We start from the raw sequence: 72089 nt of genomic DNA on the forward strand, positions 1-72089 counted from the left end.
AGTAATTTGACAAGTGTATGAAGAGTGGCAAGTACATTCTTAAAGATGGTATTACTGAGTCCTAAAAACTAATTAGGAGAGAATTAAAATATGTCTATTGAATGGACAGTTAAAAAGAAAAATATGTTTCCACATACAAAGAACAAAGTAAAGATTCTATCTAACTCTAAATCTCTATTCCATGAAGCTTGCCATAAATACTTATAATAATAACTTCAAAATGAAACTATACTTTTAAAATTTATTCTAATTTTAATTTTTTAAATAAAACAAGCATTTCCATAGCATAGTCTATTAAAAGGTGATCACACATGAAACTATAAATCATACTTGTTATTTCTTTAAATATTTAATAAATTTATCAAGTAAATTCTTTCTTTCTTATCTTTTTGCTTCCTCCTCCCTTTCTAGAGATGGCTACCATTATACATAATTAGATATGCATGCAAGTCTTTTCGTGTTTTTCTAAGATTATTGAGCTAAGATTTCTTATAGCACTGTATATTATGTTCCACCACAATCACATACCAAAACTTCATGTCACTTTAAAAAAGGAGGACATACTATTAATCTCAAGGTATACCCCTAGTATCCTTAAGTTGAGATGAAATCTTCCTGGTCTAAGGGAACAGTTTTTTGTGTGAATTTGACTTGGGAGGGAAAAAAAATCCTCTGAGCCACATGTGTTATACATTTCTCATGAATATATCATAAGCAGAGTTGCCAAATGCCACCTAAAAGCTAAAAGAATTATATTATTTGAAATTTGTGAATATGTCTCATTAAGCAATTTATACTGAAATGTATAATATCTAGGTGAATTCCAGTGACTTTTTTTTTCATTTAGACCAGTACTTTATCTTTACCTATCTGTAGAGAGACAAATAGACAGACAGAGGCAGAGACTGAAAGAGAGAAATTTATATGGGATTTTAAATGTATAAATGAAGTAAGATCAGTAACATCAGGAAAGAATTAGAATTTGTGCCTTTTTATTTAAAAAAAAGCTTTCTCTTCATTACTAATCTTAGAGCTTCTTGTATCTGCTTATTCCTTAGACTGTATAAAATAGGGTTCAGAAAGGGAGGAATTATGGAATAAAATACTGAAACGATTATATCTTTAATGGACCCAGAATATGAAGGTGGTTGTAGGTGCATGTAAGAGGTAGAAATAAGAAACAAAGAAACTACAATGATGTGAGGGATGCAAGTAGAGAAGGCTTTTTTTTGGTCTTCTTTCACTGGAAATCTGAGCACAGTGGAGAATATTCTAATATATGATACAATAATGAAAGCAAAGCAGCCAATTCCAAGCACCAGAGCAGAGGCAAGTAAAGATACCAAATTGAAGAATATCTCTGAACAAGAGATTTTGAGTAGAGAGGGAATGTCACAGAAGAACTGGTGGATCACATTGGATTGACAAAATGACAATTGAAATGTCAAACCAGTATGGAGACCTGCATACAAAAGACCAGTGAATAAGCAGGTTAAGGTCATCTGCATGCAGGCACGAGGGTTCATGATCACTGGATAAAGAAGTGGATGGCAGATGGCAACATAGCGATCACGGGCCATGACAGTGAGCAAAGTGTACTCAACATAGGCCATCCAGACAAGCAGAAATATCTGAGTTGCACATCCAGTAACTGAAATAATTCTGTTGTTCACCAGGGCATTAATGGATGCCGGGGGAACAGTTATCGATAGGAAACAGGCATCCACAATGGACAGATTCCTAATGAAAAAGTACATGGGGGTGTGGAGTCTCCTGTCCATGGTGGTGAGGATGACAATGAGAAGATTTCCCATCAGGCCTGCTAAGTAAATGAGAAAGAAAAGCAAAGAATATAAGATCTGTAGCTCTCTGATGTCAGAAAACTCCATAAGGAGAAATTCAGTTATTGAGTTGTTCAAGTTAGACATTTTTGACTCTTTTATCCACTGAGTGACCTAAAGAGGCAAAGAGAAGTCAAACAGTTCATCAATCAACAAGTAATTATGGCAAAATATTTGCAAAGGCTAGAAGAAATTATTCCATTTTTATCCTTACCACATACGACCTGAACAGACAGCATGGCCCCTGGTATGTAGTGATTATGTGATCCTGAACTAATCAGGTCCTCTTTGAAGGAAAATTGCTAAAATTTGATGAAGAATTTCAATGGTAAAGGAAATTTCTGCACCTAGGAATTCCATCTATTAAAAAATTTCATTATTATGCAAGAAAAGAAACCCTACCAAATGATTTTCTTATTTTCCTCCTATTGTCTTTAATGATTATCTGTGAGTGACTACATTAGTACAGACAATATGACCTAGATTAGAAGCCAAGAATGGAAGTGATGATCTTTAATTTTTAAGTCCTCTTAGATATTGTTTTAGTTTCTCTTCACATTAATTTCCCATGGTCATCTCACATTAATAGCTGTGAATAGCTTAAAATTAAAAGAAAGTCAGAAGTTAAAAAAAAAAATTACTTCCAAAATACTGGTGGCTTTTGCTGATAGTGGAGAAAGGGACCATAATCTCTCATTCTACTAATGCCCTGTACAGAGTCTTCCACTGACTGAAAGAAGGAATTACAAGTGAATGAGAAACATATGCAACAATATTGTTCAGGAAACAAATCTGCTAACTTGGTCTGCCATGCTTTCTGCTTCTCTGAATTGTCTCTCTTCATCTAATTTTCACCATACCTGATTATAGGCTTTTCTGATCTTATCACTTCAATTTTCTACCATTTAGATGTATCAGGCAAAAAAAACCAAAAAACAAAAAACAAAACTGAGTGGTTTATTCAGTTCTATCCTTGTTTTACATGATATAGCATTAAGGGAATGTTCTAATACTCATTCCTCTTCTCCTTATGTTCACTACTTCCCTTAAGAAGTCTTTCAAGGTCAAAAATCTAGCTCTTTGAAACAATTGGTATGCAGATATTTCCTGACCATTGATTTTCCATAAATTTTTATTTTTTTTGTCTTTTTTATTTAACATTTTATCTTTCCCAAGTTAGATGTAAAAATAATGTTTAACATTCCTTTTCAAAACTCTAAGTTCCAGATTCTTTGTTTTTCACTTTCCACCATTATTACTCCATTGATAATGCAAGATATTAAAAATATATTACACATGCATCATCATGCAAAACATTTCTATAGTAATCATGTTGTGAAAGAAAACATAGACCAATAACTGAAAGGTAAAAAATATATATACATTCTGACACTATCAGTTCATTCTATGGGGGGAAAGAGCATTTTCATCTTAAGTTCTTCAGAGATGTCTTGCATTGTTCTAATAGTGAGAAAAGTTATGTCATTCACAGCTAAATATCTTACAATATTGCTCTTATTTACACAGTACATACCATTTTGTATCAGTTTTCTGAGAGCATTCTGCTAATCATTCAAAATATAACTTTGAGAAAGTCTGACATGGGAGCTATGTTTTTTTTTTGTTATATTGAATACATACATATATTTGTAATCACATATGTATGTAGATGTTCTTTTTTCTTTTTAAGTTCTGAATTTGTCCCACTTTTCTCATCCTTCCCCATCCATTGAAAAGCTGACACAAAATATACTATACAAAATATAATTCACTTAAAATGAATGACTATATTAGTTAGCATTAAAAGGTGGAGGGAAACAAAGGAAAAAAAGTAAGGACGGAAAGGAGAAAAGAAGGCATGGAGGGAAGAAAGAAGAAAGAAAGGAAAGAAGGAGGGATGGAGAGAGCAGGAGAGAAGAAAGAATGAAAGAGAAAGGAAAAAGAGAAATGAAGAAGAAATAAATGGTGAAATAGAGACAGGAAGAAAGATCAGTAGAAATAGATAAAAAGAGAGAAGAAGGAATGAACAAAAGAAAAAGGGAGGAAGGAAGGATAAAAGGAAGGAAGAAAGGAAGGAGGGAAGGAGGGAAGGAAGGAAGGAAGGAAGGAAGAAAGGATGGAAGGAAGGAAGGAAGAAAGGAAGGAAAGAAAGAAAAAGAGAAGAAAGTAGGAAAGGGAGAAGAAGAGAGAGAGAAAGGTAGGAAAAAATAAAAGAAAAATGGAGGTGGGGGAAAGCATTGCCTTCGAACTCACTGTGACTAACCTGAATAAAACAAGTTTCCTTGCTGTTAGCTTCTGCAATGTGAGCTACTCAGAGATGATATTAGCAAATTCTTTTGCCACAGAAAGATTTCCAGAATTCCTCCCAGTGAAGGCTGGATTGGCAAAAAATTATAAAGTTTCCATTCATGTCTAGCTGTGACAATTCTGTTCTTCTTGGCTGGGAAGCAAGTTTTCCCTCAATTTTCTCCATTGTATTTGTGGTTATGGTTAGACAGCATTTTTGACAAAATGGCCCCATAAGGCCAATTTTACCTCTGTTGGCCTTTCCTTGCATCTCCTTTGGGATAGTATCCCTACTCTTCAACCAAATATAGACATGCAGAGATCAGTGCCCTGAAGTAATATTTTCCTAGGTAGAAAAGAGACGGTGCCAAAAAAGTTCTCTCAGGTGCACTGGGTTATAGTTTAAGAAATATTAATTAATGTTCACGGGAGTGAATATGTATTATAGTTGTAGGATTCGCCATCTCTCAACATCCCTCAAAAGACTGGAATAAGTCCCCTTCCTCCATTCTTCAAAAGGCAGAAGAACCAAGTGTCCTGAGGACTATTTAGATTGTTAGCACAGTTGATACAAATATATCATGACTATAGTTATGGCTTTGCTTGACATATAGGCAAAAGAATTTCACAAATTTTGTGTAAAATATTTTAAAATATATTTCTTTTGATATTATTTTCATTTCCAAATAATTCCTTGTTATACTTTTGCCTTTCTTTACAAGGGAGAAACTAATTGAGGAAATGTACCTATAAAATAATGACATCTATCAGAAGAGAAAATATTTGAAATTCATAATTCAACAAAATTCTACCAAGAAGAAAATGGTGTGTTCTACCTTGTTCTCCTTGTTCCCTTGCTCTTTTAAGCACTCACCTTCTTTTATATTTCTCACTTGATCTTATAGTATAATGTATTTTTAACACTGATATAACAGTTGTTCTACTATCTTTTTCTGTATAGATAAATAGATATTGCTATAAATCTTTCATATCAAGAGTACTTTTACTTCTATAATTTATGCCTTTGGGATATATATCCATTAACGTCTCTCAGTATTATATATTACACATGTTCTAGTGGTCTTTCTTGTAAATTTTAATTTGATTTCCAAAGGGTTGGTTAGAATTGTAACCCTATCAAAAGTCAGAAAATATGTGCATCCACTCCCTAGCCTTTCCTTGACTTTTGTCTGCTTCTGTCAACTTAAACAGATTTCATGTTCTGTCTATAATCCATCTGGTGGTATGCATTACCATGCATTACTCTCTGTCAGTTCTTAGTGCTCTGGGAAGCTCTTTAAGAGTAAAAGTGATAGAGGTTTGAGAGGCAGAGTATTTATTCCTTGTTGTTAAGGTCCATGCTAGGTGAAGGGGCAGGTCAGTTCTCCAAAAGCCTCCACAGCTGTGAATCATAAACTTGAAGGAGTTGCAAAACAGCCTTCACAGATGTTCCTTGTGGAATGGAATGAAATAAATTGGAGGCAAGAGAGAAGAGGAGAGAAGTCAGACAATGCAACAGCCTCTCGGTGGAGAGGTCAGAGAACAGCAACTGCCTCTCAGTTTCCTTGTATCATTATCATCCATCATCATCATCATCATCATCATCCATCATCATCCATCATAATTATCATCATCTCATATGAAGAGATCTATTCTCCAGATCTGAGTTAGACCTCCAGCAGCAACTGGCAGGTAGCTCCCATATCATAACATTTGGGCCTGAACATGGGGCAAAAGAAGCACAAGCATTACAAGAGGAAGCAGTAGCATCCGAGAGCTGTTTGTGAGTAGGATTGTTAAGGGACAGATCCATGCTCCTAGAGCCTCCACAGCTGTGGATCATAACATCTGAAGGAGTTGCAAGCAGCCTTTGCTGACACAGGTGTTGTGAACTGGGAATGAGATAAATTGGAGGCAGAGGGAAGAGGAGGGAGGTCAGACAATTCAATGGCTTCTTAGTGAGAGAGGTCAGGGAACAGTATCATCTCCTTGTATCATTTTCTCACAAGAGGCGATCCCTTCTGGGTTGGATTTCCAGCAGCCACAGTCAGGGGGCTCCCGTGTATTCCAGCAGCTCTCTCATGTATTCCAACATATGGTGCCTGAATGTGGAGTAGAAGATAAGAAAAATTACAAGAAGAACCAGAGATGTTCATGAGAAGGATCCTTCCACTGTTAAGGAAGAAGAGCCCTGGTAAGACATTTTTAGTTGGGGTAATGAAATGGGCCAACACATCAAAGGGCTGAGCCAGGAGACTGATGAGAGACTTAAATTCCTGTTCCAATTACAATTTTCTTTTCTGTATGAAAGTTTGCCTCCATGATATCTCACAAGATCAACACCTGCTATAATATTTTACTCTACAACCATCCAGAGGTCAGAGTGCTGCTTGCATTCCTCAGTGTGCTATACCATTTTCCAATTTTTCCAGCAATTTTTGTCAAGTAGTAAGTTTTTATCCCAGAAGCTAGTGTCTGAATTTATCAAAGACCAAATTATTACAGTCATTGACAATTGTGTCTTGTAAACCTCACCTAATCCACTGATCCACCATTTCATTTCTCAGCCAGTACCAAAGAGTTTTAATGGGCATTGCTTTATATTATACTTTTAAGTTTGGTATATTTGGGCCACCTTTGTTTACACTTTTTTTCCAACAGTTCTATTGAAATTCTTCACTTTTTGTTGTTCCAGATGAATTTTGTTATTATTTTTTCTAGCTTCATTAAATAATTTGTTGGCAGTTTGATATGGCATTCACTAAATGTACAAATTTAAATAGAATTATCATTTTTTATTATATTAGCCTGCCTACCCATGAGTACTTGATATTCTTCCAATTGTTTAGATCTAACTTTATTTGTCTGCAAAATGTTTCCTACTTGTTGTCATATATTTCCTGGCTTTGTCTTGGCAAATAGATTCCCAAATATTTTTACTATTTACAGTTATTTTAAACAGAATTTCTCTATCTCTTACTGCTAGGCTTTGTTGTTAACATACAGAAGTGCTGATGATTTATGTGGATTTATTTTGTGTCTTGCAACATTGTTAAAGTTGTTAATTTTTTCTATTAATTTTTTAGTTGATTGTCTAGAAATATTTAAGTATGCCATTCCAGTATCTGCAAAGAATGATGATTTTATTTCCATATTACCTGCTCTAATTCCTTCAATTTCTTTTTCTTCTCTTATTTCTAAAGCTAACATTTCTAATGCACTATTAAATAGTAACGATGATAGTGGACAACCTTGTTTCACCTTTGACTTTACTGGAAATATTTCAAGTTTATACATTACATATAATGCTTGCTGATGATTTCAGAGAGATGCTACTTATTTAAATGAAAATGACATTCATTCTTATGATCTCTAGTATTTCTAATAGGAATGATTGTATCTTGTAAAATATTTTTTCCTGTGTGTGTGTGTGTGTGTGTGTGTATTATTTCAATTTCATTTTACATTTTATTTCAATAGATATATTTGGAAGAGTAAAATGAAATAGAATTTAGAACTTGCATATATATATATATCCATTTATATGTATAGATGTATGTATGTATTAAACATAACTAAAAAAATAGCTCTTATATCAGGACTTAATTTCTACTTCTCTAAAAATATTATCATGAATAATTAGTGCCAAGAAATATCTGCTTACTAATTATTCCTAGTCCTGGGTCTTTAAACTTGAAAGAGAAGTAGAGGGTTTAAGAAGAGTGTCAGTACAGTATGCTCCTTTGGATATTATTTATATTAGACAAGGATACATCAGCCTCATGATAGCTCATTCATTTTGTTCTTTCATGGCTATGAAGGGAATATTAGAGTGATAAGATCAGGAAAACCAGTGACCAGGTATGGTGAAAATTAGAGAAGTGGGATTATTTAGAGAAGCAGGTCAAGTCAGCAGATTTTGTTGATCTTCCAGCCCCCGGACAGATGAAATAGCTATCCAGCCTATGTCAATCTCCCATTCACTTATAATTTCTTCTTTCAGTCAATGAGAGAGTATTTAGAGGGAAGTATTTAGAGGAAGAAAAATTATAGTCCTTGTCCCCACTGTCAGTAAAAGCTGACAATGTGGTTTAAAATATTCTTTTAAAAATTCTGACTTTCTCTTCTATGTTGTTTATGGTTATTAATAAAAATGAGATGACCATGGGAAAAGACAGAATAGGATAGGGTAAGACCACATCTGAGAGGACTTTACAAATAAAAGATCGTTTTCATTAGTAGCTTCTGGCTTAGGTTAGATTGTACTGATGCATTCACTCAAAGATAATCAACACATTAAAGAAAAGATAAAGGAAGTCAACATTACTTTGCCTCCTTAAGTGTTCAGATTTTAAATAGATAATATTATGTTGCAGAAATCTTCTTTAACAGTGTAGGTATACACTTTTTATATCACTCTTAGAGAGTTTTTCCTTGAAAGCTAACTTGACTTGCCCATAGTCACATAGTCATACACAACGGGGGCCATGTCTTATGCAGTAATGACAAAAACAGAGTATGTCATTAATAATTGATGACTGATGGATTATTTAATTTCTTTTTGTCACCTTAGGTCATTCACTGGAGTCTGAAAATGTCTAACTTGACCACCTCTGTGACTGAATTTCTCCTTATAGAGTTTTCTGACACCAGAGAGCTGCAGATCTTATATTCTTTGCTTTTCTTTCTTACTTACTCAGCAGGCCTGATGGGGAATTTCCTCATTGTCATCATCATCACCATTGACAGGAGACTCCACACCCCCATGTACTTTTTCATTAGGAATCTGTCCATTGTGGATGCCTGCTTCATATCAGTAACTGTTCCCCCCGCATCCATTAATGCTCTGGTAAACAACAGGATTATTTCAGTTAGAGGTTGTGCAGCTCAGATATTCTTGGTGACTTTCATGGCCTTTGTTGAGTTTACTTTGCTCACTGTCATGGCCCGTGATCGCTATGTTGCTATCTGCCAACCACTCCACTACCCTGTGATCATGAATCCTCATGTATGTATACAGATGACCTTAACCTGCTTGTTCACTGGCATTTTGTATACAAGTTTCCATACTGGTTACACATTTCGATTGTCCTTCTGCCAATCTAATGTGATCAATCAGTTCTTCTGTGATATCCCCTCTCTTCTCAAGATCTCTTGCTCAGAAACATTCAGCCATACATTATCCTTACTTGCTTCTGCTCTGGTGATTGGGGTTGCCTGCTTTGCCTTCATTACTGCCTCTTATATTCGCATATTTTCTATAGTGCTCAGATTTCCAGTCAAAGAAGATCAAAGGAAAGCCTTCTCTACTTGTATCCCTCATATCATTGTGGTTACTCTGTTCCTTATTTCAGGCTATTATGTGTACCTATAATCACCTTCAGATTCTGGCTCCATTAAAGATATAATCCTTTCAATATTCTATTCTATAATACCTCCTTTTCTGAACCCCATTATATGCAGTCTAAGGAAGAAACAGATAAAAGAGGCTGCAAGGATAATAATGAGGAGAAAGTGTTTGTTAAGGAATAAAGCATAAAGTGCAGTTCTTTCCCAGTGTTGTTGAACCCAATTCATTCATAAATGAAAAATCCCATTAAGAGATAAAATTTGTTTTAAACACTATTGCAGGACTTCAAAATCTGCAGGAATCATTAGATTCCCTGATACATGATGAGACTATTGCAGGATTTCAAAACTTGCAGGAATCATTGGATTCCCTACACATATGAAGTGATGGACAATGGATTGATTTTGGACTATTTCTAGGACTTATGGACATGTATAATTCCTCATGTTGACTCATGTTATTTGTTTTTTTTTTAAATTTTTATTTAATAATTACTTTATATTGACAGAATCCATGCCAGGGTAATTTTTTTTTTTACAACATTATCCTTTGCACTCGTTTCTGTTCCAATTTTTCGCCCTCCCTCCCTTCACCCCCTCCCCTAGATGGAAAGCAGTCCTTTATATGTTGGATATGATGCAGTATATCCTAGATACAATATATGTTTGCAGAACCGAACAGTTCTCTTGTTGCATAGGGAGAATTGGATTCAGAAGGTATAAATAACCTGGGAAGAAAAACAAAAATGCAGATAGTTCACATTCGTTTTCCAGTGTTCTTTCTTTGGATGTAGCTGCTTTTGTCCATCATTTATCAATTGAAACTCAGTTAGGTCTCTTTGTCAAAGAAATCCACTTCCATCAAAATATGTCCTCATACAATGTTGTTGTCGAAGTGTATAATGATCTCCTGGTTCTGCTCATTTCACTTAGCATCAGTTCATGTAAGTCTCGCCAGTCCTCTCTGTATTCATCCTGCTGGTCATTTCTTACAGAACAATAATATTCCATAACATTCATATACCACAATTTACCCAGCCATTCTCCAATTGATGGGCATCCATTCATTTTCCAGTTTCTAGCCACTACAAATAGGGCTGCTACAAACATTTTGGCACATACAGGTCCCTTTCCCTTCTTTAGTATTTCTTTGGGATATAAGCCCAATAGAAACACTGCGGGATCAAAGGGTATGCACAATTTGATAATTTTTTGGGCATAATTCCAGATTGCTCTCCAGAATGGTTGGATTCGTTCACAAGTCCACCAACAATGCATTAGTGTCCCAGTTTTCCCGCATCCCCTCCAACATTCATCATTATTTTTTCTGTCATCTTAGCCAATCTGGCAGGTATCTAGTGGTATCTCAGAGTTTTCTTAATTTGCATTTCTCTGATCAATAATGATTTGGAACATTCTTTCATATGAGTGGTAATAGTTTCAATTTCATCTTCTGAAAATTGTCTGTTCCTATCCTTTGACCATTTATCAATTGGAGAATGGCTTATTTCTTATAAATTTGAGTCAGTTCTCTATATATTTTGGAAATGAGGCCTTTATCAGAACCTTTAACTGTGAAGATGTTTTCCCAGTTTGTTGCCTCCCTTCTAATCTTGTTTGCATTAGTTTTGTTTGTACAAAGGCTTTTTAATTTGATGTAATCAAATTTTTCTATTTTGTGATCAGTAATGGTCTCTAGTTCATCTTTGCTCGCAAATTTCTTTCTCCTCCACAAGTCTGAGAGATAAACTATTCTATGTTCCTCTAATTTATTTATAATCTCGTTCTTTATGCCTAGGTCATGGACCCATTTTGATCTTATCTTGGTATATGGTGTTAAGTGTGGGTCCATGCCTAATTTCTGCCATACTAATTTCCAATTATCCCAGCAGTTTTTATCAAATAATGAATTCTTTTCCCAGAAGTTAGGGGCTTTGGGTTTGTCAAACACTAGATTGCTATAGTTGACTATTCTGTCTTGTGAACCTAACCTTTTCCACTGATCCACTATTCTATTTCTTAGCCAATACCAAATGGTTTTGGTGACTGCTGCTTTATAATATAATTTTAGATCAGGTACAGCTAGGCCACCTTCATTTGATTTTATTTTTTCATTAATTCCCTTGATATTCTCAACTTTTTATTGTTCCATATGAATTTTGTTGTTATTTTTTCTAGATCATTAAAATATTTTCTTGGTATAGCACTAAATAAATACATTAGTTTAGGGAGTATTGTCATCTTTATTATGTTCGCTCGGCCGATCCAAGAGCACTTAATATTTTTCCAATTATTTAAGTCTGACTTTATTTGTGTGGAGACTTTTTTATAGTGTTGCTCATATAATTCCTGACTTTCCTTTGGTAGATATATTCCCAAATATTTTATGGTATCAACAGTTATTCTGAATGGAATTTCTCTTTGTATCTCTTGCTGTTGGGTTTTGTTGGTGATGTATAAAAATGCTGAGGATTTATGGGGATTTATTTTGTAGCCAGCTACTTTGCTAAAATTATGAATTATTTCCAATAGCTTTTTGGTAGAATCTCTGGGGTTCTCTAGGTATACCATCATATCATCTGCAAAGAGTGATAGTTTGGTTTCCTCATTGCCTACTCTAATTCCTTTAATATCTTTCTCGACTCTTATTGCCGAGGCTAGTGTTTCTAATGCGATATTAAATAATAATGGTGATAGTGGGCAACCTTGCTTCACTCCAGATCTTACTGGGAAAGGTTCCAGTTTTTCCCCATTGCATATGATGCTTACTGATGGTTTTAAATATATGCTCCTGACTATTTTAAGGAAAAGTCCATTTATTCCTATGCTCTCAAGTGTTTTTATTAGGAATGTATGTTGGATTTTATCAAATGCTTTTTCTGCATCTATTGAGATGATCATATGGTTTTTGTTTGTTTGGTTATTGATATAGTCAATTATGCTAATAGTTTTCCTAATATTGAACCAGCCCTGCATTCCTGGTATAAATCCTACTTGGTCATAGTGTATTATCCTGGTGATGATTTTCTGTAATCTTTTTGCTAATATTTTATTTAAGATTTTAGCATCAATATTCATTAGGGAGATTGGTCTATAATTTTCTTTCTCTGTTTTCAGCCTGCCTGGTTTAGGTATCAGTACCATGTCTGTGTCATAAAAGGAGTTTGGTAGGACTCCTTCAATCCCTATTTTTTCAAATAGTTTATTTAGCATTAGAGTTAATTGTTCTTTAAATGTTTGGTAGAATTCACATGTAAATCCATCTGGTCCTGGGGATTTTTTCTTAGGGAGTTGATTGATAGTTTGTTCTATTTCTTTTTCTGAGATGGGACTGTTTAGGATATTTACTTCTTCCTCTGTTAGTTTGGGCAAGCTATATTTTTGGAGGTATTTTTCTATTTCATTTAAGTTGTCAAATTTATTGGCATAAAGTTGGGCAAAGTAACTCCTAATTATTGCTCTAATTTTCTCTTCGTTAGTGGCGAGTTCTCCCTTTTCATTTTTAAGACTAACAATTTGATTTTTCTCTTTCCTTTTTTTAATCAGATTTACTAAGGGTTTGTCTATTTTGTTGGTTTTTTCATAGAACCAACTCTTAGTTTTATTAATTAATTCAATAGTTTTTTTACTTTCAATTTTATTGATGTCTCCTTTTATTTTTAGAATTTCAAGTTTAGTGTTTGACTGGGGGTTTTTAATTTGTTCCTTTTCTAGCATTTTTAGTTGCAAACCCAATTCATTGACCTTCTCTTTCTCTATTTTATAAAAATAGGCCTCTACCCCTGCTTTTTTGACTTTACCTGAAGCATAGTAGATTTTGCTCCAACCTTTTACCTTTAACCTGCATGTATCTCCCCGCTTCAGGAGTGTTTCCTGTAAACAACATATTGTAGGATTCTGGCTTTTAATCCATTCTGCTAACCATTTCCTCTTTATGGGGAAGTTTACCCCGTTCACATTCATGATTAGAATGACCAATTCTGTATTACTTGCCATCTTGTTAACCCCGGTTTATGCTTTTCTCCCTTCTTTCCCCTTTCCCCCCCTTCCCAGTATTAAGCTTGTGAGCACCACTTGCTTCTCACAGCTCTCCCTTTTTAGTATCCCGTCTTAGAATTCCTCCCCCTATCTTACCCCTTTCCCTCCCAGTTTCCGTATTCCCTTCCGCTTAGCTTATTCCTTCCCTTTTCACTTTTCCCTTCTCACTTTTCAATGAGGTGGGAGAAGTTTCACCATAGATTGAATATGTCTTAAGATTTTTCACTTAAAGCCAATTCTGAAGGAAGTAAGATACCCACTATATTCATCCCCTTCCATTCTTTCTCTCAGATATAATAGATTTCCTATGCCTCTTCATGAGATGTATTACCCCCACTTTACCCTTTTTCTGGTACAATGTCCTTTCCACATCAATTTCTAGAACAAGGTATACATGTATTCTTTATATATCTATATAGTCGAAATATAGTTCCCAAGATTAATCTTTACCTTTTTAGATTTCTCTTGAGTTCTATATTTGTAGATCAAACTTTTTGTTAAGTTCTGGCTTTTTCATCAGAAATAGATGAAATTCCCTTACTTCATTGAATGTCCATCTTCTTTCCTGGAAAAAGATGCTCATTCTCGCTGGGTAAGTTATTTTTGGTTGCATACCAAGTTCCTTAGCCTTTCGGAATATCATATTCCAGGCCCTTCGATCTTTTAATGTGGATGCTGCCAGATTCTGGGTGATCCTTATTGTGGCTCCTTGATACTTGAATTGGGTTTTTCTAGCCGCTTGCAATATTTTTTCCTTCGTCTGAGGGTTCTGGCATTTGGCCACTATATTCATTGGTGTTTTGATTTTAGGATCCCTTTCAGTGGGTGATCGATGAATCCTTTCAATGTTTATTTTTTCCTCTGTTCCTATGACTTCTGGGCAGTTCTCTTTGATAATTTCCTGGAAAATAGTGTCCAGGTTCTTTTTTTCATCATGTTTTTCTGGAAGTCCAATGATTCTCAGATTGTCACTCCTGGATCTGTTTTCCAGGTCTGTTGTCTTCCCCAGAAGGTATTTCACATTCTTTTCCATTGTTTGATTTTTTTGGATTTGCTTGACTGATTCTTCTTGTCTCCTCGAGTCATTCAATTCCAATTGTTCAATTCTGATTTTCAGTGAAGTATTTTCTTCATTCACTTTTTAAAAATCTTTTTCTAATTGTCCCATTGAGTTCTTTTGTTCTGTGGAATTTTTTTCCATTTCGCCAATTTTGTTTTCCAGTTCACCAATCCTATTTTTGAAGGATTTTACTTCTTTATCCACTCTCTCTAACCCTTGAGATGTTATGGGCCAGAACTCTGAACTTGAAATAAGTTCTCTGCCAGAGTAACTACCAGTTATGTATCAGTCTGAAGGAGGAATCCAATGTCAGAGTAATACCAACTACAAAAACCTTAATTAGTTTAGTGATGGGTGGGTAAAAATTATTAACAAAGCAAGAAAGAAACTCCACCACACTATTATGTTTGAGATCAGAGTTGGTACAAAAGTTTGGCCATTTTGGTTTAAAACTGAAAAATTCCCCAAGGTCTGGCTTAGAATCTTAAAACTTTGTCACATCAATGAGGGAAAGCAAGGGCTATGGCATCATGGAGTTTTTACCCAAAACTTGGGTGAATTGCTAATTCTACTTACCTTCACGCTTTGAAGGTCTTAAGATCCTCCTCCTCTGGTTCTTCCAAACAATTTTTTGGATACCAATTTCTAGTGTCACTTTTTCTTTGTCAAAGTGTCAACGTTCACTTTAACCTTTGTCAAATCAAATGAGAGAAAGCAAGGGTTATCGTGTTCTATTAATGTTATATGATTTTTAAGAGAAGTTCGAATCCGCTTTTATAAATGATGCTCTCAGGCTCAGTTAAAGTAAAGGTAAAATTTCATTATACAATGCACAGGATAGAATGCTTGCAATAACAACACATACAGCAAATAATACACAAGAGGCAAAGAATAATAAGGATTATGATTAGAATAGCAGAGAAAGAGAGAGAATACATTACTCAGTACGATCGAGGGAGCTTCAACTCTAATTGGACGGCTGGGAAAGCCCCGATATTTCAGCCTGTGAGTCTCGATCGGGAAAGTCCTAGGCAGATCGTCATCTCCATAGGTGAGGCTTCAAAGTGGAGAATGCTTTGCCCACTCTTTATAGGGGTCCAAACAAAGAAGGCTTTGGGGCTAATGAAGACCTCATCTAAGACAAGGACGCACCAACTAGGGCTCCAGGTAGTTATAATCAAATGTTGCATTAATAAGGGGGCCAGTCCTTATCAACAGCAACAGTTCCAAGGAGGGGCGAGTTCCTGGAATCATATAATTGGAGCTAAAACACCGGTGGTACATGCCTGTCTTATAGATTAAAAAGGAAAGAGTTGAAATATATGTTCTTATGGGTCAAGGAATGGTCAGGTTTTCATAGGAGAAGTTAAAATATATGCTCTTGGGGTGAGAGAGTAGTTAAGTCCTCACTTGGGAAAGAACTGCACTTTATGCTTTATTCCTTAAAAAACACTTTCTTCTCATTATTATCCTTGCAGCCTCTTTTATCTGTTTATTCCTTAGACTGTATATAATGGGGTTCAGAAAGGGAGGTATTATAGAATAGAATATTGAATGGATTATATCTTTAATGGACCCAGAATCTGAAGGTGATTGTAGGTACACATAATAGCCTGAAATAAGGAACAGGGAAACCACAATGATATGAAGGATACAAGTAGAGAAGGCTTTCCTTTGATCTTCTTTGACTGGAAATCAGCTAAATGGATCTCTACCAAAGTCATCTCCCTGCCTGACTCAGGGGATTGTTTTTTTAATCAATTCCTCTGCTAACCACATCTAATATTGAAGAGCTCATTGAAGACCTCATCAGCTGTGATGTGCACTGACTTTCTTCCCTTGTTTGGAAGAAGCCCATCTAACTCTTATTAGGCCTAATCAATTCTCAAGCTATCCTGTTTATATAGAGTAATTGGGAGGATGAAACTCTTTTGTCCATCCCTCAAACTTCTGAGCATCTTTAAACAGTCTTTGAAATATTGACGAGCATATCTTTACACAGGTCTGGTCCTGGTTTGCCAAATATTTCAACTGGCTCTTTGATCCCTCCCTTTGAGTTCTCTTCTTTATTTTCCTGGTGTCTCTGAGAAACCCCCAAACTATATTTTCTCTATATAAGATCAGCTTATGAAAAGATCTTTGCTAAATTCTTTTTAGGAGTAAACTCACTATGAGGTTACTATAGCTCCCTCATAGTATCTTCTCTCTACTGGTGTCTTTCTTCCAAATTTCTTTCTCCTGATTAATTGTGAGTTCCTTTGGGAAACTTGTATTTTTCTTGCTAACTATATACTCTCTTAATTTTATTTCACATTTGCCATTCTTGGTGCCCATTTTATCCCTTATCTTTATCTGTAACCTCTTCCCTTAAATCTGCATTGTGCCAAAGAGAATGGCCATTGTAAATTTGTTACATATTTATTTTGAACTAGAAATTGCTACCCTGATCTCATCAACTTAACTAACAAGGATACACAAAACACAAATACAAGTACATTGTAAAGGGATATGACAATACAAATACAAATACAAATCATCCACACTACCACTTAAATTACAAGAGTAAACATTTCACAACCTGTAATTAAATTGTTAACAAAAAGCCAACCATGTAAGCAATTCTTACAAATAATTTATGCAAATTATAATATATAATATAATATAAATATATGCAGAAAATTAAAGGCACAGTTCATAGGCAGACAGGACATGCATTTATAAAAGAGAAAAGTTTTGCTCAACTGCTAATCTGTGTGGGGCAGGTAGGTGGTGCCGTGAATAGAGCACCAGTCCTGAAGTCAGGAGGATCTGAGTTCAAATGTGGTCTCAGACACTTACCGTTTCCTGGCTCTGTGATCCTGGGCAAGTCACTTAATCCCAATGTCTTCAGGAAAAAAAAAAAGCTAAATTGTGTGCAGAAACAAAACAGGACTTACCAAAGTGATCTGGATCAAGAAAAGGGCCCCTTGAACATTCCTCATAAGGAAAACCAACTGATCAAAAGCCAGGCTCGATATTAGAACAAGAGTTAGATCATTGAACTTACCAGATGAAGGGAGTTGTAACTCTGGAAATGGGTCCAGTGGCATCTAGTCCCTTTTCTCATGTACTAGACCATCCAAGGATTCAAACCGTAAAACCACTGCCACAATTAATATTACATTTTTTACTGTCTGGATTTCTAATCTATGGTTGGAGCATCACATAGCAGACTTGGAGATGAAGTAGTGGTTTAATTATTCACTTTCAGAGTGAAGAATACAATTTGAAAACTGGACACTTTGCTGGGTCTTTTTTATCTATTTCAAGAAAGGTAAAGATTATACCCACAAACTGGATTATCAACGAAGTGTATTAAACAATAATCATTTTCCAAATCCATGAAAAATGTATTAGTGTCCCAGTATTCTTACATTTATCATTAACTTTTCTTGTTGTCTTTGCCCATTTGATAGGTGTGAGATGATATCTCAGAATTGTTTTAATTTGTATTTCTTTATTCAATAATGATTAAGGGAATTTTTCTTCATATGACTAAAATATGGGATTGGATCTGATATGACTAGGCTAAATTCCTTTTGCATTTTTTTCATTAATTCTTTTAGTATCCAACTTTTGTTCTTCCAGAAGAATAAGATTATTTTTTTTTCTAGTTCTCTAAAATAATTTTTGACACTTTGATTGGTTTGGCAGTGAATAAGTAGATTAATTTCAGTCGAACTGCCATTTTTATTTTATTAGTTTGGCCTACCCATAAACAACTGGTCTTGTTCCAGATATTTAGAACTGATTTTCTTTCCTGGGTTTGTCTTGACAGATTGACACCCAAATATCTTATACTCTCTACCGTTATATTAAAAGGAATTTCTCTTTCTATCTCTTGCAGCTGGATTCTGTTGATACAATATAGAAATGTTGATTTGTGTTGTTTATACTGTAACTACTAAAGTTGTTATTTCAACTACATTTTAGTTGATTCTTCAGAATTCTCAAACTATACCATCATATTATATGCAAAGAGTGAGAGTTTTGTTTTCTCATAGCCTATTCTAATTCCTTCAATTTCTTTTTCTTCTTTTATTCCTAAAGCTAACATTTCTAGTATAATACTGAGTAATAGTGGTGATAATGGGCATCTTTGTCTAACCACTAATCTTATTTAGAAAGCTTAGAGCTTATCTCCATGATATAGAATGTTTGTTTGCTCATGATTACAGCCAGATGCTGGTTAGCATTTTAAGTAAAACTATTCATCCTTAAATTCTCTAATTTTTTTTAATAGAAATGGGTATTGTATTTTGTCAAAAGTTTTTTGTGCTTCTATTGAATTAATCATATGATTTCTGTTATTTTTATTATTGATATGGCCAAGTATGCTTATCATTTTCTTAATATTGAAACAATCCTGAATAGGTCATAGTGTATTATCATGGTGATAAATTACTGTGTTTCCTTTGCTAAATTTTTATTTAAAATATTTGTAGCAATATGCATCAGGGAAATTGGTGTATAAATACCTTTCTCTCTTTTTGGTTCATTCTGATTTAGGTATCTGCATCATATTTATGTCACAAAAGGAATTTGGCAGGACTTCTTTATCTATATTAACAAATATGTCATATATTCTATAGTATTGGAATTAATTGTTCTTTAAATTCTTGGTAGGATCCTCTTGTAAATGCTTCTGATCCTAGAGATGTTTTCTTAAGAAGTTAATTGATGACTTGTTCAATTTCATTTTCTAAACTGGGGTTGAGTGTTTTATTTCTTCTTTTGTTACCCTGGACAATTTATATTTTTGTAAATATTTATCCATTTCACTTAGATTGTCATATTTATTGGCATACAAGAAGTGCACATGTTAACATATATTGGATTACTTGCTGCATGGGGGAAACAGTGAGGGAAAGACTGATAGAAAAATTTGGAATACAAGGATTTGCAAGGATGAATGGTGAAAACTATGAAAATAATAAGGCTTATTTGAAAAATAATTTCCATATCCACTCCAATATTTATAACTCTCTACTTCTATCTTCTTAGCCAATTTGGTAGGTGTAAAATGGTATGTCAAAATTATTTACTTTGTATCTCTCTAAACAATAGTTAATTGAAGCATTTTCAGATGACCATAAATTGTCTTGATATCTTCACTGAAAAACTTCCTGTTTATATATATTTTGACCATTTATCATCTGGGGAAAGACTTCCATACTTATAGATTTGAAAAAAAATCTTGTATATATTTGAGACATGAGACCTTTATCTGAGTCATTGTTATAAAGTTTTTCTCCGAATATGTATAGAAGAATTGCACATGACTAACATATGCCTAATTACTTATTGTCTAGGAGAAGAGGTGAGGGAAAGGGGTGGAAAATTAGAACAAAAGTCTTTGTAAGAGTGAATGGTAAAAATTTTCTGTGCATATGTTCTGAAAATAAATTTTTTTAATAAAAAATAAAAATTTCCTCTAATTTTCTGTTTTCCTTCTAATCTTGGTTATAATTTCTCTTTGTATAAAATTGCATTTCATTCTGCTCTCTACATCTTATAATTCACAAATCGTTTGCCTGTCCAAAAGTCTTGTAAGTAATATAGCTCATGTTTCTCAGATTTTTTTTTTTTACTATCTCCGTTTTCTAGGTCTCAAAACAATTTTAACCCTAACTCTGTAATTGGTGAAACACGTTAGACAATATTCAATTTCTGCCTTAGTATTTTTATCAAATAATGAATTCTTATACTCAAAACTTAATTTTTTACAGATGCCATGTATGTTACTATATTTATTTCCTGCTACAAATTGTATGTGAATTCTGTTCCATTATTTTATTTTTCTATTTTTTAACCAGCTAAAACTTCTTGCTTTACATTTTTTGCATTATTTCCTTTGATATTCTTTATTTTTTGCTCTTCTGAATTATTATTCTAATTCATTAAAAATAATAATCTAATTAGATGGCATTGAATATATAGGTTAACAAAGGTTAAATTGTGGCATTTATCATTTCTCCTTTTGTTCTATTTTTCTCCTCAGAGTTTGGATCAGTGTTTGGATCACTGTAAGAAATATTTTGAGCAAGTTTAAAAAAAATAAGAAATATTTCTTAAGCAATTTCTTTTAAAAATTAATGATTTTCACTCATTCAGTCACCACTTACATTTCATTTTTTCCTATATTAACATTTTTTGTTTTGTATTTTTCTTCTTGTGTTCCCAATAAGTTACTGACTTTTCCAAAAAATCTAATATTGTCTAAAATACTCTGTTGTTTACCTTTTATTTTTTATCTCGTTCAACAACTTATTATCCTAACATCTATTTCTTTTTAGATTTTTAATTATTTTATTGCTCTTTTGACCATTTTGAGATTTCCCTGTTTGTTATTTCACTTCCAGTCTTGAATCAAGATTACCGTTAAACTGCAAGAGACATTAAGATGTACATATTGTAGGTTGTATTTGATCCATGTGGGTATAGGGAGCTATTACAGCTTTCTGAGTAGGACAGTGACATGCTTAGGCAAACTTCTTACTTAAAGTAATTTGACAAGTGCGTGAAGAGTGGCAAGTACATTCTTAAAAATGGTATTACTGAGTCCTAAAAACTAATTAGGAGAGCATTAAAATATTCCAAAAATATTTTAGAGAATGTCAAGTAGGGATATGCCTATTGAATGGAGAGACAATTAAAAAGAAAAATATGCTTCTATATACAAAGAAGAAAGTAAAGGTTCTGTCTAACTGTAAATCTCTATTCCATGAAGCTTGCCATAAATACTTATAATAATAACTTCAAAATGAAACTGTACTTTTAAAATGTATTATAATTTTAATTTTTTGAATAAAACAAGCATTTCCATAGCATGATATGACAAAAAGATGATCACACATGAAACTAGAAAATATATTATACATAACTAGTTATTCCTTTAAATATTTAATAAATTTTTCAAGTAAATTTTTTCTTTCTTACCTTTTTGCTTCCCTCCTTCCTTTCTAGAGATGGTTACCATTGTACATAATTATATATGTATGCAAGTCTTTTCATGTTTTTCTAAGATTATTGAGCTCATCATTTCTTATAGCACTGTATATTATGTTCCATCACAATCACATACCAAAAATTCATGTCATTTAAAAAGAGGAGGAAATACTATTAATCTGTAGGCATACCCCTAGTATCCTTAAGTTGAGATGAAATCTTTCTGGTCTAAGGGAACAGAGTTTTTTGTGTGAATTTGACTTGGGGGGGGAGGAACTCTGAGCCACATGTGTTATACATTTCTCATTAATATATCATAAGCAGAGTTGCCAAATGCCACCTAAAAGCTAAAAGAATTATAATATTTGGAATTTGTGAATATGTCTCATTAAGTAATTTATACTGAAATTTATAATATCTAGGTGAATTCTAGTGACTTTTTTCATTTAGTCCAGTGCTTCATCTTTACTCGTCTACAGAGAGACAGATAGACAGACAGACAGAAATAGAGACTGAAAGAAAGAGAGAAATTTATATGGGATTTAAAATGTATAAATGAAGTAAAATCAATAACATCAGGAAAGAATTAGAATTTATGCTTTATTTATTTAAAAAAAAGCTTTCTCTTCATTACTAATCTTACAGCCTCTTTTATCTGCTTATTCCTTAGACTGTATATAATAGGATTCAGAAAGGGCGGTACTATGGAATAGAATACTGAAATGATCATATTTTTTATTGACCCAGAATCTGAAAGTGGTTGTAGATGCACATAGGAGCCTGAAATAACAAACAAAGAAATTACAATGATGTGAGGGATACAAGTAGAGAAGGCTTTTCTTTGGTCTTCTTTCACTGGAAATCTAAGCACAGTGGAAAATATTCTAATATATGATACAATAATGAAAGCAAAGCAGCCAACTCCAAGCACCAGAATAGAGGCAAGTAAAGATACTAAATTGAAAAATATCTCTGAACAAGAGATCTTGAGTAGAGAGGGGATGTCACAGAAGAACTGGTGGATCACATTGGATTGACAAAAAGACAATTGAAATGTCAAACCAGTATGGACAACTGCATACAAAAGACCAGTGAATAAGCAGATTGAGGTCATCTGCATGCAGGCACGAGGGTTCATGATCACTGGATAAAGAAGTGGATGGCAGATGGCAACATAACGATCATGGGCCATGACAGTGAGCAAAGTGTACTCAACATAGGCCATCCAGACTAGCAGAAATATCTGAGTTGCACATCCAGTAACTGAAATAACCCTGTTGTTCACCAGGGAGTTAATGGATGCTGGGGGAACAGTTATTGATATGAAACAGGCATCCACAATGGACAGATTCCTAATGAAAAAGTACATGGGGGTATGGAATCTCCTGTCCATGGTGGTGATGATGACAATGAGAAGATTTCCCATCAGGCCTGCTAAGTAAATGAGAAAGAAAAGCAAAGAATATAAGATCTGTAGCTCTCTGATGTCAGAAAACTCCATAAGGAGAAATTCAGTTATTGAGTTGTTCAAATTAGACATTTTTTGACGCTTTTATCCACTGAGTGACCTAAAGAGGCAAAGAGAAGTCAAACAGTTCATCAATCAGCAAGTACTCAGGGCAAAATATTTGCAAAGGCTAGAAGAAATTATTCCATTTTTATCCTTACCACATACAACCTGAACAGACAGCATGGCCCCTGGTATGTAGTGATTATGTGATCCTGAACTAATCAGGTCCCCTTTGAAGGAAAATTGCTAAAATTTGATAAAGAATTTCAATGGTAAAGGAAATTTCTGCACCTAGGAATTCCATCTATTAAAAAATTTCATACTTATGCAAGAAAAGAAATCCTGCCAAAGGATTTTCTTATTTTCCTCCTATTGTCTTTAATGATTATCTGTGAGTGACTACATTAGTACAGACAATATGACCTAGATTAGAAGCCAAGAATGGAAATGATGATCTTTAATTTTTAAGTCCTCTTAGACATTGTTCTAGTTTCTCTTCACATTATTTTTCCATGGTCATCTCACATTCATTAATAGCTGTGAATAGCTTAAAAGTAAAAGAAAGTCAGAAGTTTAAAAAAATTACTTCCAAAATACTGGTGGCTATTGCTGATAGTGGAGAAAGGGACCATAATCTCTCATTCTACCAATGCCCTGTACAGTTTTCCACTGACTGAAAGAAGGGATTGCAAGTGAATGAGAAACATATACAACAATATTGTTCAGGAAATAAATCTGCTGATGTGGTCTGCCATACTTTCTGCTTCTCTGAATTGTCTCACTTCATCTAATTTTCACCATAACTGGTTTCAGGCTTTTCTGCTCTTATCACTTCACTTTTCTACCATTTAGATGCATCAAGTAAAAAACCAAAAAAACCAAAAAACCAAAAACAAAACTGAGTGGTTTATTCAGTTCTACCCTTGTTTTATATGGTATAGCATTAAAGGGAATGTTCTAATACTCCATTCCTCTTCTCCTTAAAGTTCACTACGTCCCTTAAGAAGTCTTTCAAGGTCAAAAATCTAGCTCTTTGAAACAATTAGTAGGCAGATTTTCCTGACCATTAATTTTTTCATAAATTTCTAATTTTTTTGTCTTTTTTATTTAATATTTTATCTTTCCCAAGTTAGATGTAAAAATAATGTTTAACATTCTTTCAAAACTATAAGTTCCAGATTCTCTTTGTTTTTCACTTTCCACAACCATTATTCCATTGATAATGCAAGAAATTAAAAATATATTACACGTGCATAGCCATGCAAAACATTTCTATAGTAATCATGTTGTGAAAGAAAACATAGACCAAAAACTGAATGGTAAAAAAAACTACACATTCTGACACTATCAGTTCATTCTCTGGGGGGAAGAACATTTTCATCTTAAGGCCTTTTTGGACTGTCTTGGATTGTTCTAATAGCGAGAAAAGCTATGTCATTCATAGCTAATATCTTACAATATTGCTGTTACTTTACACAGTACATGCCATTTTGTATCAGCTGATAGAAGTCTTTCCAGGTTTTTCTGAGAGCATTCTGCTAATCATTCAAAATATAAGTTTGAGAGATTCTGACATGGGAGCTACATTTTTTTGGTTATTATTGAATACATACATATATTTGTAATCACATATGTATGTGTATGTCCTTTTTTTCTTTTTAAATTCTGAATTTGTCCCACTTCCTCATCCTTCCCCATCCATTGAAAAGCTGACACAAAATATACTATACAAAATATACTTCACTTAAAATGAAAGACTATATTAGTTAGCATTAAAAGATGGAGGGAAAGAAAGAAAAAAGTAAAGAAGGAAAGGAGAAAGGAAAGCATGGAGGGAAGAAAGAAGAAATGAAGCAAAGAAGGAGGGATGGAGAGAGCAGAAGAGAGGAATGAAAGAAACAAACAAGATAAATGAAGAAGAAATAAATGGTAAAATATAGGCAGAAAGAAAGTTCAGTACAAATAGATAAAAGAGAAAGGAAGAAATGAACAAAAAGAAGGAAGAAAGGAAGGAAAGAAAGAAGGAAAAAGAGAAGAAAAGTAGAAAAGAAAGGGAGAGAGAAAAAGAGAGAGAAAGGGAAGAAAAAAATAAAAGAAAAATGGAAGGGGGGAAGCATTCTATTCAAAACCACTGTAACTAACCTTAATAAAAAACAAGTCTCCTTGCTGCTTCTGCAATGTGAGCTGCTCAGGTATGATATTACTGAATTTCTCTGCCACAGAAAGACTTCCAGAATTCCCCCCAGTGCAGGCTGGATTGGCAAAAAAATTATAAAATTTCCATTCATGTCTAGCTCCGACAATTCTGTTCTTCTTCTTGGCTGGGATGCAGGAATTTTCCCCATTGTATTTGTAATTATAGTTAGACAGTATTTTTGACAAAACATCCCATAAGGCCAATTTCACCTTTGTTGGCCATTCCTTGCATCTCCCTTGGGATAGTTTCCCTACTCTTCAGCCAAATATAGACAGGCAGAGATCAGTGCACTGAAGTAATATTTTTCTGGGTAGAAAAGAGAAGGTGCCAAAAAAGTCCTCTCAGGTGCACTGGGTTATAGTTTAAGAAATATTCATTAATGTTCATGGGAGTGAATATATATTATAGTTGTAGGATTCACCATTTCTCAACATATCTCAAAAGACTGGAATAAGTCCCCTTCCTCCTGAGGACTATTTAGATTGTTAGCACAGTACAAATATACCATGACTATAGTTATGGCTTTGCTTGACATATGGGCAAAAGAACTTCACAAATTTTGTGTAAAATATTTTTGAATATATTTCTTTTGACATCATTTTCATTTCCAAATAATTCTTTGTTATATTGTTGCTTTTCTTTGCAAGGGAGAAACTAATTGAGGAAATATACCTATAAAATAAAAACATGTATCAGAAGAGAAAATATTTGAAATTCATAATTCAACAACATTCTACCAAGAAGAAAATGGTGTGTTCCACCTTGTTGTCCTTGTTTTCCTACTCTCTTAAGCACTCAACTTCTTTTGTATTTCTCACTTGATCTTATGGTATAATGTATTTTTAACACTGATATAACAGTTGTTCTACTATCTTTTTCTGTTTAGACAAATAGATATTGCTATAAATCTTTCATATCAAGAGTACTTTTACTTCTATAATTTATGCCTTTGGGATATAAATCTATTAATGTCTCTCAGTATTATATATTACACATGTTCTAGTGGTCTTTCTTGTAAATTTTAATTTGATTTCCAAAGGGTTGGTTAGAATTGTAACCCTATCAAAAGTCAGAAAATATGTGTATCTACTCCCTAGCCTTTCCTTGACTTTTGTTGACTTCTATTGACTTTTGTCTGCTTCTGTCATCTTAAACAGATTTCATGTTCTGTCTATAATCCATCTGGTGATATGCATTACCATGGATAAATCTCTGTCAGTTCTTAGTGCTCTGGGACACTCTTTAAGAGTAAAAGTGATAGAGATTTGAGAGGCAGAGTATTTATTCCTTGTTGTTAAGGTCTATGCTAGATGAAGGGGCAGGTCAGTTCTCTGAAAGCCTCCACAGCTGTGAATCATAAACTTGAAGGAGTTGCAAAACAGCCTTTACAGATATTCCTTGTGGAATGGAATGAAATAAATTGGAGGCAAGAGAGAAGAGGAGAGAGGTCAAACAATGCAATAGCCTCTCGGTGGAGAGGTAAGAGAACAGCAACTGCCTCTCAGTCTCCTTGTATCATTATTATCGTTATCATTATCATCATCATCCATCATCATCCATCATCATCATCATCATCATCCATCATCATCCATCATCATCCATCCTCATCCATCCTCATCCATCCTCATCCATCCTCATCCATCCTCATCCATCCTCATCCATCCTCATCCATCCTCATCCATCATCATCATCATCATCTCACATGAAGAGATTCATTCTCCAGATCTGAGTTAGACCTCCAGCAGCAACTGGCAGGTAGCTCCCATATTATAACATTTGGGCCTGAACGTGGGGCATAAGAAGCACAAGAATTACAAGAGGAAGCAGTAGCATCCAAGAGCTGTTTGTGAGTAGGATTGTTAAGGGACAGATCCATGCTCCTAGAGCCTCCACAGCTGTGGATCATAACCTCTGAAGGAGTTGCAGGCAGCCTTTGCTGACACAGTGTTGTGGATTGGAAATGAGATAAATTGGAGTCAGAGGGAAGAGGAGGGAGGTCAGACAACTCAATGACCTCTTAGTGCGAGAGGTCAGGGAACAGCAACTGCTGTATCATCTCCTTGTATCATTTCTCACAAGAGGTGATCCATTCTGGGTTGGATCTCCAGCAGCCACTGTCAGGTGGCTCCCGTGTATTCCAGCAGCTCTCTCATGTATTCCAACATATGGTGCCTGAATGTGGGGTAGAAGATAAGAAAAATTACAAGAAGAATCAGAGCTGTTCATGAGAAGGATCCTTCCAGAGTTAAGGAAGAAGAGCCCTGGTAAGATTTTTTTAGTTGGGGTAATGAAATGGGCCAACACATCAAAGGACTGAGCCAGGAGACTGATGAGAGATTTAAATTCCTGTTCTGATTACAATCTTCTTTTCTGTATGAAAGTTTGCCTCCATGATATCTCATAAGATCAACACCTGCTATAGTATTTTACCCTACAACAATCCAGAGGTCATAGTGCTGCTTGCATTCCTCGGTGTGCTATACTATTTTCCAATTTTTCCAGCAATTTTTGTGAAGTAGTAAATTTTTATCCCAGAAGCTAGTGTCTGAGTTTATCAAAGACCAAATTATTACAGTCATTGACAATTGAGGTCTTGTAAACCTCACCTAATCCATTGATCCACCATTTTATTTCTCAGCCAGTACCAAAGAGTTTTGATGGGCATTGCTTTATATTATACTTTTAGGTTTGGTACATTTGGGCCACCTTTGTTTACACTTTTTTCCCAATAGTTCTATTGAATTTCTTCACTTTTTGTTGTTCCAGATGAATTTTGCTATTATTTTTTCTAGCTTCATTAAATAATTTGTTGGCAGTTTGATATGGCATTCACTAAGTATACAAATTTAAATAGAATTATCATTTTTTATTATATTAGCCTGCCTACCCATGAGTACTTGATATTCTTCCAATTATTTAGATCTAACTTTGTCTGCAAAACATTTCCTACTTATTTTCATTTATTTCCTGGCTTTGTCTTGGCAAATAGAATCCCAAATATTTTTATTATTTATAGTTATTTGAAACAGAATTTCTCTATTTCTTACTGCTAGGCTTTGTTCTTAACATATAGAAGTGCTGATGATTTATGTGGATTTATTTTGTATCTTGCAACATTGTTAAAGTTGTTAATTGTTTCTAGTAGTTTTTTTAGTTGATTGTCTAGAAATATTTAAGTATGCCATTCTGGTATCTTCAAAGAATGATGATTTTATTTCCATATTACCTGTTCTAATTCCTTCAATTTCTTTTTCTTCTTTTCTTGCTAAAGCTAACATTTCTAATGCACTATTAAATAGTAACGACGATGATAGTGGGCAACCTTGTTTCACCTCTGACTTTACTGGAAATATTTCAAGTTTATACATTACATATAATGCTTGCTGATGATTTCAGAGAGATGCTACTTATTTAAAAGAAAATGACATTCATTCTTATGATCCCTAGTATTTCTAATAGGAATGACTTGTATTTTGTAAAATATTTTTTCCTGTGTGTATGTGTGTGTGTGTGTGTGTGTGTATGTGTGTATACACACATATATATGTATATATGTGTATGTATATATATATATGTATGTGATTTTTTTTTAGTTTAGTTATTGATATAGTCAATAATAGTAATAGTTTTCTTGATAATAAACCAGCCCTGAATTCCCCATATAAATCCTACTTGGTTATAGTATATTATCCTGGAGATAAGTTGTTGTGATCTCTACAGATTTTTATTTAAAATTTTTTTGCATTTAGGCAAATTAGCATTTAATTTGCTTTCTCTGTTTTGGTCCTTGTTGGGTAACAGTACCATATCTGTGTCACAAGAGTAATTTGGTAGGTCTCCTTCCCTTTTATTTTTCCAAATAGTTTGTTTAATGTTGGGATTAAATGTTTGGTACAATGGAATTGTAAATCCAGTTAGCCCTGGAAACTTTTTCTTCAGGAGTTAATATCTTCCTCAACTTCTTGTGTTAAAATGGGACTATTTGACTAATTTTCTCCTCTGTTAATCTGGGAAATCTTTGTTTTACAAAGTATTCAGATTATTAGATTTGTTTAGTGAATAGTTTGGCAAAATAGCTGCTAATTATGGCATTAATTTCTTCTTCATTGGTGCTAAGTTCAGCCTTTTCATCTTTTGATACTGGTAATTTGTTTTCTTTTTCCCTTTTTATAATCAAATTGACTAAAACCTTATGTATTTTTTTTCATAAAACCAATTCTTAGTTTTGTTTATTACTTCAGTAAATTTTTTTAATTTCAATTTTATTGATCTCTTTTATTTTCAGAATTACAAATTTGGCATTTAATTGGAATTTTTAATTTGTTATTTTTAGGTTTTTTAGTTGCATGCCCAATTCATTGACCTTTTCTGCCTCTATTTTATTCATGTAAGCATCTAGAGATATAAAATTTCCCCTTAAAATATATCGTGCTTTTAGGTCAAGCAAATATAATAAAGATGACAATACTAGCTAAACTAATCTATTTAGTGCTATATCAATCAAACTAATTTACTATATCAATCAGAAACTAATTTACTGACCTAGATAAAATAACAACAAAATTCATCTGGAAGAACAAAGGGTCAAGAATTTCAAGGGAATTAATGAAGAAAACAGCAAATGAAGATGGCCTAGATGCACCAGATCTAAAACTATATTATAAAGCAGAGTTCATCAAAACTATTTGGTACTGGCTAAGAAATAGACTAGTTGATCAGTGGAATAGATTAGGTTTACAGGATAAAATAGTCAATGACTATAATAATCTCATGTTTGATGAACCCAAAGACCCCAGCTTTTGAACAAGAATTCACTATTTAACAAAAACTGCTGGGAAAATTAGAAATTAGTATGGCAGAAACTAGGCATTTAGCTACACCCAATAAGGTAAAAATAGCAACCGTTATGCAAATGAGGTGCAGAGGAAGAGTATACACATTAAAGGGGGGGGGGAGAGGCTTATAGTTCTGAAAACCTACTCACAAAGGTTCAATAGATAACATAACATATGCCATGAGAAGGGTATAGTACCCTCCAAAATCTATAAAGAAATAAGGGAGCAGGGATGAACAGATAGGGAAACAAAGGGTAAGGGAAAAGGACAAGGGAGGAATCCTTAGGTGGGAAGAGGTTAAATAATAGAAAAGCACATTATGGAGAAAATTTTATTTAAAGAATAAGCAGGGATAGGAAAAGCATGTGTGTGTGTATATGTGTATATGTACATATATATAAATATACCTTTTCTTTACTGTAGCTTGCTTAGGGATGGGAAGATGAAAGGGGGAAGAGTGAATTAAGTAAATAAGGTGCACAGCAGAGAACAAAGAACAATTTACAAGGAAGTAAAGAAAAAATGGACATTCATAAATGCAATATCTTCTTACTAACACATATATTTCCTTGATCTGGTAATTTTTTATATATTTTGAATTCTCCCTCATGTTCTGCTGGGCACATGACAATGTTCTGTTTTGTTTTGCTTTATTTTGTTTTGTATTCCTTTTCTATTTTTTCTTTTTCTTTCTTACTCTGATTTTTGAAATAAAATAAATTTTTAAAAAATTCTTTAAAAAGGAAAAAATAATACATTCTAATTACTATAGTAGTATTGACAGCAGAGGGGGAAAAAGTTTCAGACAGAAAGTTACATTTACTGTTTAAAAAAAAAGTCTTCCTAAAAATTACAGTTGTGTTAAAACAGAAATGGCTGCCCCTCATCAGAGGTTCTCAATTAAAGGCTGGATGACCACTAGTCAGGCATGTTAGGAGGAAAATTCTTATTCAGATAGGAGTAAAACTGACATCATTTCTACGTTTGAGTTGTAGTGATTCAGTATTTCCAATCCTACATTGTTATTGACTGAAAGCTATATATAAGTAACTATAGTAATGTAAATTATATTAAATACCATATGTATGCAATGTCTGCATTGATCTATTCTTCTCAAGGTGAATATATACCACAAAATTCAATTAAATAATTTTACAAAAAGAAATGTTGAACAAAATGATGAAAAATTCTATAAACACCCAGAGAAAGAACTGATAATATCTGAATACAAATTGAAATATACTTTTTTACTTCATTTTTCTTGACATGTTTTTTAATCTATGTTTTCTTTTAATATGACTGTTATGGAAATGTTTTGTATGACCATATATGTAAAACCTCTGTTGAATTGCTCACATTCTCAATAAGGATACAGTGGAGGGGAAAGAGGGAGGACATAAAATTTGGAGCACAAATTTTTAAAAATTATTTTTTACATATGACTGGGAAAATAAAATACTGGTTTTTTTAGTCTATCTAGCCAAAATGATTATCTGACAGTTTTATATATATTTTTCTAAAATCTATTTGAAGGTATTGGCTGACAATCAGTGGAAAGCATAGCAGTGGGGGCTCATAAACAATTGTAATAGAAATTTTATCTCCTAAGGATGACCTTTACAAGCCTGGGAAAGGTAGTAGCTGCCTACCTCTCTGGGAACCCAAGCTCCAGAGTCATTGCAAGGTGGGGAAACTCCCATGAGGTATGCTATAGTCTCAATATCCAGTGACAACTTGATTTATTTTTTATGTATCTCAGTTGATCTGAATACTTTATCTCCAGACATAGGAAGCTGAGGAATGTAGTGAATAGAGCACTGAACCAAGAGTCAGGAAACTTTATACAAGCTGTTTGAGCTTGTCCAAGTCAGTTATTCTTGTTTATCTCAGTTTCCTCAAATGTAAAATGAATGTACTAATAGAATTCTTGTGAGGATAAAATCTCATAACTATTTGTAAAGCACTTCATCCACAGTAAATACTATATAAATTCTAGCAACACCCAACGATTGTTGAAACTTATTATATTACTGACTTCTTTCTTGAATTTTCTTTCTTATAAACTGTATCTTCCTCATGGATGGAAATACATATACAATTTGTATCTTTTTCTTTTTAAGGTTTTTTTAGATATTAAGTAGACTCTAGGAAAATAAAATCATGTGAGTTCATAGGTATCTACCCTTTCCCATTTGGAAACCAGTTATTTCATTTTTTTTTTATTTTAAGCCATTATCCAGTCATCAAAATTCCTTTCCCTCAGAAAGAAATAGAAATGAATATCATTGGGGAGTAGGGGTTGTTTTTAAAAATATAGCAGCAATACTGTACAACATTTTCAAGGTGAAAAAGTTTATTACCACGGAGTTCAAGGCTGAATGGTAAAAGGGAAAAAGTAATGCAAAAAAGCTTAGCAATATATCAACACATATTTAATGCATATGTTAATATGTATTATATATACATGCATATATTAATACATATATGCCCAGATAAATATACATATATGTATTCATCTATATATACATATGCATATTTGTATGTGCACTTAAATTTATGTGTACTTACATATTATTTTCCAGCTCCAGCCTGCCATATCCTCAAAGAAGAGAAGATAGATTTTATAATCTCTTCTTTGGAGACAAGTATGGTTCCTTAGAACATGTTCCATTATATTGGTTGCCATAACTTTCATTCACCTTGCTGTACTCATAGTGTTATTTTCCAGATTCTGTTGAAATTCTTCTTCAGACATATAATATCTCTGTGACCCTGGGAAGTCACTTAAGTTCTACCTATCTCTTTCCTGATCTTTAAAATAGGGATAGCTATAGTATTTACCTTAACATATCCTTGAGGTAGGCAAGAGAAGTGGTAGATAGTATCAGGTTTGAAGCCAGAAAACTGATTTTCCTGAGTTCAGATCTGGCTGGGACACTCACTAGCTGTATGACCCGAGCATGTTTCTTACCTCTGTTAATCTCAGTTTCTTCATCTATAAAATGAGCTGGGGAAGGAAATATCAAACCACTCTAGTTTCTTTGCCAAGAAAACCCTAGTTGGGAGAATGAAGAGTTAGATACAACTGAAAAACAATCACAAAATATTTTGAGATTAAGCAAAATAATATTTATAGGATGATTTGCAAACTTTAAAGTGCTATGTAAGTATTATGTATTATTTTTATTTATTTGCTATTATTAGTTTATACATGCTCACAATTTAAAAGCGGAGTTACATGGAATAGAGGTCCTAATTCAAGAGTCACATTTGAGCTCATGGATATTACTATCTCACTAAAGAATGGAAAATGCTTAGAATGCCAAAAAATGAATCTTGTGATTAAAAATACAGATGAGTATACATCATTTAAAAAGAAATTGGATGCATAAAAATTAGAAGTATAAGGATTACATTGTATGTAAATGAGCAACCCTATTTAGGAATCACAATGGAACAAATGGGGATGAAGATCAATGAAATGGGAGAAAATGAGTAACTTTGTCCTTATGGTATAATGAATGACATGTGGACTTAAAGAGGAGATGAAGAAGTAGGAAAACAGATGGTAAGCCTGACAAAGAGGTATAAATATATTAGTGGGGAAAAAGGGTTTCAATTTCTTAGACACAAGCAAGAGTATTTTCACCTTCCCAATTATGAAAGCTAATTTATTTTTTAAATTTAGCTTGAAGATAATTCCATACTTAAAAACACAGGAATGAAATGCAGAAATTGTTATCTTTATTCAATCTTCTCAATCAGGAAGCATTGCTGGAGAGGGGAAGAATAGCTATGATAGAATCCCTGAGGCGGGAAGGAACCATGAACTCTATGGCTTTCTGTAGGCACCATAATATTGAGGAGAGGAGATTTCAAAGGATTCAATGGAAGAATAAGTAAAATCATGATCCCTGACAACATTCTAATAGGTTATATTCTAATAGAGGAGAGAACATGTAAATAACTAGTTACAAAGAGCTATAGAAAGATTAATGAGGTATGATCAAAGAGAAGTCACTAGTAGTGAGGAAGGTGAAGACGAAAGAACTCTTATAGAAAATAGGATTTGTATCTCCTCTTGGAGGAAACTAGAGAAGCCAGGAGTCAGAGAAAAGATGGGGCATTCCAGACATGGGGAAGAATAAGTGACGGTACCCATTATCAAAAGATAGATTGTTGCATGGGAGGAACAACAAAAGAGACACTGTTACTGGATATAGAATACATAGAAAGTAAGTGTAAAAAGTATAATAAGTAAGTGCACAGTTGAAGCATAAAAAGATTAGAAAGCTTAAAGAAATTCTTTTTGTTATGTTCTAGGAAAAAATCTTTCTCTTTACCACTGTTTGCACAGCCTCTTTTATCTGTTTGTTCCTTAGACTGTAAATGATGGGGTTCAAAAAGGGGGGTATTACAGAGTAGAACACAGACAGAATCATGTCCTCAATGGATGCAGAAACTGAAGATGGTCGGAAGTAGACATAAAAGCATGAAATCAGAAACACTAGTACAACACTGATATGGGGGATGCAGGTGGAAAAAGCTTTTCTTTGATCTTCTTTCACTGGAAATTTCAGCACGGTGGAAAATATGCGAACATAAGAAGCAATGATGAAGGCAAAGCAGCCACCCCCAATTCCCAGTCCAGAGGCAATTATAAGTATTTCATTACTGAAGGTCTCAGAACAAGAGAGTTTGAGTAGAGAGGGCATGTCACAGAAGAACTGTTGGATGACATTGGATCGACAGAAAGGCAGTCGAAATGTGTAAACAGTATGGAACCCTGCATACAGGAGGCCAGTAAGCAAGCTGGTCAAGGTCATCTGAATGCAGATTTGGGGATTCATGATCACTGTGTAGTGGAGTGGGCGGCATATGGCAACATAGCGATCACGGGCCATGATGGTGAGGCAGGTCAACTCCACATATACAAAGAACACCACGAGAAAGATCTGGGCCACACACTCGCCTTTTGAGATAGCCCTGCTGTTCAACAGGGAGTTGGCAGATGCTTTAGGGAGAGTCACAGTTATGTAGCAGGCATCCACGATGGACAGGTTCCTTAGGAAAAAATACATGGGGGTATGTAGGCGTCTGTCAACAGTAGTAACGATGACGATCAGCAGATTTCCCAGGACAGTGGCCAAGAAAATCAGGAGGAAAAGAAAAGAATAGATGATCTGCAGCTCTCGAATATCAGAAAACCCCATGAGGAGGAATTCACTCACAACAGTCAAGTTAGACATTTCCTGAATCTTTTATCTGGGGAGCAAAGGATAAATATATTTCAAAAATTGAAGATGCTATGGTTTGTATTATTCTTGTTACATAAAACTTTTTGAATAAAGTATTGGGTTTTTAGGGAGGCAAAAGATTATATTTCATGAGTCTTTATTGCTGTCTTTTTCCTTAAGGACTTGATACTTCACTCCCTGTCATAAACCCAAATGACCCAAATCCATAACCATCTATGATGTTGGGAAACATGAGTCATCTTTGAAGTTCGATATAAATTAACATTTTTACTGTTGTGCAGCTAACCAAATAAAAGCCTTTCCTTATTGTACCATGGTTGTTTTCAGTCAACAGATATGCAGACCATCCCTGACCCCATTCTCAGTCATTCTGGGTTATGTCTGATGGCAGAGTATATAAGTATTTGTGGTCACCTTTACACGATGATGATCCAGTGGAGGTAAACTTTGATGTCCTCTAGGCACTAGGTGGTATAATCGATAAAGCATGGGGCCTGGAATAAGGAAGTCCTGAGTTCGATTCAGTCTCGGACACTTTTCAGGTATGGGATCTAGAACAAGTCACTTAATTGTTATTTAATTCAGTTGTCCCAATTCTAAAATGGGATTAATAGTACCACCTACCTGCCATGCTTGTTGTTAAGAAAAAATTGAGATTAAATTTATAAAACACTTATCATACAGGTTGACTCATAATAAGCCCTGTATAAATTTTAGCTATTATGATTGCTTAAATGTTGCTTATATAAGTTTGCCAATAAACATGATCAGTCTAATTCTCCAACCTATATAAGTTGCCAACATGAAATGTATCTTGGTAGAAATCTCCTTTTGTGCACAAGAAGGAATTCACTTTTTGCCATCATATGGTTTGGGTGTTGTAAAGTTTAAATTCAAATAATTTTTACATACCTATTATTTTCAAATCCCCTAGATTTCTCAATGTATCCCTCCACTGCTACCCTCCTTAAAAACATTCCTCTTTTTTCCTGTCTATGTCTTTTTAAAAAATTATTATAGCTTTTCATTTACAAGTTATATGCATGGGTAATTTTACAGCATTGACAATTGTCAAACCTTTTGTTCCCATTTTTCTCCCTCCTTTCCCCCCCTCCCCCAGATGGCAGATTGACCTATAATACATGTTAAATATGTTAAAGTATAAATAAAATACAATATTAGCATACATGTCCAAGCAGTTACTTTGCTGTACAAAAAGAATGAGACTTTGAAATAGTGTACAATTAGCCTGTGAAGGAAATAAAAAATGTAGGTGGACAAAAATAAAGGGATTGGGAATTCTATGTAGTGGTTCATAGTCATCTCCCAGAATTCTTTCACTAGGTGTAGCTAGTTCAGTTCATTATTGCTCTATTGGAACAGATTTAGTTCATCTCATTGTTAAAGAGGGCCACATCCATCAGAATTGATCATCATATAATATTGTTGTTGAAGTATATACTAATCTCCTGGTCCTGCTCATTTCGCTCAGCATCAGTTCATGTAAGTCTCCAGGCCTTTCTGAAATCATCCTGCTGGTCATTTCTTATAGAACAATAATATTCCATAATATTCATATACCATAATTTATTCAGCTATTCTCCAATTGATGGGCATCCACTTGGCTTCCAGTTTCTGGCCACTACAGAGGGCTATCACAAACATTAACATTCTTGCATATACAGGTTTCTTGCCCTTCTTTAAAATCTCTTTGGGATATAAGCCCAGTAGTAGCACTGCTGGATCAAAGAGTATACACAGTTTGATAACTTTTTTTTTTTTGAGCATAGTTCCAAATTGTTCTCCAGACTGGCTAGATGTATTCACAATACATCTGTGACAACAGGTATCTGTGTCCCTGTTTTCCTGCATCCCCTCCAACATTCCCCATTATCTTTCCCTGTCATTCTAGCCAATCTGACAGGTGTGTAGTGGTATCTGAGAGTTGTCTTAATTTGCATTACTCTGATTAATAACGACTTGGAGCATCTTTTCATATGACTAGAAATAGTTTCAATTTCTTCATCTGAGAATTGTCTGTTCATATCCTTTGACCATTTATCAATTGGAGAATGGCTTTATTTCTTATAAATTAGAGACAATTCTTGATATGTTTTGGAAATGAGGCCTTTATCAGAACCTTTGAATGTAAAAATGTTTTCCCAGTTTATTGCCTCCCTTCTAATATTGTCTGCATTAGTTTTGTTTGTACAAAAACTTTTCAATTTGATATAATCAAAATTTTCTGTTTTGTGATCAATAATGATCTCTAGTTCTTCTTTGGTCATAAATTCCTTCCTCTTCCACAGGTCTGAGAGGTAAACTGTTCTATGTTCCTCTAATTTGAAAAACATTCCTTTTAATAAATACTTTTTTAAAAAGGGGGGAAGGGAGAATACAACACAGCCAACTAATATATTGATGGTATCAAGGCAATACATTGAGAAAATCTGATATTACATGAAAAGTACAATCCTCATAATTCTTTGCCTTTGCAACTTTGCAATTCAATGTGAGGAGTTGGTTTTCCCCTTCATTTTGAGAACAAACAGTAATAATTTCCCATCATACAATGTGGATAAGTTTGTTTTAGTTCTTTCCACTTTCATTGTTGTAGTCAGTGCACATATTTTTCCTTAGTTCTACTCATTTAACTACTCTTGCATCAATACATTTAACTTTATTTAATTCTGTTTTTTTCATATCCATCATTTATAACAGAGTAACATTCCATTATATTTGTGTATGCCAGTTGGTTCAGCCATCCCTTGATTAAATGATAAGAATTTAGTTTATATTTTTTGCTACAACAAAAAGCACTACTACAAGTTTTAGGACTCTAAAAGGCCTTTCTTTTTGTCATTGACCTCTATATAGACTATATCTCCTACTAAGATCTCTTTCTCAAAGGATATGGATATTTAGTGACTATCAAAGAATACTTCCAAATTACTTTTCAAAATGATTAGATAAATTCAAAGTTTTATTGATTGTGTTAGTGAAACTGCCTGGAAATGAGAAATTTCTCCTATAATCAATTTTTGGAAAATGTTATTTAACCCAAATTAAGTGAAATAAAATTATAAGCAATATCATTTTAATAAAAATTAATTGGGGCCTATGCATTAAATTCATTCTTTCCTGGGACAGATGCTTGTTAATTCTCTCTCTCTCTCTCTCTCTCTCTCTCTCTCTCTCTCTCTCTCTCTCTCTCTCTCTCACACACACACACACTCTCTCACTCTCTCACTTTCTCTCTTTCTTTCTCTTTTTCTCCTTGCCTCTGTCTCTGTCTGCCTTTCTCTTTCTCCATCCCTCCCTCTCTTTCTGTCTTTGTCTTTTCCTTTCTCTTTGTGCCTAAACTCCAAGGACTAATGCATTTGTTGCATTTGATCTCTCCATTTGCATCCTGAATTCCCCAGTTTTATCATTAGTTTCCAACATCTCTAATAGCTTTTTGGTTCCTTTTACTCACAAAGTCATAATACCAGCTTACATTCTTAACTGCTCTCACCTTAAAGACTGCAGGAACCTCCTTCTTGGTGTTAAGGAACTCATGGTAGCCATCACCACCAAGGGATTTCCTGAAACCTCAAATCAGGCCCCTTGACTTCCTAGTTCCAACATTTTTAACTGTTCTTTAAAACCTCTGGGAGCAACACAAATCATTCTGTCAGAGATTTAAACTGTTTTAATCTGCCTGTTGTTTTTAAATTGCCATGTATTTCCTGGACAGAGCATTACATTCTACCATATATGCTCCAACTCGTATCTTTGCACAGGTTATGTGTTCCATGCCAGCAATTCCTTCCATTCTGACTTCTATATCATAGAATGCCTCATTTCTCAAAAAGCTTAGGTTCCCACCTTCTACATGAGACCCTTCCTGATTTTCCTCTCCCAGTTTTTAATTCATTCTCTCCACTATGGAGGATACTTTATGTTTACTTGTTAATCTTTGCATTTACCCTCTTCTTGCCTTTCATTTCTTTTTTTCTCTTCCTTCCTTGCTTCTTTCATTCTTTCCATTCTTCCTTCCTTCCTTTCTCCTCCTTCCTTCTCTTTCTCTTTCTCTCTCTAATCTTTTCTTTCTCCTTCTGTCTCTGCTTCTCTCTCCCTCTTTCTTTTCCCCTCCTTCTTCCTCTGTCTCTGTTTTGTCTCTATTTCATTAATTTTTTCTTCCTCTTCATCTCCATTACTTTCCCTTCTCCATCACCCTCTCATTTCCTTTCCCTTTGCTTCTTTCCCTTTCTCTTCCTCTCTTTATCTGTCTGTCAAACCTAGGTTCACCTATTGTCCCTGACACATATGGATTGTGTGTGTCCTCTGAGCAAGAGTTTTAGTCTCTTTGTCCTCCAGAAAGCTAAGGACATAATTTCCATATTAGCTGCTGGTTTGAATTAGCAAATGGAGCTCTTCAATGAAAGAATTCTATTAAACTAAGATCATACCTCTAAATACCTCCAGTTAGAAATGCATATGTGGATGTGGTTTTTAAAAAGAAAAGGGGGGCAGCTAGGTGGTATAGTGGATAGAGCACCAGCCCTGAAGTCAGGAGGACCCGAGTTCAAATCTGGCCTTAGATATTTAACATTTCCTGGCTATGAGAACCGGGGGAAGTCACAATCCAATTACCTCAGAAAAGAAAGGAAAGAAAGAGGAAAGAATAGAAATGGGGGGGGGGATCATTCTATGAACACTTACCTGTATGTTTCCCACATACATTAGCAGCTTAGCTTCTCTCATTACTTGTTCCAAATTGGCAAATGCTACCTCCTTACTGTAAGCACAGGATTTTCTCAGGAGAGACAGGAGATTCTTTGAGCTCCTATACTTTCTCAATGCAATCATGAAACTGTGATTTAGCTGGAAGTTAGTTCTTGGAATACTGCCTATTATATTGCTGGCACTGCCTTCAGGGACATTATCCCTAATGTCCAGCTAAATTCACCAAATCCCAAAATAGTTTCAATGATGCAATTTTCTCCTTGTGGAAAAACAAAAGTAAATCATATCCTGAGATTTGAATTCAAGTTTTCAGAAATATCAGTGTGCATTGTTGTTCAATCTTTGCAGTCATGTCCAACCATTCTTGACTCCATTTTGGATTTTCTTGGTAAAGATACCAGAGTGGTTTGCCATTTCCTTCTCCTACTCATGTTACAGATAAGGAAATTGGGACAAACAGTTAAATCACTTACCTAATGTCATACAATAAATAAAAGTCTGAGTCTAGATTAGAAATCAGCAAGATAAATCTTTGGAACTTCAAATCCAGCACTCTATATAATGCACCATTAATGCACATCAGTAGATATAATTGATTATTATTCCTGAATTTGACTATTTTTCCATTACGTTTACTGACTTAAATTAAAATGATTTTCCATTTATTTGGGAGGAAAATGATTTCTCCATGGTTTTTGATAATCATATGAATGAAATAAATGCTCAATTGACATGAAAACACTATGATTAATTTCATATGTACAATCTTATATAGGTAGATTAGCTTTATATGCAAAATCACTTTATTTCAAATATTTCATTAATGTACTTTAAATTTCATGCCAAACAGGTTTAAATAACCTTTTTGTAATAATTGTCTTTAAAAAACAGCGAATCACAATAAACAATAAAATGACCACATATGATGGAGTATGCAATACTATATGTACCTATGATCCATCGCTTGTATACTGGGGAAAAGGTCATACAAGCCAACATGATTCATCTGGAAACATTTATCAATTCTTCCATCATGTTTGACAAATGAATTCCAATAAACAAGTCTTACAAAATGCTACACGAGGTAGTATTTTGGTAAGTCTCCATCAATTAGCTTTACCTAATATGTGATCCTTATATTTCCAAACAAATATGTAATCCTTAAATTTCCAAAAGTGGGATACACAGAGAGAAGCAATGGATGCTTGTTATATGTAAGACCACCTTTCTTCCCATTTTTACTTTGCGTTTATTATGCATTTAACATGGCTGGCTCTTCAAATATAGAAATATACTTGGATCATTGCCCAAATTGAGTGTCCTGGTTAAATCTTGGTCATGACAGCAAAGGACCAAGTAATCTTCTCTTGTCACCTTATCTCTTTTTGAAAAAGCATGGGGCCTCAGTTTCCCCATCTCAAAAAGGGAAATCTTGGTACATATTTTGTCCTCCTCACAAGGTTATTTAGGGGGGAAATGTCAGACTTCCCTGTTAATGACCAAAGTCCACTATGAAAGTCTTGAAAGGACTAAGACTAGACACGAAGGCCAAAAGTACCTATGGTGCTTCATCTCAGAACTTAATCCAGACAGGCTTTGTGTCTTTGCTCCCTGTTTGATGCACTTAATGGGGCGAGTCATCCCTTGCCTTCTTTGCCCCAACCCCCAAACATAATTATAACTATATAAATATTACTATATAATTATAGCATTATTTAATATTTTCATGTCTGCCGAGCATTTTAAGCATATTGACTCATTTCATCCCAACAACAACTTTGAGTGGTAGCTGCAAATATCATCATTGCTTTGCAGTTAAATGCAAAGTTCACTAAAGTAATTAGTGTCTGAGGCAGGATTTAAATCCACATCTTTCTGACTCCAAATTAGGTAAGGACACGAATCTGGCACCATGTATTGCAGGAATTCAGTGTGGACAAGTGATAATGAACCTCCAAGTATTTAAACTTCCCAAATGCTTCATCTTCCTTAGGTCATCCCAGTAGCAGTGCTATTCAGTCAAGAAATGGCCAGCTAAAGTGTTTGCTGCTCTGTTTGCAGTTTAACTGAGTATGGTACCCACAAAGTTGATTTTTGACCTTGTGGGTTTCTCTGTGAGCAGAGCTGACTGCTTTTACTCTCGCATATCTTTTCTCAGAGCTTTCCTGATAAGTAGGAAGCAAGTAACCTTCAGCTGAGTCAAAAGTTCCAGCTCGAATTCAATGATCATTTATTAAGTTCTTATTATGTGACCTATGATGTGCTCTGTGTGCCGGGAGTGCAAAGACAAAATAAAAATAGTTGTGGATCTCACAGAGCTTACATTCCATGGGTGTGGGGGAATATAGGTCAGTATATGCCAATACAAAATATGTGTAGAGATTTCTGGGTGGAAGTCACAGTTCCTATAAAAAGGAGAGTTTGTTAACAATAGAACAAGACTTTCAGGGGGCATAAATCCAGAATAAAAAAGGTAGGAAGAAGGGACACTGAAGAGAAGGAAGCTGGAATGGATGGGTGATGATCAGATTACTTCCCATAATGGTCATCTAACTCAAGGAATGCCACAAAACTATCCTTCATCTTCTTACGTCTGTATCTCTTGATCCCTTGTACCTACCCTCTCCTTCTACACTGATGAGAAAAACAGGTGGCTCAATAACTACATCTTTTTTTTCTATTTTTCATCCATCCAAATTGTATATAACTATTTAGAAATCAATGGTCAATATCCTTAACTATTGAGAATCTTGGACCTGGTTTGTTTCTGCAACCACATTCATTGCTAAATTAATTATTGTTATCAATTCCAATTGATCAGAAACACCCACTAAAATAACATCGGGAAATGAGTATGGATCACAACATAGCATTTGCACTCTTTCTGTTGTTGTCCGCTTGCGTTTTTGTTTTCCTTCTCAGGTTATTTCTACCTTCTTTCTAAATCTGATTCTTCTTGTGCAGCAAGATAACATTTGCATTTTTATTTTGCATCTATTATTCATTTAACATATTTAACATGTATGGGACTACCTGTCATCTAAGGGAGGTGGTGGAGGGGTGGAGGGGAAAAGAAAAATTACCCATGCATATGTTTTGTCAATAAAAAGCTATAATTAAAAAATAATTATTGTTTGGATGTAACTACTCAATTTCTTTATTCCTCTGTAACAATCCCTTATTCTTTGAATGTCCAGAAAATTCTATGATACCCTATTTAGAAGATAGGCTGTAGCTGGGTCTTGATACATTATTGGAAGCATGAGGATAAGATGGCGAAAACTAGAATCCCATGTCTCTGCCTATACTCTGGAAAGAATTCTAATTCATTGTCAATAGAGTGGGGGAGTGGTATGATGATTTCTGAACTGCTCAACCCTGAACCATAGCTGAGCCCCATAGTTATGAATGAGAGAAAATATATTTTCCTATCTTGTATCTTTTCCCACAAACTCTCTCTCCCAGCTTTACTCAGTCATAAGCTAGCCAAAGTAGAAAACTTTTTTTTTTTAAATTGCAGGGACCAATCTATGTGTGACATTTATGTTGTTCAGGAAAGCATATAGGGGAAATCTCACCTCTGGGTTTTGCACTTAAAAATCTGGTGGTTTTAGTGGATGGAAAGAATGAGAAAACAATGTGGTTCAATGGTGGCCCCAAACACAACTAAAATCTTCATCTGAATTAAAGGAGGTACAATGTTGAGAACAAAAATGGTGATGGTCTTACTCAGCCATGCCCTGGTCAGATTACACCCATAATGCTGTAATAAAAGGTGAATGGGATACTTTGGAAAGGACCTGTATATCCTGCAGAAAATCTAGGTCATAGTCCACAGTATAGATCTTAGTTAGCATCATAGATCATAGATACAGGGACCTTAGAGACAGTCTATTCTAACTCTTATTTATACATGAAAAAACTGTAGTCTATTGCATTATACAGAATTAAAGATATCATAATAAGGATAGATTGGAGTAACTATGCATATTGGACTTGGAGAAAACTTAATGGACATTATTGAGGGTTTTTTCAAAATAACATTTTTCCTCCAAATTACATCAAGAAAATTTTTAGCATTTATTCCTAAAACAATTTGAATTCCAAATTTTCTCCTTTCCTATCCTATCCTTTTTCCTTAAATGGTAGATGATGTGACATAAATTGTGCAGTGTTATCTTGCAAAGTCAATTTCCATATCAGTCACAGCTATGAAAGAAAAAATTAGGGAAAAAAAAGTTTTGATTTGTGTTTTTTCTTTATGAATCCTTCATAATTATCTTGGGTCATTATATTGTTGTGAAGAGTGAAATCATTCACAATGGATCATCCTACAATATTTCTGATCTCATGTACAATGTTTTCCTGGTTCTGGTCATTTTACTTTATGTAAGTTTATGCAAGTCTTTCCACATTTTTCTGGCATCTGCCTGCTCACTATTTCTCAACTGATAGGCATCCCTTCAATTTCCAGTATCTTGTTGCTTTCAAGTACTTTAAAGGGGGGAGGAAGCATTAGATTAGGAATGAAAATAAGTGTGATAGTGGAAATCCGTATGTTAATTTAAGATAAGCAAATACATCTTGTTTTAAGATTCCATTTTGTGATTAAGTAATATTTTATGTAATTTGTTTTTTCCCCTCCCCTCCATAATAAGACAGTTTAATATTTGCCTCTCAAATTTGGTTTAAAAACTTACAATGATCTGTGTGCCCCAAATTTGAAAAACAAGTGACAAACACTAGTTAATAATGTTAGCTTTGATCTACAGTTTCCTTTTCAGAACTTAAATGTAATTTGTAAAACTACTGCGCCAGAAACATAAAATCCAATCAGAAACTGAAATCAACTGCCTGCTCCTGGGTCACCATCAGGATGATTCCTGTGTATCCCACTTTTGGAAATATAAGTATTATATATGTGCTTAGAAATATAAGGATCACATATTAGGTAGAGCTAATTTATGGAGACCTGCCAAATTGCCACCTCATGTAGCATTTGGAAGGCTTATTTACTGGAATCTTTAGGAATTAAAATAATGTTTTTTGCTGAGAAAGTCTGATGTTTATACTACTGATTGCATGTATTAGTGACTGTAATTCTTCTGCGTGTGTATCGTTCTAAAATTAAGCATATGTTATACTAAATTGATTTTATGCATATGCCGTAGATCTCAATCACTTTTGCTGGGATTTTCTATATTGGCAGAGGAAGATTCAATATTCTTTGAAGTTCATTGTAACTGAGAAATTCTGTGATTCTACCTATCCAAAAGACTGGGGGAGGAAATCATATGAATACAGTTTAGTTCCATAATGATTTACCTACTGAGTTTCTTCTTGAATAATATCTTGCATTTTTAGGTAGTAGAGTGGAGCAGGGCTTCTTTTTTATTATAGAAAAGATTTCATTTTATTTGGTAGTCTATGCTATTTAAAAAAAGCATATAAATCATAAGATCAATGATTTAACTTTAAACTCTTTAGTTTTAAGAAATCATAGGTGGGTAATTCAACTATATAGTACTTAAATCAAACTCCCTGCTCAGATATTTACAGACATTTTGTGAGAATTCAGGAATAAAGCAATAACTATTGCCTCCACTATACTTTCCATTTTCATGTTGATAGTAGGGTTAATTTTTTTTCCTAGTAAATTTATTTATTCTTAATACACATTATCTTATAAATCATGTTGGGAGAGAAAAATAAGAGAAAAAAAGGACATACCATGGGAGAAATTAAAAAAAAAAGAAAAGGAAAAAAAAAGAAGTGAACATGACATGTGTTGATTTATATTCAGTCTCAGTTCTTTCTCTGGATACAGATGACATTTTCTGTCCAGAGTCTATTGGGATTGTTTTGGATCACTGAACCACTGAGAAAAACCAAGTGTTTCATAGTTGATCGTTGCTCATTCTTGTTATTGTTTACAATGTATTCTTAGTGGTTTTTTTTTTCTTCTCAGCATTGGTTCATGTAAATCTTTCCAGGACTTTCAAAAATCAATTTGTTCATCATTTTATAGAGTAATAATATTCCATTACCTTCACATACTCCAACTTGTTCAGCCATTTCCTAATTAATGGGCATCTACTCATATTCCAATTCTTTGCTACCACAAAAAGAGCTGCTACAAACATTTTTGCATATATGGGTCCTTTTTCCTCTGCTAAGATTTCCTTGGGATATATACCTAGATTGCTGGGTCAAAGGGTATTTACAGTTTGATAGCCTTTTGGGCATACTTCCAAATTACTCTGCCAAATGGTTAGATTATTTCATAATTCCATCAACAATGCATTAGTGTCCCAGTTTTCCCACATCCCCTCAATCATTTATCATTATCTTTTTTCTGTCATCTTAGCCAATCTGAGAGGTATGAAGTGGTACCTCAGCGATGCTTTAATTTGCAATTCTATCATCAATAGTGATCTAGAGCATTTTTTCATATACCTATAGATGGCTTTAATTTCATCATTTGAAAATTGTCTGTTCATGTTCTTTGACCATTTTTCCATTGGGTAATAACTTGTATTCTTATAAATTTACACGGTTCTTTATATATTTGAGAATTGAGACCTTTAAGAGATACACTGGTAGTAAAGTTTTCCCCCCAAACTTTGTACTTCCCTTTTAATCTTGTTTCTGTTGGTTTTGTTTGGGCAAAATGGGTAATCAAAGATTATCTGTTTTGTCTTTCATAATGTTTTCTAGTTCTTCTTTGGTCAAAAATTCCTCCCTTCTCTAAAGATATGATAGATAAACTATCCCTTGCTCTCTAATTTATTTATGATATCATTCTTTATGCCCAAATCATATACCCATTTTCATCTTATTTTGGTCTGAGATGTGAGATGTAGACCTATGTTGAGTTTCTGACATATTATTTTCCAGGTTTCCCAGCAATTTTTGTCAAGTAGTGAGTTTTTCTTTCAGAAGCTGGAATTGGGGGAAGGGGGAGGTTATCAAATACTAGATTACTATAAGTCTGATTATTTTGTTGGAGCAAAGTTTCTTAAACTTTTTTCCAAGTGACACTTCTTTTTGCCCAAGAAATTATTACATGACATTGGATATGTAGGTGTATATCTATATCTATTTATCCATATAATGTTAAAAATTCTGATAATATATCATATACTAATATTAAAGATACTGATAATAAATTATAATTTCATGACAATCACATTCAGGTGTGGGATCCCATATGGGGTTATGACCCACAATTTAAGAAGCTGGGGAGAAGAGGACCTGTGCAGTCCTCCCTGGACTCCTTGGCTATTCTTCTAAGATTCTACTTGGGAAGATTCAATATCTACTTTGACTCAGTTCCTACTTACTGAGAACTCCTCAGATCCAGTCAGAAAGAAAAAATCATCAGCCTCATGATATACTAAAAGCAAATGATATCTTTTCTTCAATTAGGCATCAAATATTCTAAAAGTCAATCATCAGATACATTATGTAAGGGTGAAAGGAAAAACATAATTAACAAATAGTTGCCAAATACTATAGTAAGGATTTAGGATACAAATATAAAAGAAAATTAGACCTTGCCCTCAAGAATATCATATGTTAAGGGAAGAAATAATGCATCCACATTTCTTTTGAGGGGGGAGGCACTTTAGAAAGTTATAGAAATGAGAGGACAATACATCTTTAGGGAAGAGATTGGCATAATCTGTTCAGGAACAATGGATCGATCTAATCAAAATTAATCTAAAGCTCATGCTTCTAAAAATGGAGGAGGGAGGTGAGAAAGGAGTAGAGGAAAGTACAGCTGAAGTTTTCCAGAAATAGTGTTCTGAGAAAGGTGGTCACACTTAGGAAAGTGGGGCCTCAAGGTGGAAGTTCCTCCAGGGTACAGTCTGTGCTGTTTGTGGTGAGATTGCTTTGCTATGGGGGATTTGGCTGACCAGAAGCTATACAATTCAGAATATATCATCATTTCCTCTCTTCTATTTTTAATGTATTTTTTTCAAGTGACATTTTTTCAGTCTTTCTCACTCCACCAGTTAGAAAAATACATAGAAAACCAAAATCCTTGTAACAAATTTATACAATTATTCAAAACAAATTCTCATTTTGGCCATTTCCCCACATGTTTGTTTAATTTTAATTAATCTTGAGTCCATTATTTCACTTTTAAGAAGTAGCTATCACATATACCATTTGTAGATATTAGTATTTCTCAGGGTCAATATTCTTTTCTCCTATTCAAACCAATTCAGAGAGGAAGGTGTCATGCCTGAATCTCATTTGGTCATAGCCATATTTTTTCTGTCCCTGGGTGCTTATTCTTTTCTCTATCTTTGCATTTATCCGCACTACTTCAGACCCTCAGGCTGACTGGTTCTTCCTCTCAGTCACAGGGGAAAAAAGGAGAAATTGAAAATAAATTGGAAAATCAAAGTCTTGGACAAATGTCTATCATTTTCTTCCTTCTATAGCCAAAATCGGCAGATTCATTTTCACATACCCCTAGCGCACACACACACACACACACACACACACACACACACACACACACAAGAGGCAACAGGGACCCATGAGCCTCAGGTAAGTTTAGGTACACTGATCTCAGGACTTTGGATCATCCACATGTGGCACCCTTGAGCTGCAATGAATCACTCATCAGATAAGGAAGATAGAAAATGAGTTTGTAGAAACTAAGGAAAAAACAACTATATCAAAGGAGGGCTTTATCATGTTCAGAGTATTCTCAGCCCTACTACCCTCCCAACTCTGTCCTTTGAGGCTTCTTATTCCTAATTTGGCCTACAGATAGAGATAATATGGTAGATTATATAGACTGCTTGAGTTGGAATCGGGTAAATCCAAAGTCAAATACCACTCTTGACACTGACTAGCTGTAACAGGAGACTCTCTTAACCTTTATATGTTTCAGATATCTCCTGAATTATACTGTCACTCATGAATATAAATTGGCTTTGGTGGAAGGAGATAACATGCTAAGAGTTTCCCATATGATTGGAATAATAGTGTTGATAACAACAATTACCATTTCTGAAGCATTTTAAGATTTGCAAAACACTTTACTAATATTGTCTTATTTAACAATGAACATTAGTATCTGCAGACAATAAGAGACTGAGTTCTTCAGATTTGTGGTTTTTTTTTTTCATTTTTGCACACTATAGTGATATCAGTGAAATCATGGATTCTAAAGAAAATATATATATATATATATGTATATATATATGCTTATTTATACTCATTATATATCACTGTTCCTAATATGTAGAAAGTTCTGTTCTCTGAAAAGGGTTCTTAAAACTCCAAGTTTCAGCTTTTCTCTTTGAATGAAAGAAAATTGTTTGATTACTCTTATTCAAATAACATTATTTTATCCAAATTGCTAAGATGAGACCTATCTCCTCTTCCCTTCCCCTTTCCTTTCTTCTCCTCCTCATCTTTTCTCTTATCTCTTCTTCTTTCTCCTTTCTTTCCCTCCACTTTCCTATGCCTTTCTCTTTCTTCTCTTCTCCCTTTCCCCTGCTCTTTTCCTTTCTTCCCTTCCCTTTTTTCTCCTTTTTTTCTAATATAAAAAGGAAAGATTGTGAATTATCTTTTGTTCTAACACTTGGGGTTTGCATGAGTGAAGTACCTCCCTTCCTTCCTCCCTCACATTGACCACAAGTTTTTATACTGCCCATAGCTGGTACAAAGTCATTTCTATGGCTGAAAAGAGATTCTTAGTTTAAAAAGTCATCCATTTATTTAACAGATATCCATAAAGCTCCTGTAATGTTTCATGCTCAGTGGTGGCCCAGGAGAGATAAAAATAAAATGAAATCATGTCTCTGACTTTAAAAAATAAATAATATAAAAAAAGATGTGGCAAATCTCTAAATAGCTATAATGTAAGACATAATGTGGTAAAGCTACAGGTGTGGTATAAATAGAGTGGTAAGAGGCATTTAAGAAGATTGAAATATCAATTGGCAAGAATTTATTAAGTTTCTTCTATGCATCATGCCCAATTAAAAAATAGGAAGAGAAAAACTAAATCATCCTTCTCTCAAGGAACTTGACTGAAATGGGGAGAATGGTGGTAGAATCATTGTGCATAAAATTGAATGGCATGGGGTGTCATCCATTGGAACATGCTTGGAGTTGCCCTGCCTGCTTCTATTTAACCATGTGGAAGGTGGTCTGGTGACTAGCTTCTATAATTGTTATCATCTGCCCTTTTATTCTCTTCTCAATTCAGAAGAAAAATGTCTAAAAGGGAATTAATGCCCAAGATTAACAAAGAAATAATAAATTATACCTATTTACTCATGATGCCAGTTAGGTGGCACAGTGATTAGATCTCCTGGCCTGAAGTCAAGAAGTTTTATCTTTCTCCATTCAAATCTGACCTTACTAGCCATGTTACCATGGGCAACTCACTTAATCCTGTTTGCCTTAGTTTCCTCATCTGTAAAAGGAACTGGAGGAAAAAGTAGCCAACCACTAGTGTTTCTGACAAGAAAACCTCACGTGGGGTCACAAAGAGTTAAATGTCTCTGTAAGGACGTAGCCTAAGAAATTTATTAGCTAGGCCAAGTAAAACCCAGAATTTGGGTTTTAAAAGGGAGTTCAGGCTTTCTCACATTTCTGCCCAGTGCTAAAGGACCTCCGATAAACCCAAGCCTGCCTTCCCAGATAGCATTGTTTCAAGAGCTCTGAATGACTAGAAGGTTTTCTGCCATAAACCCTAAACTGGCTGTTCTGCAATTGTTAATAACTGCTCCTGGTTCTGCTTTCTGAGATCAAAGAGAACACATCTACTCTTATAATAGTGAGAGTCTTTGTATGACTTTATCAATGTGTGTAGCACACAGTACATGCTTAATAAATGTCTAGGATGACTTGTCTAGTAGTAGGGCTTATTGCTTGAGATTCTGAAGTGGAGATTAGATAATGGGGGGGTGGAATAGGGGACTATGAAATGAAGAGAGTAAAAGAAAAAATTCTCAGTGAATAGTTTCAGTGTTTGTTTCAGTTAAGTATGACACAAAGTCCTTTTCTGAGAGCATTCTGAGAGGGAAGAAGGTGATTAAGGAGGGAAAAGTCTTGAGTCATTGGTAGGAGAGGAATAGAGAGCTGAATGGGAAGGAATCAAGAAACAGTTGAAGACCCAGTTGACATGAGAAAAATGTATATTTATAATGGATCCAATAACCATAGTTTAGGGACTTTTCTCAACTCCATTTAGCCAATATATAAATAAGAGCAAAGAAAACAGATGAAGAGAATAATCAGGTCATGGCGTCTGGCAAGGCAATTTCAGAGATATGAAAGTCAGAGAGTAAGGGAAGAGTGGAGAACAATGTAGAGTCTAAGTGTACATTACCAAAGGATTAAGACTGGAGAGAGAGGAGAGAAATAGCCAGCATAGGCATGTCAGCTTAGGAAAGTAATGAATTTGGATAGGAAGTAAGGATAGGGATGACTTGGATTAGGATCTTAAAGCATGGGGAATGATTTACAAATTTTGAAATGCATGAACATAGAAATGAATATGTGGTATGATCAAGTGACAATCTTTCTATAAAAGTAATGATTCCTTTCTGGCCACATCCCCAATCAATCAATAAACAGTCAAGCAAAGTAAAATCTTCCAGTGGTTTCTCATTGCTTTACCAATTTCTCCCTTAGCTCTAGCGTATTTCCATTGCTGCTGTTGAAACTTTAATAATATATACCACGGGTTCTGCCTTAGTGGCTTCATAAGACCTCATGACCATTTGAAATCACAAGGTTATCAGCCATTGTCCATGTGGAGTGGTATTTAGTCCCCTAGATGGAGAGATTATTATTCTTTAAGAACAACATTCTTTGTCCTCAAAGAGGACCAATGATATCATGGGGGTGATGTCTTGACATGTAAATTAATTAGATTTTAGTGAGACAGAGCTATGAGACGGCCTCAATTTTCTCTCCAAAGTCATCACATCCAGTAGAAAGACAAATTGGAGATAATACAAGAAAAGAAAAATAAGCCCATCATAGGCACACATCTCTCTCTCTCTTTCTCTCTCTCTCTCTCTCTCTCTCTCTCTCTTCTCTCTCTCTCTCTCTCTCTGTGTGTGTGTGTGTGTGTGTGTGTGTGTTGTGTGTGTGTGAGAGAGAGAGAGAGAGAGAATAGAGTAAATAGAGCACCAGCCCTGAAGTCAGGAGAACCTGAGTTCAAATCCAATGTCAGACACTTAACATTTCCTAGCTGTGAGACTCTGGGCAAGTCACTTAACCTCAATTGCCTATATAGATATATACATATGTATGTATGTATGTGTATATATGTGTGTGTGTGTGTGTATTATTGATTGTATTCTCACTGTGTTTTAAGCCACTCACATCAATTAAGTCTTGAATATATATATAAATCCTATTGTTATTCATATGGTGAGTCATGAGGGGGAAGATATATTTGATAGTGGTAACAATGGCAGTGCTGATGGAAGCAATAGTGGAAATGATGGTGAGGATACAGATGTAACTGATGGTGATAACATTGTCAATAATGGTGGCCAGGATAATGGTGATTTCTCTTTCAGTGTCTCCCACAGAAAATGCCACTCCTCTGTTTGGCATTTAGAGGCATTCACATCATGAACTCAGTCTAACTTATCCAAATGATTTCAAATTATTTTCTTTTCTATAACATACACCCAGTCAAATTGTCCAATTTGCTCTTCCTATTAAATGTCATTATCTCTTTTAATGATAGGCCTTTGTAAAAGTTGATCCCTAAGACTGAAATGCCCTCTTTCCTTCCATTTGCAGGAAGAATTTTCAGCTTTCTTCTTAGCACAACTAAAAATATAATTGTCTGCTCAGAATTACTTACTATTTTTAAATAAGTAGATATGTATATATACACTCATATTTCTACTTTCTAATGCCAGTGGTGATGGTGGAGTTGATGCTGGTGATGATGCCGATGGTGATGGTGTTTATTCTAGGAATTGTGGTGCTACTGGTGGTTTTTATGTTTTCTACAGAATATGAGCTACCTTAGATGATTTTGTACTTCCCAAGATGTTGCATGACTTAGCTTGTTTCTCCACAAATCCCTCTATTCTCATCTCCTCCCCCTAATTTAACAAAATTTAAAAATTCTGGAAAAACCAGTTCACTTAACGAATGCAAACATAATTCCTCCTGCCATACTTTGCAGTTGAATCAACTGATAATCCTCCATATGGTCAGTAACACAATCAGGGAAGATTTAAACTATTCAGTATCCTTATTTTCTTGCAGTATGTGGACAAAATGAATCATTAAAATATGATCGACAATAAAAGCAATTCTTTGACAACTTCTCCAATGCTGGACCAGCTATACTTGGGTGAATACATCCATAATGATATGAATTTTCTGCCTAAATTGACTTTAATCAAATGGTCATCACGATTAGTCATGTTAGGTATAAAAAATTGGGAAAATGTGATATTTAACTGGATTGTCTAGTTGTTGTTGTTTGTCCTTTGTTCTTGAAGAAACCCATGACATCAGGGAGGTGATGCCATGACATGCATATAAATTGGATTTAAATGAGGGAAGGCTGTGCAATGTCACCTGTCTCACTTTCCCCTCCAGAGCCATCTGGGTCCAGTAGCAAGATATATATATATATCAGGAAGACTGGCAATGGCTCTGGATGAAATTGAAAATATTGTTGTTGATGTTGTTGTTGTTGTTGTTATTGTTTTTTAAAGCTGAGGTCTTCAACAGGACTGGCTAGTAGGATAGTGAAAAAAAAATCTGCTATGTAAATTGCAGAGTAGATACCAATCTGCATTGCACAAGGAAGTTTTCTCCCTGGGCCCAGTCATTCCTACTAAAAAAGAAAAAAAAATCTGAAAACACAACTTAATAAAGTCACAGATGGCTGTTTCCTTTACTGTTTATTAATATATAATAATTTCATGTAAATTAATCCATTATTGATTTATATGTTAGTATATATGTTTGGACATTGCTCTGTGTTTTTGTGATTAGTTCGGGAAAAATATACATATAATTATAACTCAACAAATTGAAAAGTAAAGAAGATAAGAAAAAAGATTTAAGAGAATTTGTCATAAAAAGTTTTATCTAGAAAAATCATTCTTCCAGTCCCTTCACTGTCTATAGATGAAGTCTTAAATCCAGAAAAGAAAAATTACATTCAATATGCCATATAGAGATAATGTCAGAACTGGACCAAGAACTCAGATGTCTACATTAGCAAGATGAAATCATCTATTACACCAGCATATTTGAAAAGGAAAATAAAAGAAAAAATGAGAGAGAAGGAGATTATTTTGATAAACAAATATATCACAAACAAGAAAACACTTGCTTCACTAACTTTGTCAGAGCTGCCTTCATATCCTTGTTCCTCAAACTGTAGATGACAGGATTTAGAGTCGGGGGTACTACAACATAGAACACAGACACCAACAGGTCAAGCACAGAAGGGGTGTCGGAAGTAGGTTTTATATGAGCAACAAAAGCAGTTGTGAAAAATACAGTGGTCACAATGAGATGGGGCAGACATGTGAAGAATGCTTTAGACCTGCCTCCTGTGGATGGCATCCTTAGAACAGTGGAAAAGATGTAGACATAAGAGATAACAATATAGAAAAAACAGCCTAGACCTAAAATTGTGGTTGTAATTGTGGTTCCAATTTCAGCAAAATTTGGTTGTGAACAGGAGAGTTTGAGCAAATGAGGAATCTCACAGAAGAACTGGCCAAGCTCCCTGGCTTTACAGAAGGGTGCAGAGAAAGTGCTGACTGTGTGCATGATACCTGAGAGACTCCCACTGACCCAAGAAGCAGCTGCCATCTGCACACAGGTTTCTCTGTTCATCAGGGTGTCATAGTGCAAAGGGCAGCAGATGGCTGCATATCGGTCATAGGACATCACAGTCAACAGAGCCAGCTCAGCACAGACAAATAAAAGCACAAAGCATACCTGGGTAGCACATTCAGGAATAGAGATGGAGTTGCTTTGTGTCAGAGAGATGAAGATGGACTTGGGCACTGTGACAGAGATGTAGCAGAGGTCTATGAAAGACAAATGCTTCAGGAAGAAGTACATAGGAGTGTGAAGGTGGTGGTCCATGGTAGTGACAAGGATAATGAGTAGATTACCCATTAGGGCTGCTAGATATATCAGAGAGAAAAGCACAGCATGTAAGATCTGCAGCTCCCAGATATCAGAGAAGCTCATGAGGAGGAAGCTGTTGATGATGGTGTAATTGGCCATTGCCTTCCTAGGGAGACAGAAGGAAAAATGGGAAGGGATCAGATAGCTCTGTGGATTATGGGAAGATTGGACTTTTTTTTTTTAAATTCAAAGCACTAAAAGGGAGAGTAATGTTTCAGTTCACCTCTGCAGACCTTTTCTCTTATTATATTTATCTGGCCTCAATCCTACTTTGTGCCTGATTTCAACTCCACATGGAACTATCTGCCCCTCTTATGATCAGTTCTTCACTTCTAATCTACCATCATTCTATTAGCTCCTGTTTGTCATTAGCTCTTCTCTCCTCTGAATGAAGAATTGAAAGTCAGAGGACCCAACTCTTTCCAATGCCTTCCCTTATAGAGGGTAAAAACTAGCTCTTAGTTTACTTTGCATGTGCTGTCCTACCTTGTTTCAACTCCATGGAAAAAAATTTCTCACCCCACTGCTGCATAACCTCTGTTGTCTTGTTCCACCCTTAATTTCCTGTCTTACTTTGTGCTTTCTCTCTCTTTAGATTGTAAACTTTTTTAGGGCAGGAACTGTCTTTCTTTTTATTAATTGTAAGCCCAGCACTTAGCACAGTTCCTGGAATACATTAGCCTTACTAAATAAAATGCTTATTGGACTGGATAATGGAGGTCCATCATTTCTTAGCCAAGTCCTAATGTTTGGACAGCCGTACTCTACTTTTTCCAGCCCAACCCTGCATTCAGTGCAAATTGACTTGACTCATGGAAACAATTCACAAAATGGAGACACCCAGTATATTTATCAACTATTTTTGTCTTTGAGATCAGATCCTTAAAAAAAAATAGGAAGACCGAAATAGTAGGTATGTTAATAATTAGAGCACAATATTGATTTATCTATTACACTAAAACCCATTAATGGAGAAATAGTGTTCAGAGCAAGGCAGATGCTCAAACTTTTCAAGTATCCATCTGGAGTATTGTGTTTAGTACTGAAGCAATACAGTATATGAAGGCCATTTAAAAACTGAAATTTACCTAAAATAAAGCCACCATTTTGTTTATAGGAATGTAAAATCATAGCATTTAATATCTATCTGGAGCTTCATAATTTTGAGTCTCCATTCTTACATTATCCCAATTGATCCCTAAAACCAACTTAAATGTACTATCATCCTGTTTCATAAATGAGGCCAGTTAGGCTCAGAACAGTTATGTGACTCACCCATGGTTGAACAGCTAGTAAGTGACAGTTGTGATATGAGCTCAGGTTTTTCTGATTCCAAGACCAGTCCTGAAAGAATCAGAGAATTTCAGATCGAAAGGGAGCTCACTGGCTATCTAGTCTAAATGATCGCTCAAAGAAAACGTCCAATACACTTTAGCCAATAAGTGTACTAGCATCCATTTGAAGATAATGAGTAGAAACTTCACTGTATTTTCAGCGTTTCCTAGTCTACTTTAACATAATTATTTTAAATTAATTTAAAACTAATACAAAATAGAAAAAGCAAAACAAAACAAAAAAAGTACATTGTTACATTGCAGCAGAACATGAGGATTCAAAATATGAGATAAATTTCCAATTCAAGAAATCCCATCTAATAAATATTGTGCATTGTGTTTAGAACTATCCTTCATTTTTTGTTTCTTTGTAGGTTTTGTTTTGCTCTCTGCTGTGCATTTTTTTTATTTTATTCTTTTTTTCCACTTTTCTTCCTTCCCTCTCTCAAGAAGGCTACAATTAAGGTCAGACATATTTATATATATACATACACATATACATATGTACTTATGGGAATATATGTGTGTGGGTGTATATATACTCTGCTTGTTTGTCCTGTTTCTCTGAAAGTGAATGACATCATCTTTCATAAATCCAAGTCTTTCCATGTTTTTCCAAATTTACAAATTCATTTCCTACACCCAGCAATATTCCAATCTCATATAAATTATTCTAAATAGTCTAAAGCATTGTTGATTAATATGACTGATATATAATGTAGTTTTCCTAATTTTTTCCTTTTTTGATTATGTCAACTTTAGCTTTAGCCTTGTATGAAATTACTATCCCTGCTTTTTTCTAATTAATTCTACTCCTGATCATTATTATTGTTTGTGTTTATATCTTATTTCCTATTCCTACTTACTCCTCTGCTTTACTTATACTTGCAACCTTATCTTACCATCATTTAACCTAACTTCCTCCAAGGATCCCTATCTTCTCCTTCTTTTCTTTCCCTCCCTTTTTATATTCTATATACTTTATTCTATTCTTCTTAATCTGCACAGCCTTCTATATCACATCTTTATCCTATTCCCATCTTTATAAACTTAGAAAACTTTTATACCCATATGTATTGTTCCCAATGTAAGATTTCAGAACTACCAGCCATCCTTCCCCATCTAATTTCTTTGTTTTTATTCTTCCTTTCAAACCTCATTTGTATAGTATATTTTTTTATCTTTTTTCTACACAATACTACATTTTTAGAATCACCTCATAGTCAGTTCTACCTCAATCTTTCTTTTGACTACGTACTTAGTAAGGACAATCTTAGCATAAAATATAAACAGTCTGTCCTTATTAAGATCCTTAAAATTAGTCATTAATGTTTATCTTATATTTCTCTCAGATTTTATATTTCAGATTTTCTATCAAGTTAAGTTCTTTTTATAAACAAAATCCTGAAATTTTGGCAATTCATTAAAGGTTCTTTTTTTCCATTCAGAATTATGCTTAACTTTTTTGCGTATAATATTTTTGGCCTCAATCCTAGTTCTTTTACTCTTTGAGTAATCCCTGCCCCACTGCTTCTGCACTCACTATTGGTGTGATGGTTTCTTCTTGTCCTGGATTGCATCTCAGCAGCACAGCTGAATCTGGCAGCAGAGATTAACAGCAGAGATTCCCTCCGTTTTCTCTGATACTGATGCCTAACTCCTCATACTCTCTGGGAAGTGAAAATTTCTGTGGCTGAGGCTGAGGTCCCCTCTGAACCCAGAGTCTCAATGCTTACCGTTTGTTATTTCAGGCAAATTAACCTAGAAGTGCAAACACTTCACAGGGTCCAAATCACTTTCCTAGTATCTTTCTTAGATTTTTTTCTAATTGTCCCAGAAGGACTACTGTTCTGTCCCAACTCTCATATGCTGCTGTAACTCTGCATTCACCCTGAGGTACAATTTTTTTCTTGTTTATGTGGGGAATCTGGAGAACTTAAAATTTTCTTATGCCTCCATTATCCCAGAATCCTCTCCTCTTCTATGCCATAATTCTAAATAAGTATGAGATTGTATCCACTTTGTCACTTTCCCCCATTTTTCTTGATGTTACACTCTGAAGCCAAGAAAGATAATTTAATCACCCTTTCACACATGTCTTTAAATATATGAATTCTGCCTTTTATGCTCCTACTTCCAGTCTTCTCTTCCTGATCTCAACATGTCTAGTCACTTCTAACATATCCCAGTGTATCATAGACTTAGGATCTTTCCCCATGTTTGTCAACTTCCTTTAGGCACTCTCCAGCTTATCAATGTCCTTTTCTAGAGGGTCTAGAACTCCAGATATGGTCTGACATGGGCAAAGGAAAACTAAAATAGCAACAAATGAGAGGCAGATAGAAGTATCTGGTGGTAAAATAGATAGAACTGGGAAGATCTGAGTTCAAATTTAGCTTCAGATAATGCTAGCTGTGCAATACTGGGCAAGTCAATTGGTGTATCTAGCTCAGTTTATTTAAATGCAAAATAGCAACAATAATAGCAACTCTATCCCAGGTTAGTTGTAAAAATCAAATTGGACAATATTTGTAAAAATGCTTAACACAGTGCCTGGTCCATAGTAGGTATTTTATAAATACTTATTCTCTTCCCCCTAATTAGCTCCCTTCTTCAAATTAGTACTTATAGAAGTAGTCCCATTTTTAAAAAATAGTGCCTTTTTTAACTGGATCAGAATTGATTTAAAAAAAAAAAGTGAGAACTGTTTCCAGAATTTCAATTGCTGTCAGATTCATAAGCATTTTGGGGAGTGGTAGAAAAGGAGATCCTTGGGAGGATAATTAGGACCAGTGATTGGGAACCATAGAACGGCAATATTTAACTTAATCAAAGGAAAGAGTTTCTAATCTTATGGATGGTATAAAAAGCATTGAAAATTAAGGAATGGCATGCTTTCCAAAGTCCCTGGCAATGGCTGATTCTGTGATCCTATAATTTAAAAACTTTTTTTTCACAACTCTGTGAACTAACTTGCTCTCACCTTATGACAGAAGAGAAAAAAACAGCTTTTTAACCTTACTATAAGAGTAATGAAATTTATAATGCTTACCTAAAGACAACAAGGTACTATGGATACAAAGCTGTCCTTTAATTAGGAAAGCTTGACTTTAAGTCCAGTCTTTACACAGGCTACTTTTAGCACCATGGACTTTTAGCACCATGCTAATTTAGCAGGATTCACATCCAATGGCTTAAGTTGCAGATCAGAAGTCATTCAATCCCTGGTAGTAGAGGGCTTTCCCTCATAACAAATTCCCTGTGACAATCATAAAATTTAAAAGAAAATTTAAAATCAGTTTAAAAGAAAAACCCCTACTTGGCAGAAGGAAAGTTGGTTCATGAAAAATCACAGACCCATTACAAGTCAGAGAAGAGCAGATTTGCTGCTCTGTAATTTCAGTTGTGTTTGACCAATTTGGAATTTTATTGGCAAAGTTGCAAGAGTACCATTTCTATTTCCGACTCATTTTACCTTTGAGGAAACAAAGACAAACAGAATTAAATGACTTCCCAAGTGCCATCCAGGTAATAAGTGACTGAAACTGGATTTGAGCTCACATATTCCTGAACTCAGACCTGGTTGTCTGTTCACTGTACCATCTAGCTGCCACAGAGGGGATCAAAAATCACTTTAAAATATAACCTAGAAATCAGGGTCAGAATATTTGAAAACCTGAGGTATTATACACCTAATATATGAATTGGCATGTAATTAGGGAACTTATTAAAACCTCCAGTCCTCAAAGATTTCATCATTCTTTTGGAAACTAAGCTTTTATCATAGCTTAAGACTGACTGATGGAAAAGATCAAAAGATGCTTAATTGTGGATGAATTATTTTCATTTCCTAAGGCAAATTTACCATCGTCTGAATCATTGTAAGAACCTGAGGATTTTTGTCTCTTTCAATAAAATGAAAATAAGATTAAAATCTTTCAAAGCTTTTTGCACAATAAAATTTTTGTCTCTTATTTATGGAATAAAATAAACATTTTCATAACAGTACATAAAATACGATTGCACATGAAACCACATTTCATTACGTACAACTTGCTATTCCTTTTAGGTACCCAACAGTTAGAATGTAAATTTCCTTTTTTTTCCCTGACGTCACCAAGAAGGAAATGTCAAGATCAGATATAGCAATGAAAATTACTTCAAATATAGAGAGACAGTAACCATTATATCAGAAACAGAACAGCTGAGAAATATTCACCATCAAGCTATGACTTCAGAAACTACAGACACTGAGAGGAATGTTGTGGCAATGCTTGTGTTCATTTTCAGGCACTTCAGTCTAGAAAGAGAATTTCTGCTATTTATTCTTATTGTTATTGAGATTGCTGTATGAGAGAATTACAATTTGCATTTTGGGAGAAAAATATGGCTAACTTAAGCATCAATTCTTCACACAAAGAGAATCTCTAATAGTGAAAATGGTGATACAGTGGCATCTAAGGATGCATGAGGGTGTGTGTGTGTGTGTGTGTGTGTGTGTGTTTGTGTGTGTGTGTATGATATTCCCCAATATGTGTGGAATTTTCCTTAAATTGTATCTCATTGTCTTCCTACTCTTTCTGAAAGAAATTGAAAAAGTATTTCATCTTGTAGGCTTTCATCCTTGGTTCAGGGAATAACTGATATATCTTACCATCATCAAATGCTCATAGTGATCATAACTATGATGGCTTGTTTCACATAGGCATTTAGGCAACTAGGTGTCATTGTGTACAGAACATGGATTTGGAGTTAGAAAGATTTGAATTTGAGTAAAGCTATGAGCACTTCCTCACTGTGTGACCCTGGGCAAATCCCTAAAATTCTCTCAAACTCTGTTTTCTCATCTATAAAATAGATAATAAGAGCACATCCTTTACAGATTTCTTGTGAGGATTAAGTGGATAATGTAGGTGAAACATTTTTCAGACATTAAAGTATTATATAAATGTTAACTACTATTATTAACAGCAGCAAGAGCAATAGTGGCAGCATGATGCTAGAGGATAGAATCTTGTTTTGTTTTCTGCAGGGATTTGATAGACAATTTCATTCAGAGATTTAAAAATGATATATTTCTGTTTCTGAGATCCCATATTGAGCTAATCCTACAAAAAGCTCAACATATATGAAAATTTCTATTACATTATAGTGTAAGCAGAATTAATTTTTTTGGTCCAAGCTAGCATTAGGTCCCTCAGTAAAGAAAAATCGAACTACTGTAGATATATAATAATTAAGTTTTTTTCATATTATGTTTTTCTTTTTCCTAACTTCTTTCTTAAGGAGAAAAATATGACATTAAATTTTGCTTGAGATATTTCAAAGTAGTCTGGTAATTATTGATGTTACTGTGACTTCCTGAGTAAATAAAGTTTCTTTCCTCCTCACCTTTCATGTTCATAAAAGAAGGTGGCAGCATGAAGAATTTGCAGAAAATCCAAAGAAGGAGAAACTGGGAAGTTTTGGCATAAGGGAGTGTCTTCTCCCTCCTTTACTTAAGACAGAAATACTCCAAAGGTAGAGGAGCCACCTGTCTCCAGACCTGGAGGATCTGTACCCCTTGGGGGACTAAATGGTCTCTTGCTGGGCAATGAAACAACTTTCTTTGTTATTGTGGAGAATTGTTCAGAGATAGGTTTCTTATAGAAGAGAAGAGGTCTTATGGGACCATATTCTGATTAGCCTCAGTAGATCGCAGCTCTTGTCCTTGTAATCACTTCTTTTTGGCCATGACTGGGATTGTGAAAGACAATTTAACTTCATCTGGGGCCTAGAGCATGAGCCCGGAATGGTATCACAATATTATCACTGATAGAGATGGTAGCAATGGTGACTAGGAGAACTAAGATGAAACAAAAGGAATGAACAGAATTTTCTAATTCCTATTTGGATCCCAGCCAGAGTTCTTTTAGAACTAAGATATATCCTGGCAATATTCCCAGACAGCTTATTTCAGATGCCCAGGAAAACAATTATGTGAAGTTATGACCAGCCACCAAAAAAAAAAATTAGGAAACAGTGAAGTCATTGATAGACTCCTCAAAAGTCTCATATTTGATTCCCCTGACTTTGTCCTTTACTCTTCACCCCTTAGCATTTATTATCTTTATGCTCTCTCCACTCCCTTTCCCCATGAATGTCTTTTTATTATGTCAGTCAAATAATACAAAAATTTAGAAAAAGGCATTAATAAAATCAGATTAACCCATAACCTAAGCTGGATAGTGTTTCATCTTTATTAGGGTAAAAGCAATGATCTATTCATCAAATTCATCAAATTTTTCTAATAAAAGAAAGGCAGGATAAAAGATCAAGTCTCACTTTATCAAATCTTTTTTTTGAACATCTGCCATTCATAGTACTTTCCTTAGATAGTAATTTACTTCACCTGCATATTAAATGTGAATTGTAGGGAAGCTATTTGGTTCAGTGACTAGTTCTGGAATCAGGAATAGCTAAGTGCCAATAAGGCCTCAGACATTTACTAGATATGTAATCCTGAATAAATCACTGTAGTGTTGTCTGCTTGTTTTCTAGTTGTAAAATGTAAAAAATAGTAGCATTCAAATCTCTGAGTTGTGAAAAAAATTAGGATGCTATTTTATTTTATTATAGCTTTTTATTGACAGAACATATGCATGGGTAATTTTTCAACATTCACCTTTGCAAACACTTCTGTTCCAACTTTTTCCTTCCTTCCTTCCATCCCCTCACCTAGATGGCAGCCAGTCTCATACATGTTAAACATGTTAAAGTATATCTTAAATACAATACATGTGTACATATTTAAAATGTTCTCTTGTTGCACAAGAAAAATCAGATTTAGAAAAATGGTAAAAATAACCTGGAAAGAAAAAAAAATGCAAGCAAACAATAACAGTGTAAATGCTATGTTGTGGTCTACACTCATTTCCCAGTGTTCTTTTACTAGGTATAACTGCTTCTGTTCATCACTGATCAATTGGAATTGAATTAGATAGGATGATATTTTTAAAATGCTTTGCAAATTTTAAAATACTAAATAATAATACTTGTTGTCATTAGTAAAAAATTCATGATATTTATGATCATAGGACCAAAAATTTCATGTGTGTGGATGATGGACTTGTTTTATATTGGTAGAATTTAAGGGAGAAGATCTGGAGCCTATGATGGGGTTTCATAGATATGGAGCTATTGTACATTTCATTAATCATTATAGTAAGTAGAAAAATAAACCCAGAACTGAGTAAACTTTGGCTTACATCCCCATTCTGACCCACACTGGTTTATTTCACTATGGAGACAATTCCCTTGACCAATGCAGATCAATCAAAGGGCAGAGAGTGAGGTCTTATATGTTTCACTTAGTTTTTTTTTTTTCTTTTACATTTAATATGCATATTTGAAACAAAAAGGAATTGGGGTTCTCAGAGAGATAGCACTTCAATTCAAATGCAACTGCTATGATTTGTAGCTGGGGATGGTGATAGAATCCATAAGATAGATTTGGGGATATAGATTCAAAATTTGATATTTAACAGGTTTTAGAGAGAATTACCTATTCCCAAGTCAGATTATTGCCTGTAACCAAGGTCCTCTTAGTTAGAAAAAAATATGTCGAAAGTGTAGATTTAGTCTTGGCCTAATGAATTAAGCTGGATTTTATTGGTTGTCTGACTTGTACTTCTCAATTATGTTGTAGATATTTGTGATAGGTTATGGCCAGACTTACACACACACACACACACACACACACACACACACACACACACACTATAAGAATTGCAGCAGGGCCTATGGAACATATATAGAACTTCAAGGGAGAAGGCCTTTGGCTGTAGAAGATAGGGTAAAGTCAGAATTAGAGTTTGCCTGAGCTACCACCTCTTATCTTCCAGATTGTCCAGTAAAAAAAAAAAAAAAAGAAATGACAAATGATTGAGGGGATATGGGATGATTGGGACATGAATGCATTGTTGATGGAATTGTGAACTTGTCCAACATTCTGGAGAAAAATTTGGAACAATGATAAAAGAGCCATAAAATCATGTACACTCTTTGACCCACCAGTACCACCATCCACCATTAGGTTTTTCCCCAAAAGAAATCAAAGAAAAGATAAAAGGATCCATTTGTTTTATATATATATATATATATATGCATGTCTATGCATACATACATATATGCACCATATATATGTACATATGTGTATATTGTATAAATATATATTTGTAGTAACTCTTTTTCTGGTGGCAAAAAATTGGAAACTGGTGGGATTCTCAACAATTGGGAAAGGATTGAACAAGTTGTGGTATAGTATTGAATTTTCAATTGTTTTACTTTTTTATGGTTATACATATATTAACTTTTTAAATACATTTCTTTGTGAATCATGTTGAGAGAAAAAAATCAGAACAAAAGGACTCAAAAACAGGAGAGAAAAAAACCAGAAAACAGATGTGAATATAGCATGTGTTGATTTACATTTAATCTTTATACTTCTCTTTCTGGATGCATATGACATTTTCTATTCAAAGTTTAATGGAATTAAATGGAAATTTAATATATTTTCTTTCACTTTATTTTTCTTGCTTTTGGGTGGAGGGATGTGTGTTTTGCATGACTTTATGTCTATAATGGGTATCATATTTCTTGTCTTTTCAATGGATGGAGGAGGGACTGAAGAAAGGAAGAGATTTTGGAATCGAAAAAAAATTTTAAAGGGAATTGGAGTTTGTTTCTGATCAGTGTCCCATGTCACAGGAGCAGCCAGAGCCCTATGATTTTTCTTTTAAGCATAATGAAAGGCTTTACCTTATTGATAATACCACAGAGAAATAAACATATCCAGTGTACTCAAGGAGGACCAAACTTTCATCACAATCCTTTCCATTCATAATTTATCCTCCATGCTATATTGACTGCTACTGCCACTTTTGTGAGTTTTTATGGCTTGTCCTTCATTCTTGAAGAGTACCCATGACATCAGGGGAGGTGAAGCCATAACAAGCAAGTGGATGGGCACTTGTAGATTAGCACAACTGGAGATGGCCATGGAGACAGTAGGAGACCTTGGTCTTTTAAGCTAAGGTCTTCAACAGTTTGATTTCCCAGTTTGATTGAGGCCACATCCATTCAGTGATTGAGGCTAGGTAGAAACTGAAACAAAGAATATCTTTAAATCTGGGAGAGGGTAGAAAGAAAGATGGAGGTGAAACCTCCCCAAAAGAGAAGAGAATAAAAGCAGAACTGGAACAGGTATATAAACACACATGGTTGCTCTCTATTTGACAACTTAAACATATCCTTTAAAATTGACTATAATTTCTTTCATACCTTGTGATGAGTTAGGTTAACTCATTTGCTTCACTTCAATACAAGGAAGTCAGACAACTTGCACCAGTTTTCCTATGAAATATCCTTCCTAGGCCAAGTTTTGGAGACTCCATATCTTACTAGATACTGTCAGAGACTGTAGCAAATATCTCTGGAGAATATAAATAGGTCTCTCATATGGTAGCAGTTTGACAGCACAGGCACTCAGCAGCAACACATTGACCAAAAACAATACTGAGACACCAAGAGGAGATTCACTGAGAACAAGAAAATGACATAATCAATCATAGCAGCAGTAAAAGGCATCAAAAACACAAAGTTGCCCAAAGCGCAAAGGAACTCCAACCAAAATGTCCCCATGTGCTGTTTTATTCATGTTCCCTAGCAACATGATTCCAACATATCTTCTTGGATAAAGAATCTCAAACCACACAAGAGGTTTCAACTTGTAAAATGTCCATGTGTTTTTCCTGGTCATATGTGTGGTCTCCTCTACTTTTATTCAGATTTCCTGAGGAATATTTTTTTCCTGATGTATAGGGGGTAAAATATTTCTTTCCGTTTCATAGGCAATGCTATTAAACAGATGTCTTTTGTTTTATGCTATTGTGGCCTGTCATTGCCTGACAAAAGCATACATATTTGTAGAGATCAATGAGCCACATGTAAAATAGTTTCTGACTCACAAAGTACTTCAAATCTCAAGAAATTTTTCTAGGAACATGTTTGTGAGGTTGTTTTTTAAAATTTATTTTTTTTATGAACAATAGTTGAACCTGTCTATATATAAACATTATACACCCATTACTGTATATGCATATACATATGTGTGTACATATGGTAACAGGAGCAGGTAATGGAGTAGTGGATAGTGTACTGGGGTAAGAATCTGGAAGACTCATTATCCTGAGCTCTAATCCAGCTTTAGACATTTATTAGCCATTTGATTCTGGGCAAATCACTTAACCATGCTTGTCTCAGTTTCTCATCTAGTAAATGAACTGGGTAAGGAAATGGCAAATCATTCCAGTATCTCTGCCAAGAAAACTCAAAATGGTGTCATAAAAAGTCAGGCATGCCTGAAATGACTGAACAACATGTGGTAACTTATCATACTTCATTAAATTATAGAAACTTTATAGGTGATCTTAGATGATGTTGGATGTTAGCTTCAACAAACTGATTCCAAATGTTCTTAGTAAGAAACATTCTAGGAGCCAAGAAAGTGGAGTGAAGCCAGGAAGCTTTTTGAACTTTCCCAGTTTCCATCAAAAACCATATAAAACCAATCATATGAACAGTCTATGAAGTCTAAACAAATCTAACAAAGCCCACAAAGAGACATAATGAAACAATTTTCCAGCTCAAGATAAGTTGGAAGGACTTCAAGAAAGGTCAGTACCACTGGAGTAAAAGGGGTGTTCAGCCCAGCTCTGATAGAAACCAGAAAAGCCACTGGGAAGGTCTTAATCACAGTGGATAAGTAACTAACACCTTTAGTCTCAGTCCTGTAAAACAATAGCAGAGCAGACCAGAGCGTCTGCTTCCAATCTTACCATAGGAGGCAAATTCAAAAGCTTGGAAATCAAGCAACAATAGGTGGAATTAGATTTGGGCTACTCCCAGTGTGATGCGCAAGATACCAAATACAAGGGGACTCTGTGCTCAAAGCCAAGGCACAAAGGTGCCCAAGAAAGTTGGGACAGAGCACCCTAGATCTCTGAAGCAGTGTTTGCTTTAAAAGTCATGAAATAGGGGAGGGACGAAAGGAAAATGGTCAAGAAACATAAAAGAAATGACCATAGAAAGCTACTGTGATGAGAGGCAAGATCAATATATCAACTCAAAAGAGGATAAAATGCTTATATGCAAAACCCCAAAGTAAAATATGAATTGGTCTCAAGCCCAAAGAGTCTTCTTAGAAGCACTCATAAAGGATTTTAAAAATCAAATAAGAGAAGTAGCAAAAATGGGGAAAGAAATTAGAACTATGCAAAAGAGAGTCAATAATTTGGAAAAGGAAAAGACAAAAACCGACTAAAAATAATTCCATAAAAAATACAATTGGCCAGTTGCAAAAAAAAAAAAAAAAGTCTACTGAGGAAAACAACTTCTTTAAAAATAGAATTATTGAACTTCCGGTTAAGATGGCGGAGAGGAGGCTCACAGTTGCATAAGCTCCGCACTTTCTCTCACTATCCACTTCATTACAAGCCTCTGAATCAATGCTTGACTGAAAAAAACCCACAAATAGTTACCAAGAGAAGCCATCCTTGAGATCCGCCAAGAAAGGTCTGTCTTTACTGGAGGGCTGGGGCGGTTTTAGATCGGGCGCAGGCGGCGGGCAGCAGCAGTGAGAGCACGGGAGCAGACTGGAGAGGGGGTGGAGAGTGATCGTAGCCGTTTCTGCGGGGAGAGCTTCGCTACAGGTTTGGATACTTTCCTCCGGCAGCAAGTCAACAGCCCAGCAGAGAAGCTAAAAACACCGGGGTTGAAGAATACAACCCCAAACAGCTGGAGTCTCTCAGGACCTGACCGCCCCCCCTTCCCCCCCCTCAGTGACTCAGCACGCTTTGGGATCTCAGAGCTCAGGCGCAGCACAGTCCTGCTAGTGCCTCACTGCTGCCCCCTGCAGTCTGTAGAGGAAGCTCGATAACACACCCAGCCCCCCCCCCAAAGAAAGACTCCAGTTTTTTCTGTTTTTCTTTGGTAGTTTGTCTCTGATTAATAGACAGAATGAGCAAGAAGCTGAAGAGGACTTTAACCCTTGACAGCTTCTACACAGATAGAGAGCAGACTCTAAATCCTGAGGAGACTAAAAACAGGCAGTCCCCAGGTGATTCCCCAAAGGAGGAGATTGTCTGTTCCTCAGCACAGATGAACCTCATAGAAGTGATTAAAAAGGCTCTCACAAGGGAGCTAGAAGAAAAATGGGGAAAGCAGAGTGAGGCTTGGGAAAAGGAGAGGGAGGCTTGGCAAAAGAGCCTGGAGAAGTCAGTTAAAGAGAGAGTGGATAAAGAAGTAAAATCCTTGAAAAATAGGATTAGTGAACTGGAAACAGAAAACAGCTCTCTAAAAAACAAAATTGGCGAAATGGAAAAAAAATTCCACAGAACAAAAGAACTCAATGGGACAATTAGAGAAAGATTTTAAAAAAGTGAGTGAAGAGAATACTTCACTGAAAATCAGAATTGAACAAGTGGAATTGAATGACTCGAGGAGACAAGAAGAATCAGTCAAGCAAATCCAAAAAAATCAAACAATGGAGAAAAATGTGAAATACCTTCTGGGGAAGACAACAGACCTGGAAAACAGATCCAGGAGAGACAATCTGAGAATCATTGGACTCCCAGAAAAACATGATGAAAAAAAGAGCCTGGACACTGTCTTCCAGGAAATTATCAAAGAGAACTGCCCAGAAGTCATAGGAACAGAGGAAAAAATAAACATTGAAAGGATTCATCGATCACCCACTGAAAGGGATCCTAAAATCAAAACACCAAGGAATATAGTGGCCAAATGCCAGAACCCTCAGATGAAAGAAAAAATATTGCAAGCAGCTAGAAAAACCCAATTCAAGTATCAAGGAGCCACAATAAGGATCACCCAGGATCTGGCAGCATCCACATTAAAAGATCGAAGGGCCTGGAATATGATATTCCGAAAGGCTAAGGAACTTGGTATGCAACCAAAAATAACTTACCCAGCGAGAATGAGCATCTTTTTCCAGGGAAGAAGATGGACATTCAACGAAGTAAGCGAATTTCATCTATTTCTGATGAAAAAACCAGAACTTAACAAAAAGTTTGATCTACAAATATAGAACTCAAGAGAAATCTAAAAAGGTAAAGATTAATCTTGGGAACTATATTTTGACTATATAGATGTATAAAGAATACATGTATACCTTGTTCTAGAAATTGATGTGGAAAGGACATTGTACCAGAAAAAGGGTAAAGTGGGGGTAGTACATCTCATGAAGAGGCATAGGAAACCTATTATATCTGAGAGAAAGAATGGAGGGGGATGAATATAGTGGGTATCTTACTGCCTTCAGAATTGGCTTTAAGTGAAAAATCTTAAGACATATTCAATCTATGGTGAAACTTCTCCCATCTCATTGAAAAGTGAGAAGGGAAAAGTGGAAAGGGAAGGAATAAGCTAAGCGGAAGGGAATACGGGAACTGGGAGGGAAAGGGGTAAGATAGCGGGAGGAACTCTAAGGCGGGGGGAGGGACACTAAAAAGGGAGGGCTGTGAGAAGCAAGGGGGGCTCACAAGCTTAATACTTGGAAGGGGGGGAAAGGGGAAAGAAGGGAGGAAAGCATAAACCGGGGTTAACAAGATGGCAAGTAATACAGAATTGGTCATTCTAACCATAAATGTGAATGGGGTAAACTCCCCCATAAAGAGGAAGCGGTTAGCAGAATGGATTAAAAGCCAGAATCCTACAATATGTTGTTTACAGGAAACACACCTGAAGCGGGGAGATACATGCAGGTTAAAGGTAAAAGGTTGGAGCAAAATCTACTATGCTTCAGGTGAAGTCAAAAAAGCAGGGGTAGCCATCCTGATCTCAGATCAAGCTAAAGCAAAAATTGACCTAATTAAAAGAGATAAGGAAGGACACTATATCTTGCTAAAGGGTAGCATGGATAATGAAGCACTATCTATATTAAACATATATGCACCAAGTGGGGTAGCATCTAAATTCTTAAAAGAGAAACTAAGAGAGCTGCAAGAAGAAATAGACAGTAAAACTATAATAGTGGGAGATCTTAACCTTGCACTCTCAGAATTAGATAAATCAAACCACAAAATAAATAAGAAAGAAGTCAAAGAGGTAAATAGAATACTAGAAAAGTTAGATATGATAGATCTCTGGAGAAAATGTAATGGAGACAGAAAGGAATACACTTTCTTTTCAGCAGTTCATGGAACCTATACAAAAATTGACCATATATTAGGACATAAAAACCTCAAACTCAAATGTAGTAAGGCAGAAATAGTAAATGCATCCTTTTCAGACCACGATGCAATGAAAATTACATTCAACAAAAAAGCAGGGGGAAGTAGACCAAAAAATAATTGGAAACTAAATAATCTCATACTAAAGAATGATTGGGTGAAACAGCAAATCATAGACATAATTAATAACTTCACCCAAGAAAACGATAATAATGAGACATCATACCAAAATGTATGGGATGCAGCCAAAGCGGTAATAAGGGGAAATTTCATATCTCTAGAGGCCTATTTGTATAAAATAGAGAAAGAGAAGGTCAATGAATTGGGTTTGCAATTAAAAATGCTAGAAAAGGAACAAATTAAAAACCCCCAGTCAAACACTAAACTTGAAATTCTAAAAGTAAAAGGTGAGATCAATAAAATTGAAAGTAAAAAAACTATTGAATTGATTAATAAAACTAAGAGTTGGTTCTATGAAAAAACCAACAAAATAGACAAACCCTTAGTAAATCTGATTAAAAAAAGGAAAGAGGAAAATCAAATTGTTAGTCTTAAAAATGAAAAGGGAGAACTCACCACTAACGAAGAGGAAATTAGAGCAATAATTAGGAGTTACTTTGCCCAACTTTATGCCAATAAATTCGACAACTTAAATGAAATAGAAAAATACCTCCAAAAATACAGCTTGCCCAAACTAACAGAGGAAGAAGTAAATATCCTAAACAGTCCCATCTCAGAAAAAGAAATAGAACAAACTATCAATCAACTCCCTAAGAAAAAATCCCCAGGACCAGATGGATTTACATGTGAATTCTACCAAACATTTAAAGAACAATTAACTCCAATGTTATATAAACTATTTGAAAAAATAGGGATTGAAGGAGTCCTACCAAACTCCTTTTATGACACAGATATGGATACCTAAACCAGGTAGGCTGAAAACAGAGAAAGAAAATTATAGACCAATCTCCCTAATGAATATTGATGCTAAAATCTTAAATAAAATATTAGCAAAAAGATTACAGAAAATTGTCACCAGGATATTACACTATGACCAAGTAGGATTTATACCAGGAATGCAGGGCTGGTTCAATATTAGGAAAACTATTAGCATAATTGACTATATCAATAACCAACCAAACAAAAACCACATGATCATCTCAATAGACGCAGAAAAAGCATTTGATAAAATCCAACATCCATTCCT

At 34.8% G+C, this 72089-nt stretch overlaps 4 protein-coding genes and 1 pseudogene across 4 annotated transcripts; 1 reads left to right on the plus strand and 4 right to left on the minus strand.

Annotated features, from left to right (window-relative positions):
* Positions 1-992: 992 nt before the first annotated feature.
* Positions 993-1928, minus strand: LOC127557601 (olfactory receptor 14C36-like). Its single transcript, XM_051990909.1, has one exon. The coding sequence runs from the start codon at positions 1926-1928 to the stop codon at positions 993-995; it is 936 nt and encodes a 311-aa protein (XP_051846869.1).
* Positions 1929-8721: 6793 nt separating this feature from the next.
* Positions 8722-9666, plus strand: LOC127556476 (olfactory receptor 14C36-like; annotated as a pseudogene).
* A 12499-nt stretch (positions 9667-22165) lies between these two features.
* Positions 22166-23101, minus strand: LOC127557603 (olfactory receptor 14C36-like). Its single transcript, XM_051990911.1, has one exon. The coding sequence runs from the start codon at positions 23099-23101 to the stop codon at positions 22166-22168; it is 936 nt and encodes a 311-aa protein (XP_051846871.1).
* An 11321-nt stretch (positions 23102-34422) lies between these two features.
* On the minus strand, positions 34423-35352 carry LOC127556481 (olfactory receptor 14C36-like). The gene has a single exon (XM_051989656.1). It carries the CDS (start codon positions 35350-35352, stop codon positions 34423-34425), a length of 930 nt encoding a protein of 309 aa, XP_051845616.1.
* A 19074-nt stretch (positions 35353-54426) lies between these two features.
* Positions 54427-55359, minus strand: LOC127557604 (olfactory receptor 14A16-like). Its single transcript, XM_051990912.1, has one exon. It carries the CDS (start codon positions 55357-55359, stop codon positions 54427-54429), a length of 933 nt encoding a protein of 310 aa, XP_051846872.1.
* Between the last annotated feature and the right edge of the window lie 16730 nt (positions 55360-72089).

The sequence above is a fragment of the Antechinus flavipes genome, chromosome 3, assembly GCF_016432865.1.
Source record: "Antechinus flavipes isolate AdamAnt ecotype Samford, QLD, Australia chromosome 3, AdamAnt_v2, whole genome shotgun sequence".
NCBI classification, from domain to species: domain Eukaryota; kingdom Metazoa; phylum Chordata; class Mammalia; order Dasyuromorphia; family Dasyuridae; genus Antechinus; species Antechinus flavipes.

Coding starts and splice junctions, on each gene's coding strand:
- LOC127556481 (XM_051989656.1), bottom strand. CDS start 35,352: ATGTCTAACTTGACTGTTGTGAGTGAATTCCTCCTCATGGGGTTTTCT.
- LOC127557601 (XM_051990909.1), bottom strand. CDS start 1,928: ATGTCTAACTTGAACAACTCAATAACTGAATTTCTCCTTATGGAGTTT.
- LOC127557603 (XM_051990911.1), bottom strand. CDS start 23,101: ATGTCTAATTTGAACAACTCAATAACTGAATTTCTCCTTATGGAGTTT.
- LOC127557604 (XM_051990912.1), bottom strand. CDS start 55,359: ATGGCCAATTACACCATCATCAACAGCTTCCTCCTCATGAGCTTCTCT.